The sequence below is a fragment of the Miniopterus schreibersii genome, assembly GCF_964146895.1.
Source record: "Miniopterus schreibersii genome assembly, chromosome: 7".
NCBI classification, from domain to species: domain Eukaryota; kingdom Metazoa; phylum Chordata; class Mammalia; order Chiroptera; family Miniopteridae; genus Miniopterus; species Miniopterus schreibersii.
The window spans coordinates 85,124,189-85,196,277 of record NC_138108.1 but is presented as its reverse complement, the minus strand read 5'-3'; positions in this window follow the sequence as shown (position 1 = coordinate 85,196,277).

Here is a 72,089-nt window from a genome sequence, read left to right as displayed (position 1 = left end):
ACCGTCTCACTAACCCTAGCCCTCAACATAACCCTATCCCTAGGTCCAATCGTAACCCTAACCGTCTCTCTAACCCTAGCCCTCAACATAACCCTAAGCTTTCACCCAAAACTAAGCCTAACCGTCTCTCTAACAGTAGCCCTCAACCTAACCCTAGCCCTAGGTCTAATCCTAACCATAACCGTCTCTCTAACCCTAGCCCTCAACATAACCCTAGCCCTAGGTACAATCCTAACCCTAACCATCTCTCTAATCCTAGCCCACAACATAACCCTAACCCTAGGTCCAATCCTCACCCTAACCGTCTCTCTAACCCTAGAACTCAACATAACCCTAACCCTAGGTCCAATCCTAACCCTAACCGTCTCTCTAACCCTAGCCCGCAAGCTAACCCTAACTCTAGGTCCAATCCTAACCCTAACCGTCTCTCTAAACCTAGCCCACAACAAAACCCTATCCCTAGGTCCAATTTTAACCCTAACCGTCTCTCTAACACTAGCCCTCAACATAACCCTAAGCCTAGGTCCAATCCTAACCCTAACCGTCTCTCTAACCCTAGCCCTCAACATAACCCTAACCCTAGGTCCAATCCTAACCCTAACCGTCTCTCTAACCCTAGCCCTCAACGTAACCCTAACCCTAGGTCCAATCCTAACCCTAACCGTCTCTCTAACCCTAGCCCTCAACATAACCCTAACCCTAGGTCCAATCCTAACCCTAACCGTCTCTCTAACCCTAGCCCTCAACGTAACCCTAACCCTAGGTCCAATCCGAACACTAACCGTCTCTCTAACCCTAGCCCTCAACATAACCCTAACCCTACGTCCAATCCTAACCATAACCGTCTCTCTAACACTAGCCCTCAACATAACCCTACCCCCAGGTCCAATCCTCACCCTAACCGTCTCTCTAACCCTAGCCCTCAACATAAACCTAGCCCTAGGTCCAATCCTAACCCTAACCGTCCCTCTAACCCTAGCCCTCAACATAACGCTAACCCTAGGTCCAATCCCAACCCTAACCGTCTCTCTAACCCTAGCCCTCAACATAACCCTAACCCTAGGTCCAATCCTAACCCTAACCGTCTCTCTAACCCTAGCCCTCAACATAACCCTAACCCTAGGTCCACTCCTAACCCTAACCGTCTCTCTAAGAATAGCCCTCAACCTAACCCTAACCCTAGGTCCAATCCTAACCCTACCCGTCTCTATAAACCTAGCCCACAACAAAACCCTATCCCTAGGTCCAATCCTAACACTAACCGTCTCTCTAACCCTAGCCCTCAACATAACCCCAACCCTAGGTCCAATCCTAACCCTAACTGTCTCTCTAACACTAGCCCTCAACATAACCCTAAGCCTAGGTCCAATCCTAACCCTAACCGTCTCTCTAACCCTAGCCCTCAACATAACCCTAAACCTAGATCCAATACTAACCCTAACCGTCTCTCTAACCCTAGCCCTCAACGTAACCCTAACCCTAGGTCCAATCCTAACCCTAAAGGCCTCTCTAACCCTAGCCCTCAACATAACCCTAACCCTAGGTCCAATCCTAACCCTAACCGTCTCTCTAAGAATAGCCCTCAACCTAACCCTAACCCTAGGTCCAATCCTAACCCTAACCGTCTCTCTAAACCTAGCCCTCAACCTAACCCTAACCCTAGGTCCAATCCTAACCCTAACCGTCTCTCTAAACCTAGCCTACAACAAAACCCTATCCCTAGGTCCAATCCTAACCCTAACCGTCTCTCTAACCCTAGCCCTCAACATAACCCTAACCCTAGGTCCAGTCCTAACCCTAACTGTCTCTCTAAGAATAGCCCTCAACCTAACCCTAACCCTAGGTCCAATCCTAACCCTAACCGTCTCTCTAAACCTAGCCCACAACAAAACCCTATCCCTAGGTCCAATCCTAACACTAACCGTCTCTCTAACCCTAGCCCTCAACATAACCCCCACCCTAGGTCCACTCCTAACCCTAACCGTCTCTCTAACCCTAGCCCTCAACATAACCCCCACCCTAGGTCCACTCCTAACCCTAACCGTCTCTCTAACCCTAGCCCTCAACATAACCCCAACCCTAGGTCCAATCCTAACCCTAACCGTCTTTCTAACCCTAGCCCTCAACATAACCCTAACCCTAGGTCCAATCCTAACCCTAACCATCTCTCTAAACCTAGCCCTCAACATAACCCTAACCCTAGGTCCAATCCTAACCCTAACCGTCTCTCTAACCCTAGCCCTCAACGTATCCCTAACCCTAGGTCCAATCCGAACACTAACCGTCTCTCTAACCCTAGCCCTCAACATAACCCTAAGCTTTCGTCCAAATCTAAGCCTAACCATCTCTCTAACCGTAGCCCTCAACCTAACCCTAGCCCTAGGTCCAATCCTAACCATAACCGTCTCTCTAACCCTAGCCCTCAACATTACCCTAGCCCTAGGTCCAATCCTAACCCTAACCGTCTCTCTAACCCTAGCCCGCAACATAACCCTAACCCTAGGTCCAATCCTCACCCTAACCGTCTCTCTAGCCCTAGAACTCAACATAACCCTAACCCTAGGTCCAATCGTAACCCTAACCGTCTCTCTAACCCTAGCCCTCAACATAACCCTAAGCTTTCGTCCAAATCTAAGCCTAACCGTCTCTCTAACCGTAGCCCTCAACCTAACCCTAGCCGTAGCTCCAATCCTAACCATAACCGTTTCTCTAACCCTAGCCCTCAACATTACCTTAGCCCAAGGTCCAATCGTAACCCTAACCGTCTCTCTAACCCTAGCCCGCAACATAACCCTAACCCTAGGTCCAATCCTCACCCTAACCGTCTCTCTAGCCCTAGAACTCAACATAACCCTAACCCTAGGTCCAGTCCTAACCCTAACCGTCTCTCTAACCCTAGCCCTCAACCTAACCCTATCCCTAGGTCCAATCCTAACACTAACCGTCTCTCTAAACCTAGCCCTCAACATAACCCCAACCCTAGGTCCAATCCTAACCCTAACCGTCTCTCTAACCCTAGCCCTCAACATAACCCCAACCCTAGGTCCAATCCTAACCCTAACCGTCTTTCTAACCCTAGCCCTCAACATAACCCTAACCCTAGGTCCAATCCTAACCCTAACCATCTCTCTATCCCTAGCCCTCAACATAACCCTAACCCTAGGTCCAATCCTAACCCTAACCGTCTCTCTAACCCTAGCCCTCAACGTAACCCTAACCCTAGGTCCAATCCGAACACTAACCGTCTCTCTAACCCTAGCCCTCAACATAACCCTAACCCTACGTCCAATCCTAACCCTAACCGTCTCTCTAACACTAGCCCTCAACATAACCCTACCCCCAGGTCCAATCCTCACCCTAACCGTCTCTCTAACCCTAGCCCTCAACATAAACCTAGCCCTAGGTCCAATCCTAACCCTAACCGTCCCTCTAACCCTAGCCCTCAACATAACGCTAACCCTAGGTCCAATCCTAACCCTAACCGTCTCTCTAAAACTAGCCCTCAACATAACCCTAACCCTAGGTCCAATCGTAACCCTAACCGTCTCTCTAACCCTAGCCCTCAACATAACACTAAGCTTTCGTCCAAATCTAAGCCTAACCGTCTCTCTAACCGTAGCCCTCAACCTAACCCTAGCCCTAGGTCCAATCCTAACCATAACCGTCTCTCTAACCCTAGCCCTCAACATTACCTTAGCCCAAGGTCCAATCCTAACCCTAACCGTCTCTCTAACCCTAGCCCGCAACATAACCCTAACCCTAGGTCCAATCCTCACCCTAACCGTCTCTCTAGGCCTAGAACTCAACATAACCCTATCCCTAGGTCCAGTCCTAACCCTAACCCTCTCTCTAACCCTAGCCCTCAACCTAACCCTATCCCTAGGTCCAATCCTAACACTACCGTCTCTCTAAACCTAGCCCTCAACATAACCCCAACCCTAGGTCCAATCCTAACCCTAACCGTCTCTCTAACCCTAGCCCTCAACATAACCCCAACCCTAGGTCCAATCCTAACCCTAACCGTCTTTCTAACCCTAGCCCTCAACATAACCCTAACCCTAGGTCCAATCCTAACCCTAACCATCTCTCTATCCCTAGCCCTCAACATAACCCTAACCCTAGGTCCAATCCTAACCCTAACCGTCTCTCTAACCCTAGCCCTCAACGTAACCCTAACCCTAGGTCCAATCCGAACACTAACCGTCTCTCTAACCCTAGCCCTCAACATAACCCTAACCCTACGTCCAATCCTAACCCTAACCGTCTCTCTAACACTAGCCCTCAACATAACCCTACCCCCAGGTCCAATCCTCACCCTAACCGTCTCTCTAACCCTAGCCCTCAACATAAACCTTGCCCTAGGTCCAATCCTAACCCTAACCGTCCCACTAACCCTAGCCCTCAACATAACGCTAACCCTAGGTCCAATCCTAACCCTAACCGTCTCTCTAACCCTAGCCCTCAACATAACCCTAACCCTAGGTCCAATCCTAACCCTAACCGTCTCTCTAACCCTAGCCATCAACATAACCCTAACCCTAGGTCCAATCCTCACCCTAACCCTCTCTCTAAACCTAGCCCTCAACATAACCCTAACCCTAGGTCCAATCCTAACCCTAACCGTCTCTCTAAACCTAGCCCTCAACCTAACCCTAACCCTAGGTCCAATCCTAAACCTAACCGTCTCTCTAACCCTACCCCTCAACATAACCCTAACCCTAGGTCCAAACCTCACCCTAACTATAGGTCAAATCCTAACCCCAACGGTCTCTCTAAACCTAGCCCTCAACATAACCCTAACCCTAGGTCCAATCCTAACCCTAACCGTCTCTCTAACACTAGCCCTCAACATAACCCTAACCCTAGGTCCAATCCTAACCCTAAAGGCCTCTCTAACCCTAGCCCTCAACATAACCCTAACCCTAGGTCCAATCCTAACCCTAACCGTCTCTCTAACCCTAGCCCGCAACATAACCCTAACCCTAGGTCCAGTCCTAACCCTAACCGTCTCTCTAAGAATAGCCCTCAACCTAACCCTAACCCTAGGTCCAATCCTAACCATAACCGTCTCTCTAAACCTAGCCCACAACAAAACCCTATCCCTAGGTCCAATCCTAACACTAACCGTCTCTCTAACCCTAGCCCTCAACATAACCCCAACCCTAGGTCCAATCCTAACCATAACCGTCTCTCTAACCCTAGCCCTCAACATAACCCCAACCCTACGTCCAATCCTAAGCCTAACCGTCTTTCTAACCCTAGCCCTCAACATAACCCTAACCCTAGGTCCAATCCTAACCCTAACCATCTCTCTAACCCTAGCCCTCAACATAACCATAACCCTAGTTCCAATCCTAACCCTAACCGTCCCTCTAACCCTAGCCCTCAACGTAACCCTAACCCTAGGTCCAATCCGAACACTAACCGTCTCTCTAACCCTAGCCCTCAACATAACCCTAACCCTAGGTCCAATCCTAACCCTAACCGTCTCTCTAAACATAGCCCTCAACATAACTCTAACCCTAGGTCCAATCCTAACCCTAAACGTCTCTCTAACCCTAGCCCTCAACATAACCCTAACCCTAGGTCCAATCCTAACCCTAACCGTCTCTGTAAACCTAGCCCTCAACATAACCCTAACCCTAGGTCCAATCCTAACCCTAACAGTCTCTCTAACCCTGCCCTCAACATAACCCTAACCCTAGGTCCAATCCTAACCCTAACCGTCTCTCTAACCCTAGCCCACAACATACCCCTAACCCTAGGTCCAATCCTAACCCTAACCGTCTCACTAACCCTAGCCCTCAACATAACCCTATCCCTAGGTCCAATCGTAACCCTAACCGTCTCTCTAACCCTAGCCCTCAACATAACCCTAAGCTTTCACCCAAAACTAAGCCTAACCGTCTCTCTAACCGTAGCCCTCAACCTAACCCTAGCCCTAGGTCTAATCCTAACCATAACCGTCTCTCTAACCCTAGCCCTCAACATAACCCTAGCCCTAGGTACAATCCTAACCCTAACCATCTCTCTAACCCTAGCCCACAACATAACCCTAACCCTAGGTCCAATCCTCACCCTAACCGTCTCTCTAACCCTAGAACTCAACATAACCCTAACCCTAGGTCCAATCCTAACCCTAACCGTCTCTCTAACCCTAGCCCGCAAGCTAACCCTAACTCTAGGTCCAATCCTAACCCTAACCGTCTCTCTAAACCTAGCCCACAACAAAACCCTATCCCTAGGTCCAATTTTAACCCTAACCGTCTCTCTAACACTAGCCCTCAACATAACCCTAAGCCTAGGTCCAATCCTAACCCTAACCGTCTCTCTAACCCTAGCCCTCAACATAACCCTAACCCTAGGTCCAATACTAACCCTAACCGTCTCTCTAACCCTAGCCCTCAACGTAACCCTAACCCTAGGTCCAATCCTAACCCTAAAGGCCTCTCTAACCCTAGCCCTCAACATAACCCTAACCCTAGGTCCAATTTAACCCTAACCGTCTCTCTAACCCTAGCCCTCAACATAACCCTAACCCTAGGTCCAGTCCTAACCCTAACCGTCTCTCTAAGAATAGCCCTCAACCTAACCCTAACCCTAGTTCCAATCCTAACCCTAACCGTCTCTCTAAACCTAGCCCACAACAAAACCCTATCCCTAGGTCCAATCCTAACACTAACCGTCTCTCTAACCCTAGCCCTCAACATAACCCCAACCCTAGGTCCAATCCTAACCCTTACTGTCTCTCTAACACTAGCCCTCAACATAACCCTAAGCCTAGGTCCAATCCTAACCCTAACCGTCTCTCTAACCCTAGCCCTCAACATAACCCTAACCCTAGATCCAATACTAACCCTAACCGTCTGTCTAACCCTAGCCCTCAACGTAACCCTAACCCTAGGTCCAATCCTAACCCTAAAGGCCTCTCTAACCCTAGCCCTCAACATAACCCTAACCCTAGGTCCAATCCTAACCCTAACCGTCTCTGTAACCCTAGCCCGCAACATAACCCTAACCCTAGGTCCAATCCTCACCCTAACCGTCTCTCTAGACCTAGAACTCAACATAACCCTAACCCTAGGTCCAGTCCTAACCCTAACCGTCTCTCTAACCCTAGCCCTCAACCTAACCCTAACCCTAGGTCCAATCCTAACCCTAACAGTCTCTCTAAACCTAGCCCACAAAAAAACCCTATCCCTAGGTCCAATCCTAACACTAACCGTCTCTCTAAACCTAGCCCTCAACATAACCCCAACCCTAGGTCCAATCCTAACCCTAACCGTCTCTCTAACCCTAGCCCTCAACATAACCCTAACCCTAGGTCCAATCCTAACCCTAACCGTCTCTCTAACCCTAGCCCACAACATACCCCTAACCCTAGGTCCAATCCTAACCCTAACCGTCTCTCTAACCCTAGCCCTCAACATAACCCTAACCCTAGGTCCAATCGTAACCCTAACCGTCTCTCTAACCCTAGCCCTCAACATAACCCTAAGCTTTCATCCAAATCTAAGCCTAACCGTCTCTCTAACCGTAGCCCTCAACCTAACCCTAGCCCTAGGTCCAATCCTAACCATAACCGTCTCTCTAACCCTAGCCCTCAACATTACCCTAGCCCTAGGTCCAATCCTAACCCTAACCGTCTCTCTAACCCTAGCCCGCAACATAACCCTAACCCTAGGTCCAATCCTCACCCTAACCGTCTCTCTAGCCCTAGAACTCAACATAACCCTAACCCTAGGTCCAGTCCTAACCCTAACCGTCTCTCTAACCCTAGCCCTCAACCTAACCCTAACCCTAGGTCCAATCCTAACCCTAACAGTCTCTCTAAACCTAGCCCACAACAAAACCCTATCCCTAGGTCCAATCCTAACACTAACCGTCTCTCTAAACCTAGCCCTCAACATAACCCCAACCCTAGGTCCAATCCTAACCCTAACAGTCCTTCTAACCCTAGCCCTCAACATAACCCTAACCCTAGGTCCAATCCTAACCCTAACCGTCTCTCTAACCCTAGCCCACAACATACCCCTAACCCTAGGTCCAATCCTAACCCTAACCGTCTCTCTAACCCTAGCCCTCAACATAACCCTAACCCTAGGTCCAATCGTAACCCTAACCGTCTCTCTAACCCTAGCCCTCAACATAACCCTAAGCTTTCATCCAAATCTAAGCCTAACCGTCTCTCTAACCGTAGCCCTCAACCTAACCCTAGCCCTAGGTCCAATCCTAACCATAACCGTCTCTCTAACCCTAGCCCTCAACATTACCCTAGCCCTAGGTCCAATCCTAACCCTAACCGTCTCTCTAACCCTAGCCGTCAACATAACCCTAACCCTAGGTCCAATCCTCACCCTAACCCTCTCTAGCCCTAGAACTCAACATAACCCTAACCCTAGGTCCAGTCCTAACCCTAACCGTCTCTCTAACCCTAGCCCTCAACCTAACCATAACCCTAGGTCCAATCCTAACCCTAACGGTCTCTCTAAACCTAGCCCACAACAAAACCCTATCCCTAGGTCCAATCCTAACACTAACCGTCTCTCTAAACCTAGCCCTCAACATAACCACAACCCTAGGTCCAATCCTAACCCTAACCGTCTCTCTAACCCTAGCCCTCAACATAACCCCAACCCTAGGTCCAATCCTAACCCTAACCGTCTTTCTAACCCTAGCCCTCAACATAACCCTAACCCTAGGTCCAATCCTAACCCTAACCATCTCTCTATCCCTAGCCCTCAACATAACCCTAACCCTAGGTCCACTCCTAACCCTAACCGTCTCTCTAACCCTAGCCCTCAACGTAACCCTAACCCTAGGTCCAATCCGAACACTAACCGTCTCTCTAACCCTAGCCCTCAACATAACCCTAACCCTACGTCCAATCCTATCCCTAACCGTCTCTCTAACCCTAGCACTCAACATAACCCTAACCCTAGGTCAAATCGTAACCCTAACCGTCTCTCTAACCCTAGTCCTCAACATAACTCTAAACCTAGGTCCAATCCTAACGCTGACGGTCTCTCTAACCCTAGCCCTCAACATAACCCTAACCCTAGGTCCAATCCTAACCCTGATCGTCTCTCTAACCCTAGCCCTCAACATAACCCTAACCCTAGGTCCAATCCTAACCCTAACCGTCCCTCTAACCCTACCCCTCAACATAACTCTAACCCTAGGTCCAATCCTAACCCTAACCGTCTCTCTAACCCTAGCCTTCAACATAACCCTAGCCCTAGGTCCAATCCTAACCCTAACCGTCTCTCTAACCCTAGCCCTCAACATAAACCTAGCCCTAGGTCCAATCCTAACCCTAACCGTCTCTCTAACACTAGCCCTCAATATAACCCTAACCCTAGGTCCAATCCTAACCCTAACCGTCTCTCTAACCCTAGCCCTCAACATAACCCTAACCCTAGGTCCAGTCCTAACCCTAACCGTCTCTCTAAGAATAGCCCTCAACCTAACCCTAACCCTAGGTCCAATCCTAACCCTAACAGTCTCTCTAAACCTAGCCCACAACAAAACCCTATCCCTAGGTCCAATCCTAACACTAACAGTCTCTCTAACCCTAGCCCTCAACATAACCGCCACCCTAGGTCCACTCCTAACCCTAACCGTCTCTCTAACCCTAGCCCTCAACATAACCCCAACCCTAGGTCCAATCCTAACCCTAACCGTCTTTCTAACCCTAGCCCTCAACATAACCCTAAGCTTTCGTCCAAATCTAAGCCTAACCGTCTCTCTAACCGTAGCCCTCAATCTAACCCTAGCCCTAGGTCCAATCCTAACCATAACCGTCTCTCTAACCCTAGCCCTCAACATTACCCTAGCCCTAGGTCCAATCCTAACCCTAACCGTCTCTCTAACCCTACCCCGCAACATAACCCTAACCCTAGGTCCAATCCTCACCCTAACCGTCTCTCTAGCCCTAGAACTCAACATAACCCTAACCCTAGGTCCAGTCCTAACCCTAACCGTCTCTCTAACCCTAGCCCTCAACCTAACCCTAACCCTAGGTCCAATCCTAACCCTAACAGTCTCTCTAAACCTAGCCCACAACAAAACCCTATCCCTAGGTCCAATCCTAACACTAACCGTCTCTCTAAACCTAGCCCTCAACATAACCCCAACCCTAGGTCCAATCCTAACCCTAACCGTCTCTCTAACCCTAGCCCTCAACATAACCCTAACCCTAGGTCCAATCCTAACCCTAACCGTCTCTCTAACCCTAGCCCACAACATACCCCTAACCCTAGGTCCAATCCTATCCCTAACCGTCTCTCTAACCCTAGCCCTCAACATAACCCTAACCCTAGGTCCAATCGTAACCCTAACCGTCTCTCTAACTCTAGCCCTCAACATAACCCTAAGCTTTCATCCAAATCTAATCCTAACCGTCTCTCTAACCGTAGCCCTCAACCTAACCCTAGCCCTAGGTCCAATCCTAACCCTAACCGTCTCTCTAACCCTAGCCCGCACATAACCCTAACCCTAGGTCCAATCCTCACCCTAACCCTCTCTAGCCCTAGAACTCAACATAACCCTAACCCGAGGTCCAGTCCTAACCCTAACCGTCTCTCTAACCCTAGCCCTCAACCTAACCCTAACCCTAGGTCCAATCCTAAACCTAACAGTCTCTCTAAACCTAGCCCACAACAAAACCCTATCCCTAGGTCCAATCCTAACACTAACCGTCTCTCTAAACCTAGCCCTCAACATAACCCCAACCCTAGGTCCAATCCTAACCCTAACCATCTCTCTAACCCTAGCCCTCAACATAACCCCAACCCTAGGTCCAATCCTAACCCTAACCGTCTTTCTAACCCTAGCCCTCAACATAACCCTAACCCTAGGTCCAATCCTAACCCTAACCATCTCTCTATCCCTAGCCCTCAACATAACCCTAACCCTAGGTCCACTCCTAACCTTAACCTTCTCTCTAACCCTAGCCCTCAACGTAACCCTAACCCTAGGTCCAATCCGAACACTAACCGTCTCTCTAACCCTAGCACTCAACATAACCCTAACCCTAGGTCAAATCGTAACCCTACCCGTCTCTCTAACCCTAGCCCTCAACATAACTCTAAACCTAGGTCCAATACTAACGCTGACGGTCTCTCTAACCCTAGACCTCAACATAACCCTAACCCTAGGTCCAATCCTAACCCTGATCGTCTCTCTATCACTAGCCCTCAACTTAACCCAAACCCTAGGTCCAATCCTAACCCTAGCCGTCTCTCTAACCCTAGCCCTCAACATAACCCTAACCCTAGGTCCAATCCTAACCCTAACCGTCCCTGTAACCCTACCCCTCAACATAACTCTAACCCTAGGTCCAATCCTAACCCTAACCGTCTCTCTAACCCTAGCCTTCAACATAACCCTAGCCCTAGGTCCAATCCTAACCCTAACCGTCTCTCTAACCCTAGCCCTCAACATAAACCTAGCCCTAGGTCCAATCCTAACCCTAACCGTCTCTCTAACACTAGCCCTCAATATAACCCTAACCCTAGGTCCAATCCTCACCCTAACCGTCTCTCTAATCCTAGTCCTCAACATAACTCTAACCGTAGGTCCAATCCTAACCCTAACCATCTCTCTAACCCTAGCCCTCAACATAACTCTAACCCTTGGTCCAATCCTAACCCTAACCGTCTCTCTAAACCTAGCCCTCAACCTAACCCTAAAACTAGGTCCAATCCTAAACCTAACCGTCTCTCTAACCCTACCCCTCAACATAAGCCTAACCCTAGGTCCAATCCTAACCGTAACTGTCTCTCTAAACCTAGCCCTCAACATAACCCTAACCCTAGGTCCAATCCTAACCCTAACCGTCTCTCTAACCCTAGCCCTCAACATAACCCTAACCCAAGATCCAATCCTCACGCTAACCGTCTCTCTAACCCTAGCCCTCAACATAACCCTAACCCTAGGTCCAATCCTAACCCTAACCGTCTCTCTAACCCTAGCCCTCAACATAACCCTAACCCTAGGTCCAATCCTAACCCTAACCGTCCCTCTAACCCTAGCCCTCAACATAACTCTAACCCTAGGTTCAATCGTAACCCTAACCGTCTCTCTAACCCTAGCCCTAAACATAACCCTAACCCTAGGTCCAATCCTAACCCTAACCATCTCTCTAAACCTAGCCCTCAACCTAACCCTAACCCTAGGTCCAATCCTAAACCTAACTGTCTCTCTAACCCTACCCCTCAACATAACCCTTACCCTAGGTCCAATCCTAACCCTAACCGTCTCTCTAACCCTGGCCCTCAACATAAACCTAGCCCTAGGTCCAATCCTAACCCGAACCGTCTCTCTAACCCTAGCCCTCAACATAACCCTAACCCTAGGTCCAATCCTAACCCTAACCGTCTCTCTAACCCTAGCCCTCAACATAACCCTAACCCTAGGTCCAATCCTAACCCTAACCGTCTCTCTAACCCTAGCCCTCAACATAAACCTAACCCTAGGCCCAATCCTAACCCTAACCGTCTCTCTAACCCTAGCCCTCAACATAAGCCTAACCCTAGATCCAGTCCTAACCCTAACCGTGCCTCTAACCCTAGCCCTCAACAGAACCCTAACCCTAGGTCCAATCCTAACCCTAACAGTCTCTCTAACCCTAGCCCTCAACATAACCCTAACCCTAGGTCCAATCCTAACCCTAACAGTCTCTCTAACCCTAGCCCTCAACATAACCCTAACCCTAGGTCCAATCCTAACCCTAACCGTCTCTCTAACCCTAGACGTCAACATAACCCTAACCCTAGGTCCAATCATAACCCTAAGCGTCTCTCTAACCCTAGCCCTCAACATAACCCTAACCCTAGGTCCAAACCTAACCCTAACCGTCTCTCTAACTCTAGCCCTCAACATAACCCTAACCCTAGGTCCAATCCTAACCCTAACCGTCTCTCTAACCCTAGCCCTCAACATAACCCTAACCCTAGGTCAAATCGTAACCCTAACCGTCTCCCTAACCCTAGCCCTCAACATAACCCTAAACCTAGGTCCAATCCTAATCATGACGGTCTCTCTAACCCTAGCCCTCAACATAATCCGAACCCTAGGTCCAATCCTAACCCTGACCGTCTCTCTAACACTAGCCCTCAACATAACCCTAACCCTAGGTCCAATCCTCACCGTAACCGTCTCTCTAACCCTAGCCCTCAACATAACCGTAACCCTAGGTCCAATCCTAACCCTAACCGTCTCTCTAACCCTAGCCTTCAACATAACCCTAGCCCTAGGTCCAATCCTAACCCTAACCGTCTCTCTAACCCTAGCCCTCAACATAAACCTAGCCCTAGGTCCAATCCTAACCCTAACCGTCTCTCTAACACTAGCCCTCAATATAAACCTAACCCTAGGTCCAATCCTAACCCTAACCGTCTCTCTAAACCTAGCCCTCAACATAACCCTAACCCTAGGTCCAGTCCTAACCCTAACCGTCTCTCTAAGAATAGCCCTCAACCTAACCCTAACCCTAGGTCCAATCCTAACCCTAACAGTCTCTCTAAACCTAGCCCACAACATAACCCTAACCCTAGGTCCAATCCTAACCCTAACCGTCTTTCTAACCCTAGCCCTCAACATAACCCTAACCCTAGGTCCAATCCTAACCCTAACCATCTCTCTAAACCTAGCCCTCAACATAACCCTAACCCTAGGTCCAATCCTAACCCTAACCGTCTCTCTAACCCTAGCCCTCAACGTATCCATAACCCTAGGTCCAATCCGAACTCTAACCGTCTCTCTAACCCTAGCCCTCAACATAACCCTAAGCTTTCGTCCAAATCTAAGCCTAACCGTCTCTCTAACCGTAGCCCTCAACCTAACCCTAGCCCTAGGTCCAATCCTAACCATAACCGTCTCTCTAACCCTAGCCCTCAACATTACCCTAGCCCTAGGTCCAATCCTAACCCTAACCGTCTCTCTAACCCTAGCCCGCAACATAACCCTAACCCTAGGTCCAATCCTCACCCTAACAGTCTCTCTAGACCTAGAACTCAACATAACCCTAACCCTAGGTCCAGTCCTAACCCTAACCTTCTCTCTAACCCTAGCCCTCAACCTAACCCTAACCCTAGGTCCAATCCTAACCCTAACAGTCTCTCTAAACCTAGCCCACAACAAAACCCTATCCCTAGGTCCAATCCTAACACTAACCGTCTCTCTAAACCTAGCCCTCAACATAACCCCAACCCTAGGTCCAATCCTAACCCTAACCGTCTCTCTAACCCTAGCCCTCAACATAACCCTAACCCTAGGTCCAATCCTAACCCTAACCGTCTCTCTAACCCTAGCCCCCAACATACCCCTAACACTAGTTCCAATCCTAACCCTAACCGTCTCTCTAACCCTAGCCCTCAAATTAACCCTAACCCTAGGTCCAATCGTAACCCTAACCGTCTCTCTAACCCTAGCCCTCAACATAACCCTAAGCTTTCATCCAAATCTAAGCCTAACCGTCTCTCTAACCGTAGCCCTCAACCTAACCCTAGCCCTAGGTCCAATCCTAACCATAACCGTCTCTCTAACCCTAGCCCTCAACATTACCCTAGCCCTAGGTCCAATCCTAACCCTAACCGTCTCTCTAACCCTAGCCCACAACATAACCCTAACCCTAGGTCCAATCCTCACCCTAACCGTCTCTTTAGCCCTAGAACGCAACATAACCCTAACCCTAGGTCCAGTCCTAACCCTAACCGTCTCTCTAACCCTAGCCCTCAACCTAACCCTAACCCTAGGTCCAATCCTAACCCTAACAGTCTCTCTAAACCTAGCCCACAACAAAACCCTATCCCTAGGTCCAATCCTAACACTAACCGTCTTTCTAAACCTAGCCCTCAACATAACCCCAACCCTAGGTCCAATCCTAACCCTAACCGTCTCTCTAACCCTAGCCCTCAACATAACCCTAACCCTAGGTCCAATCCTAACCCTAACCGTCTCTCTAACCCTAGCCCACAACATACCCCTAACCCTAGGTCCAATCCTAACCCTAACCGTCTCTCTAACCCTAGCCCTCAACATAAACCTAGCCCTAGGTCCAATCCTAACCCTAACCGTCTCTCTAACACTAGCCCTCAATATAACCCTAACCCTAGGTCCAATCCTCACCCTAACCGTCTCTCTAATCCTAGTCCTCAACATAACTCTAACCGTAGGTCCAATCCTAACCCTAACCATCTCTCTAACCCTAGCCCTCAACATAACTCTAACCCTTGGTCCAATCCTAACCCTAACCGTCTCTCTAAACCTAGCCCTCAACCTAACCCTAAAACTAGGTCCAATCCTAAACCTAACCGTCTCTCTAACCCTACCCCTCAACATAAGCCTAACCCTAGGTCCAATCCTAACCGTAACTGTCTCTCTAAACCTAGCCCTCAACATAACCCTAACCCTAGGTCCAATCCAAACCCTAACCGTCTCTCTAACCCTAGCCCTCAACATAACCCTAACCCTAGATCCAATCCTCACGCTAACCGTCTCTCTAACCCTAGCCCTCAACATAACCCTAACCCTAGGTCCAATCCTAACCCTAACCGTCTCTCTAACCCTAGCCCTCAACATAACCCTAACCCTAGGTCCAATCCTAACTCTAACCGTCCCTCTAACCCTAGCCCTCAACATAACTCTAACCCTAGGTTCAATCGTAACCCTAACCGTCTCTCTAACCCTAGCCCTAAACATAACCCTAACCCTAGGTCCAATCCTAACCCTAACCGTCTCTCTAAACCTAGCCCTCAACCTAACCCTAACCCTAGGTCCAATCCTAAACCTAACTGTCTCTCTAACCCTACCCCTCAACATAACCCTTACCCTAGGTCCAATCCTAACCCTAACCGTCTCTCTAACCCTGGCCCTCAACATAAACCTAGCCCTAGGTCCAATCCTAACCCGAACCGTCTCTCTAACCCTAGCCCTCAACATAACCCTAACCCTAGGTCCAATCCTAACCCTAACCGTCTCTCTAACCCTAGCCCTCAACATAACCCTAACCCTAGGTCCAATCCTAACCCTAACCGTCTCTCTAACCCTAGCCCTCAACATAAACCTAACCCTAGGCCCAATCCTAACCCTAACCGTCTCTCTAACCCTAGCCCTCAACATAACCCTAACCCTAGATCCAGTCCTAACCCTAACCGTCCCTCTAACCCTAGCCCTCAACATAACCCTAACCCTAGGTCCAATCCTAACCCTAACAGTCTCTCTAACCCTAGCCCTCAACATAACCCTAACCCTAGATCCAATCCTAACCCTAACAGTCTCTCTAACCCTAGCCCTCAACATAACCCTAACCCTAGGTCCAATCCTCACCCTAACCGTCTCTCTAACCCTAGCCCTCAACATAACCCTAACCCTAAGTTCAATCCTAACCCTAACCGTCCCTCTAACCCTAGCCCTCACCATAACTCTAACCCTAGGTCCAATCCTAACCCTAACAGTCTCTCTAAAACTAGCCCTCGACATAACCCTAACCCTAGGTCTAATCCTCACCCTCACCGTCTCTCTAACCTTAGCCCCCAACATAACCCTAACCCTAGGTCCAATCCTAACCCTAACCGTCTCTCTAACCCTAGACGTCAACATAAACCTAACCCTAGGTCCAATCATAACCCTAAGCGTCTCTCTAACCCTAGCCCTCAACATAACCCTAAACCTAGGTCCAAACCTAACCCTAACCGTCTCTCTAACTCTAGCCCTCAACATAACCCTAACCCTAGGTCCAATCCTAACCCTAACCGTCTCTCTAACCCTAGCCCTCAACATAACCCTAACCCTAGGTCCAATCGTAACCCTAACCGTCTCCCTAACCCTAGCCCTCAACATAACCCTAAACCTAGGTCCAATCCTAATCATGACGGTCTCTCTAACCCTAGCCCTCAACATAACCCGAACCCTAGGTCCAATCCTAACCCTGACCGTCTCTCTAACACTAGCCCTCAACATAACCATAACCCTAGGTCAAATCCTCACCGTAACCGTCTCTCTAACCCTAGCCCTCAACATAACCGTAACCCTAGGTCCAATCCTAACCCTAACCGTCTCTCTAACCCTAGCCTTCAACATAACCCTAGCCCTAGGTCCAATCCTAACCCTAACCGTCTCTCTAACCCTAGCCCTCAACATAAACCTAGCCCTAGGTCCAATCCTAACCCTAACCGTCTCTCTAACACTAGCCCTCAATATAACCCTAACCCTAGGTCCAATCCTAACCCTAACCGTCTCTCTAACCCTAGCCCTCAACATAACCCTAACCCTAGGTCCAGTCCTAACCCTAACCGTCTCTCTAAGAATAGCCCTCAACCTAACCCTAACCCTAGGTCCAATCCTAACCCTAACAGTCTCTCTAAACCTAGCCCACAACAAAACCCTATCCCTAGGTCCAATCCTAACACTAACAGTCTCTCTAACCCTAGCCCTCAACATAACCGCCACCCTAGGTCCACTCCTAACCCTAACCGTCTCTCTAACCCTAGCCCTCAACATAACCCCAACCCTAGGTCCAATCCTAACCCTAACCGTCTTTCTAACCCTAGCCCTCAACATAACCCTAACCCTAGGTCCAATCCTAACCCTAACCATCTCTCTAAACCTAGCCCTCAACATAACCCTAACCCTAGGTCCAATCCTAACCCTAACCGTCTCTCTAACCCTAGCCCTCAACGTATCCCTAACCCTAGGTCCAATCCGAACTCTAACCGTCTCTCTAACCCTAGCCCTCAACATAACCCTAAGCTTTCGTCCAAATCTAAGCCTAACCGTCTCTCTAACCCTAGCCCTCAACATAACCCTAACCCTAGGTCCAATCCTAACCCTAACAGTCTCTCTAACCCTAGCCCTCAACATAACCCTAACCCTAGGTCCAATCCTCACCCTAACCGTCTCTCTAACCCTAGCCCTCAACATAACCCTAACCCTAAGTTCAATCCTAACCCTAACCGTCCCTCTAACCCTAGCCCTCACCATAACTCTAACCCTAGGTCCAATCCTAACCCTAACAGTCTCTCTAAAACTAGCCCTCAACATAACCCTAACCCTAGGTCTAATCCTCACCCTAACCGTCTCTCTAACCCTAGCCCCCAACATAACCCTAACCCTAGGTCCAATCCTAACCCTAACCGTCTCTCTAACCCTAGACGTCAACATAACCCTAACCCTAGGTCCAATCATAACCCTAAGCGTCTCTCTAACCCTAGCCCTCAACATAACCCTAACCCTAGGTCCAAACCTAACCCTAACCGTCTCTCTAACTCTAGCCCTCAACATAACCCTAACCCTAGGTCCAATCCTAAACCTAACCGTCTCTCTAACCCTAGCCCTCAACATAACCCTAACCCTAGGTCAAATCGTAACCCTAACCGTCTCCCTAACCCTAGCCCTCAACATAACCCTAAACCTAGGTCCAATCCTAATCATGACGGTCTCTCTAACCCTAGCCCTCAACATAACCCGAACCCTAGGTCCAATCCTAACCCTGACCGTCTCTCTAACACTAGCCCTCAACATAACCCTAACCCTAGGTCCAATCCTCACCGTAACCGTCTCTCTAACCCTAGCCCTCAACATAACCGTAACCCTAGGTCCAATCCTAACCCTAACCGTCTCTCTAACCCTAGCCTTCAACATAACCCTAGCCCTAGGTCCAATCCTAACCCTAACCGTCTCTCTAACCCTAGCCCTCAACATAAACCTAGCCCTAGGTCCAATCCTAACCCTAACCGTCTCTCTAACACTAGCCCTCAATATAACCCTAACCCTAGGTCCAATCCTAACCCTAACCGTCTCTCTAACCCTAGCCCTCAACATAACCCTAACCCTAGGTCCAGTCCTAACCCTAACCGTCTCTCTAAGAATAGCCCTCAACCTAACCCTAACCCTAGGTCCAATCCTAACCCTAACAGTCTCTCTAAACCTAGCCCACAACAAAACCCTATCCCTAGGTCCAATCCTAACACTAACAGTCTCTCTAACCCTAGCCCTCAACATAACCGCCACCCTAGGTCCACTCCTAACCCTAACCGTCTCTCTAACCCTAGCCCTCAACATAACCCCAACCCTAGGTCCAATCCTAACCCTAACCGTCTTTCTAACCCTAGCCCTCAACATAACCCTAACCCTAGGTCCAATCCTAACCCTAACCATCTCTCTAAACCTAGCCCTCAACATAACCCTAACCCTAGGTCCAATCCTAACCCTAACCGTCTCTCTAACCCTAGCCCTCAACGTATCCCTAACCCTAGGTCCAATCCGAACTCTAACCGTCTCTCTAACCCTAGCCCTCAACATAACCCTAACCCTAGGTCCAGTCCTAACCCTAACCGTCTTTCTAACCCTAGCCCTCAACCTAACCCTAACCCTAGGTCCAATCCTAACCCTAACAGTCTCTCTAAACCTAGCCCACAACAAAACCCTATCCCTAGGTCCAATCCTAACACTAACCGTCTCTCTAAACCTAGCCCTCAACATAACCCCAACCCTAGGTCCAATCTAACCCTAACCGTCTCTCTAACCCTAGCCCTCAACGTAACCCTAACCCTAGGTCCAATCCTAACCCTAAAGGCCTCTCTAACCCTAGCCCTCAACATAACCCTAACCGTAGGTCCAATCCTAACCCTAACCGTCTCTCTAACCCTAGCCCTCAACATAACCCTAACCCTAGGTCCAATCCTAACCCTAACCATCTCTCTAACCCTAGCCCTCAACATAACCGTAACCCTAGGTCCAATCCTAACCCTAACCGTCCCTCTAACCCTAGCCCTCAACGTAACCCTAACCCTAGGTCCAATCCGAACACTAACCGTCTCTCTTACCCTAGCCCTCAACATAACCCTAACCCTAGGTCCAATCCTAACCCTAACCGTCTCTCTAAACATAGCCCTCAACATAACTCTAACCCTAGGTCCAATCCTAACCCTAAACGTCTCTCTAACCCTAGCCCTCAACATAACCCTTACCCTAGGTCCAATCCTAACCCTAACCGTCTCTGTAAACCTAGCCCTCAACATAACCCTAACCCTAGGTCCAATCCTAACCCTAACAGTCTCTCTAACCCTGCCCTCAACATAACCCTAACCCTAGGTCCAATCCTAACCCTAACCGTCTCTCTAACCCTAGCCCACAACATACCCCTAACCCTAGGTCCAATCCTAACCCTAACCGTCTCACTAACCCTAGCCCTCAACATAACCCTATCCCTAGGTCCAATCGTAACCCTAACCGTCTCTCTAACCCTAGCCCTCAACATAACCCTAAGCTTTCACCCAAAACTAAGCCTAACCGTCTCTCTAACCGTAGCCCTCAACCTAACCCTAGCCCTAGGTCTAATCCTAACCATAACCGTCTCTCTAACCCTAGCCCTCAACATAACCCTAGCCCTAGGTACAATCCTAACCCTAACCATCTCTCTAATCCTAGCCCACAACATAACCCTAACCCTAGGTCCAATCCTCACCCTAACCGTCTCTCTAACCCTAGAACTCAACATAACCCTACCCTTGGTCCAATCCTAACCCTAACCGTCTCTCTAACCCTAGCCCGCAACCTAACCCTAACCCTAGGTCCAATCCTAACCCTAACCGTCTCTCTAAACCTAGCCCACAACAAAACCCTATCCCTAGGTCCAATTTTAACCCTAACCGTCTCTCTAACACTAGCCCTCAACATAACCCTAAGCCTAGGTCCAATCCTAACCCTAACCGTCTCTCTAACCCTAGGCCTCAACATAACCCTAACCCTAGGTCCAATACTAACCCTAGCCGTCTCTCTAACCCTAGCCCTCAACATAACCCTAACCCTAGGTCCAATCCTAACCCTAAAGGCCTCTCTAACCCTAGCCCTCAACATAACCCTAACCCTAGGTCCAATCCTAACCCTAACCGTCTCTCTAACCCTAGCCCTCAACATAACCCTAACCCTAGGTCCAGTCCTAACCCTAACCGTCTCTCTAAGAATAGCCCTCAACCTAACCCTATCCCTAGGTCCAATCCTAACACTAACCGTCTCTCTAAACCTAGCCCTCAACATAACCCCAACCCTAGGTCCAATCCTAACCCTAACCGTCTCTCTAACCCTAGCCCTCAACATAACCCCAACCCTAGGTCCAGTCCTAACCCTAACCGTCTCTCTAAGAATAGCCCTCAACCTAACCCTATCCCTAGGTCCAATCCTAACACTAACCGTCTCTCTAACCCTAGCCCTCAACGTAACCCTAACCCTAGATCCAATCCTAACCCTAACAGTCTCTCTAACCCTAGCCCTCAACATAACCCTAACCCTAGGTCCAGTCCTAACCCTAACCGTCTCTCTAAGAATAGCCCTCAACCTAACCCTAACCCTAGGTCCAATCCTAACCCTAACAGTCTCTCTAAACCTAGCCCACAACAAAACCCTATCCCTAGGTCCAATCCTAACACTAACAGTCTCTCTAACCCAAGCCCTCAACATAACCCCAACCCTAGGTCCAATCCTAACCCTAACCGTCTTTCTAACCCTAGCCCTCAACATAACCCTAACCCTAGGTCCAATCCTAACCCTAACCATCTCTCTAAACCTAGCCCTCAACATAACCCTAACCCTAGGTCCAATCCTAACCCTAACCGTCTCTCTAACCCTAGCCCTCAACGTATCCATAACCCTAGGTCCAATCCGAACTCTAACCGTCTCTCTAACCCTAGCCCTCAACATAACCCTAAGCTTTCGTCCAAATCTAAGCCTAACCGTCTCTCTAACCGTAGCCCTCAACCTAACCCTAGCCCTAGGTCCAATCCTAACCATAACCGTCTCTCTAACCCTAGCCCTCAACATTACCCTAGCCCTAGGTCCAATCCTAACCCTAACCGTCTCTCTAACCCTAGCCCGCAACATAACCCTAACCCTAGGTCCAATCCTCACCCTAACAGTCTCTCTAGACCTAGAACTCAACATAACCCTAACCCTAGGTCCAGTCCTAACCCTAACCGTCTCTCTAACCCTAGCCCTCAACCTAACCCTAACCCTAGGTCCAATCCTAACCCTAACAGTCTCTCTAAACCTAGCCCACAACAAAACCCTATCCCTAGGTCCAATCCTAACACTAACCGTCTCTCTAAACCTAGCCCTCAACATAACCCCAACCCTAGGTCCAATCCTAACCCTAACCGTCTCTCTAACCCTAGCCCTCAACATAACCCTAACCCTAGGTCCAATCCTAACCCTAACCGTCTCTCTAACCCTAGCCCCCAACATACCCCTAACACTAGTTCCAATCCTAACCCTAACCGTCTCTCTAACCCTAGCCCTCAAATTAACCCTAACCCTAGGTCCAATCGTAACCCTAACCGTCTCTCTAACCCTAGCCCTCAACATAACCCTAAGCTTTCATCCAAATCTAAGCCTAACCGTCTCTCTAACCGTAGCCCTCAACCTAACCCTAGCCCTAGGTCCAATCCTAACCATAACCGTCTCTCTAACCCTAGCCCTCAACATTACCCTAGCCCTAGGTCCAATCCTAACCCTAACCGTCTCTCTAACCCTAGCCCACAACATAACCCTAACCCTAGGTCCAATCCTCACCCTAACCGTCTCTCTAGCCCTAGAACGCAACATAACCCTAACCCTAGGTCCAGTCCTAACCCTAACCGTCTCTCTAACCCTAGCCCTCAACCTAACCCTAACCCTAGGTGCAATCCTAACCCTAACAGTCTCTCTAAACCTAGCCCTCAACAAAACCCTATCCCTAGGTCCAATCCTAACACTAACCGTCTTTCTAAACCTAGCCCTCAACATAACCCCAACCCTAGGTCCAATCCTAACCCTAACCGTCTCTCTAACCCTAGCCCTCAACATAACCCTAACCCTAGGTCCAATCCTAACCCTAACCGTCTCTCTAACCCTAGCCCACAACATACCCCTAACCCTAGGTCCAATCCTAACCCTAACCGTCTCTCTAACCCTAGCCCTCAACATAAACCTAGCCCTAGGTCCAATCCTAACCCTAACCGTCTCTCTAACACTAGCCCTCAATATAACCCTAACCCTAGGTCCAATCCTCACCCTAACCGTCTCTCTAATCCTAGTCCTCAACATAACTCTAACCGTAGGTCCAATCCTAACCCTAACCATCTCTCTAACCCTAGCCCTCAACATAACTCTAACCCTTGGTCCAATCCTAACCCTAACCGTCTCTCTAAACCTAGCCCTCAACCTAACCCTAAAACTAGGTCCAATCCTAAACCTAACCGTCTCTCTAACCCTACCCCTCAACATAAGCCTAACCCTAGGTCCAATCCTAACCGTAACTGTCTCTCTAAACCTAGCCCTCAACATAACCCTAACCCTAGGTCCAATCCAAACCCTAACCGTCTCTCTAACCCTAGCCCTCAACATAACCCTAACCCTAGATCCAATCCTCACGCTAACCGTCTCTCTAACCCTAGCCCTCAACATAACCCTAACCCTAGGTCCAATCCTAACCCTAACCGTCTCTCTAAACCTAGCCCTCAACCTAACCCTAACCCTAGGTCCAATCCTAAACCTAACTGTCTCTCTAACCCTACCCCTCAACATAACCCTTACCCTAGGTCCAATCCTAACCCTAACCGTCTCTCTAACCCTGGCCCTCAACATAAACCTAGCCCTAGGTCCAATCCTAACCCGAACCGTCTCTCTAACCCTAGCCCTCAACATAACCCTAACCCTAGGTCCAATCCTAACCCTAACCGTCTCTCTAACCCTAGCCCTCAACATAACCCTAACCCTAGGTCCAATCCTAACCCTAACCGTCTCTCTAACCCTAGCCCTCAACATAAACCTAACCCTAGGCCCAATCCTAACCCTAACCGTCTCTCTAACCCTAGCCCTCAACATAACCCTAACCCTAGATCCAGTCCTAACCCTAACCGTCCCTCTAACCCTAGCCCTCAACATAACCCTAACCCTAGGTCCAATCCTAACCCTAACAGTCTCTCTAACCCTAGCCCTCAACATAACCCTAACCCTAGATCCAATCCTAACCCTAACAGTCTCTCTAACCCTAGCCCTCAACATAACCCTAACCCTAGGTCCAATCCTCACCCTAACCGTCTCTCTAACCCTAGCCCTCAACATAACCCTAACCCTAAGTTCAATCCTAACCCTAACCGTCCCTCTAACCCTAGCCCTCACCATAACTCTAACCCTAGGTCCAATCCTAACCCTAACAGTCTCTCTAAAACTAGCCCTCAACATAACCCTAACCCTAGGTCTAATCCTCACCCTCACCGTCTCTCTAACCTTAGCCCCCAACATAACCCTAACCCTAGGTCCAATCCTAACCCTAACCGTCTCTCTAACCCTAGACGTCAACATAAACCTAACCCTAGGTCCAATCATAACCCTAAGCGTCTCTCTAACCCTAGCCCTCAACATAACCCTAAACCTAGGTCCAAACCTAACCCTAACCGTCTCTCTAACTCTAGCCCTCAACATAACCCTAACCCTAGGTCCAATCCTAACCCTAACCGTCTCTCTAACCCTAGCCCTCAACATAACCCTAACCCTAGGTCCAATCGTAACCCTAACCGTCTCCCTAACCCTAGCCCTCAACATAACCCTAAACCTAGGTCCAATCCTAATCATGACGGTCTCTCTAACCCTAGCCCTCAACATAACCCGAACCCTAGGTCCAATCCTAACCCTGACCGTCTCTCTAACACTAGCCCTCAACATAACCATAACCCTAGGTCAAATCCTCACCGTAACCGTCTCTCTAACCCTAGCCCTCAACATAACCGTAACCCTAGGTCCAATCCTAACCCTAACCGTCTCTCTAACCCTAGCCTTCAACATAACCCTAGCCCTAGGTCCAATCCTAACCCTAACCGTCTCTCTAACCCTAGCCCTCAACATAAACCTAGCCCTAGGTCCAATCCTAACCCTAACCGTCTCTCTAACACTAGCCCTCAATATAACCCTAACCCTAGGTCCAATCCTAACCCTAACCGTCTCTCTAACCCTAGCCCTCAACATAACCCTAACCCTAGGTCCAGTCCTAACCCTAACCGTCTTTCTAACCCTAGCCCTCAACCTAACCCTAACCCTAGGTCCAATCCTAACCCTAACAGTCTCTCTAAACCTAGCCCACAACAAAACCCTATCCCTAGGTCCAATCCTAACACTAACCGTCTCTCTAAACCTAGCCCTCAACATAACCCCAACCCTAGGTCCAATCTAACCCTAACCGTCTCTCTAACCCTAGCCCTCAACGTAACCCTAACCCTAGGTCCAATCCTAACCCTAAAGGCCTCTCTAACCCTAGCCCTCAACATAACCCTAACCGTAGGTCCAATCCTAACCCTAACCGTCTCTCTAACCCTAGCCCTCAACATAACCCTAACCCTAGGTCCAATCCTAACCCTAACCATCTCTCTAACCCTAGCCCTCAACATAACCGTAACCCTAGGTCCAATCCTAACCCTAACCGTCCCTCTAACCCTAGCCCTCAACGTAACCCTAACCCTAGGTCCAATCCGAACACTAACCGTCTCTCTTACCCTAGCCCTCAACATAACCCTAACCCTAGGTCCAATCCTAACCCTAACCGTCTCTCTAAACATAGCCCTCAACATAACTCTAACCCTAGGTCCAATCCTAACCCTAAACGTCTCTCTAACCCTAGCCCTCAACATAACCCTTACCCTAGGTCCAATCCTAACCCTAACCGTCTCTGTAAACCTAGCCCTCAACATAACCCTAACCCTAGGTCCAATCCTAACCCTAACAGTCTCTCTAACCCTGCCCTCAACATAACCCTAACCCTAGGTCCAATCCTAACCCTAACCGTCTCTCTAACCCTAGCCCACAACATACCCCTAACCCTAGGTCCAATCCTAACCCTAACCGTCTCACTAACCCTAGCCCTCAACATAACCCTATCCCTAGGTCCAATCGTAACCCTAACCGTCTCTCTAACCCTAGCCCTCAACATAACCCTAAGCTTTCACCCAAAACTAAGCCTAACCGTCTCTCTAACCGTAGCCCTCAACCTAACCCTAGCCCTAGGTCTAATCCTAACCATAACCGTCTCTCTAACCCTAGCCCTCAACATAACCCTAGCCCTAGGTACAATCCTAACCCTAACCATCTCTCTAATCCTAGCCCACAACATAACCCTAACCCTAGGTCCAATCCTCACCCTAACCGTCTCTCTAACCCTAGAACTCAACATAACCCTACCCTTGGTCCAATCCTAACCCTAACCGTCTCTCTAACCCTAGCCCGCAACCTAACCCTAACCCTAGGTCCAATCCTAACCCTAACCGTCTCTCTAAACCTAGCCCACAACAAAACCCTATCCCTAGGTCCAATTTTAACCCTAACCGTCTCTCTAACACTAGCCCTCAACATAACCCTAAGCCTAGGTCCAATCCTAACCCTAACCGTCTCTCTAAAACTAGCCCTCAACATAACCCTAACCCTAGGTCTAATCCTCACCCTAACCGTCTCTCTAACCCTAGCCCCCAACATAACCCTAACCCTAGGTCCAATCCTAACCCTAACCGTCTCTCTAACCCTAGACGTCAACATAACCCTAACCCTAGGTCCAATCATAACCCTAAGCGTCTCTCTAACCCTAGCCCTCAACATAACCCTAACCCTAGGTCCAAACCTAACCCTAACCGTCTCTCTAACTCTAGCCCTCAACATAACCCTAACCCTAGGTCCAATCCTAAACCTAACCGTCTCTCTAACCCTAGCCCTCAACATAACCCTAACCCTAGGTCAAATCGTAACCCTAACCGTCTCCCTAACCCTAGCCCTCAACATAACCCTAAACCTAGGTCCAATCCTAATCATGACGGTCTCTCTAACCCTAGCCCTCAACATAACCCGAACCCTAGGTCCAATCCTAACCCTGACCGTCTCTCTAACACTAGCCCTCAACATAACCCTAACCCTAGGTCCAATCCTCACCCTAACCGTCTCTCTAACCCTAGAACTCAACATAACCCTACCCTTGGTCCAATCCTAACCCTAACCGTATCTCTAACCCTAGCCCGCAACCTAACCCTAACCCTAGGTCCAATCCTAACCCTAACCGTCTCTCTAAACCTAGCCCACAACAAAACCCTATCCCTAGGTCCAATTTTAACCCTAACCGTCTCTCTAACACTAGCCCTCAACATAACCCTAAGCCTAGGTCCAATCCTAACCCTAACCGTCTCTCTAAAACTAGCCCTCAACATAACCCTAACCCTAGGTCTAATCCTCACCCTAACCGTCTCTCTAACCCTAGCCCCCAACATAACCCTAACCCTAGGTCCAATCCTAACCCTAACCGTCTCTCTAACCCTAGACGTCAACATAACCCTAACCCTAGGTCCAATCATAACCCTAAGCGTCTCTCTAACCCTAGCCCTCAACATAACCCTAACCCTAGGTCCAAACCTAACCCTAACCGTCTCTCTAACTCTAGCCCTCAACATAACCCTAACCCTAGGTCCAATCCTAAACCTAACCGTCTCTCTAACCCTAGCCCTCAACATAACCCTAACCCTAGGTCAAATCGTAACCCTAACCGTCTCCCTAACCCTAGCCCTCAACATAACCCTAAACCAAGGTCCAATCCTACTCATGACGGTCTCTCTAACCCTAGCCCTCAACATAACCCGAACCCTAGGTCCAATCCTAACCCTGACCGTCTCTCTAACACTAGCCCTCAACATAACCCTAACCCTAGGTCCAATCCTCACCGTAACCGTCTCTCTAACCCTAGCCCTCAACATAACCGTAACCCTAGGTCCAATCCTAACCCTAACCGTCTCTCTAACCCTAGCCTTCAACATAACCCTAGCCCTAGGTCCAATCCTAACCCTAACCGTCTCTCTAACCCTAGCCCTCAACATAAACCTAGCCCTAGGTCCAATCCTAACCCTAACCGTCTCTCTAACACTAGCCCTCAATATAACCCTAACCCTAGGTCCAATCCTAACCCTAACCGTCTCTCTAACCCTAGCCCTCAACATAACCCTAACCCTAGGTCCAGTCCTAACCCTAACCGTCTCTCTAAGAATAGCCCTCAACCTAACCCTAACCCTAGGTCCAATCCTAACCCTAACAGTCTCTCTAAACCTAGCCCACAACAAAACCCTATCCCTAGGTCCAATCCTAACACTAACAGTCTCTCTAACCCTAGCCCTCAACATAACCGCCACCCTAGGTCCACTCCTAACCCTAACCGTCTCTCTAACCCTAGCCCTCAACATAACCCCAACCCTAGGTCCAATCCTAACCCTAACCGTCTTTCTAACCCTAGCCCTCAACATAACCCTAACCCTAGGTCCAATCCTAACCCTAACCATCTCTCTAAACCTAGCCCTCAACATAACCCTAACCCTAGGTCCAATCCTAACCCTAACCGTCTCTCTAACCCTAGCCCTCAACGTATCCCTAACCCTAGGTCCAATCCGAACTCTAACCGTCTCTCTAACCCTAGCCCTCAACATAACCCTAACCCTAGGTCCAGTCCTAACCCTAACCGTCTTTCTAACCCTAGCCCTCAACCTAACCCTAACCCTAGGTCCAATCCTAACCCTAACAGTCTCTCTAAACCTAGCCCACAACAAAACCCTATCCCTAGGTCCAATCCTAACACTAACCGTCTCTCTAAACCTAGCCCTCAACATAACCCCAACCCTAGGTCCAATCTAACCCTAACCGTCTCTCTAACCCTAGCCCTCAACGTAACCCTAACCCTAGGTCCAATCCTAACCCTAAAGGCCTCTCTAACCCTAGCCCTCAACATAACCCTAACCGTAGGTCCAATCCTAACCCTAACCGTCTCTCTAACCCTAGCCCTCAACATAACCCTAACCCTAGGTCCAATCCTAACCCTAACCATCTCTCTAACCCTAGCCCTCAACATAACCGTAACCCTAGGTCCAATCCTAACCCTAACCGTCCCTCTAACCCTAGCCCTCAACGTAACCCTAACCCTAGGTCCAATCCGAACACTAACCGTCTTTCTTACCCTAGCCCTCAACATAACCCTAACCCTAGGTCCAATCCTAACCCTAACCGTCTCTCTAAACATAGCCCTCAACATAACTCTAACCCTAGGTCCAATCCTAACCCTTAACGTCTCTCTAACCCTAGCCCTCAACATAACCCTTACCCTAGGTCCAATCCTAACCCTAACCGTCTCTGTAAACCTAGCCCTCAACATAACCCTAACCCTAGGTCCAATCCTAACCCTAACAGTCTCTCTAACCCTGCCCTCAACATAACCCTAACCCTAGGTCCAATCCTAACCCTAACCGTCTCTCTAACCCTAGCCCACAACATACCCCTAACCCTAGGTCCAATCCTAACCCTAACCGTCTCACTAACCCTAGCCCTCAACATAACCCTATCCCTAGGTCCAATCGTAACCCTAACCGTCTCTCTAACCCTAGCCCTCAACATAACCCTAAGCTTTCACCCAAAACTAAGCCTAACCGTCTCTCTAACCGTAGCCCTCAACCTAACCCTAGCCCTAGGTCTAATCCTAACCATAACCGTCTCTCTAACCCTAGCCCTCAACATAACCCTAGCCCTAGGTACAATCCTAACCCTAACCATCTCTCTAATCCTAGCCCACAACATAACCCTAACCCTAGGTCCAATCCTCACCCTAACCGTCTCTCTAACCCTAGAACTCAACATAACCCTACCCTTGGTCCAATCCTAACCCTAACCGTCTCTCTAACCCTAGCCCGCAACCTAACCCTAACCCTAGGTCCAATCCTAACCCTAACCGTCTCTCTAAACCTAGCCCACAACAAAACCCTATCCCTAGGTCCAATTTTAACCCTAACCGTCTCTCTAACACTAGCCCTCAACATAACCCTAAGCCTAGGTCCAATCCTAACCCTAACCGTCTCTCTAACCCTAGGCCTCAACATAACCCTAACCCTAGGTCCAATACTAACCCTAGCCGTCTCTCTAACCCTAGCCCTCAACATAACCCTAACCCTAGGTCCAATCCTAACCCTAAAGGCCTCTCTAACCCTAGCCCTCAACATAACCCTAACCCTAGGTCCAATCCTAACCCTAACCGTCTCTCTAACCCTAGCCCTCAACATAACCCTAACCCTAGGTCCAGTCCTAACCCTAACCGTCTCTCTAAGAATAGCCCTCAACCTAACCCTATCCCTAGGTCCAATCCTAACACTAACCGTCTCTCTAAACCTAGCCCTCAACATAACCCCAACCCTAGGTCCAATCCTAACCCTAACCGTCTCTCTAACCCTAGCCCTCAACATAACCCCAACCCTAGGTCCAGTCCTAACCCTAACCGTCTCTCTAAGAATAGCCCTCAACCTAACCCTATCCCTAGGTCCAATCCTAACACTAACCGTCTCTCTAACCCTAGCCCTCAACGTAACCCTAACCCTAGATCCAATCCTAACCCTAACAGTCTCTCTAACCCTAGCCCTCAACATAACCCTAACCCTAGGTCCAGTCCTAACCCTAACCGTCTCTCTAAGAATAGCCCTCAACCTAACCCTAACCCTAGGTCCAATCGTAACCCTAACAGTCTCTCTAAACCTAGCCCACAACAAAACCCTATCCCTAGGTCCAATCCTAACACTAACAGTCTCTCTAACCCTAGCCCTCAACATAACCCCAACCCTAGGTCCAATCCTAACCCTAACCGTCTTTCTAACCCTAGCCCTCAACATAACCCTAACCCTAGGTCCAATCCTAACCCTAACCATCTCTCTAAACCTAGCCCTCAACATAACCCTAACCCTAGGTCCAATCCTAACCCTAACCGTCTCTCTAACCCTAGCCCTCAACGTATCCATAACCCTAGGTCCAATCCGAACTCTAACCGTCTCTCTAACCCTAGCCCTCAACATAACCCTAAGCTTTCGTCCAAATCTAAGCCTAACCGTCTCTCTAACCGTAGCCCTCAACCTAACCCTAGCCCTAGGTCCAATCCTAACCATAACCGTCTCTCTAACCCTAGCCCTCAACATTACCCTAGCCCTAGGTCCAATCCTAACCCTAACCGTCTCTCTAACCCTAGCCCGCAACATAACCCTAACCCTAGGTCCAATCCTCACCCTAACAGTCTCTCTAGACCTAGAACTCAACATAACCCTAACCCTAGGTCCAGTCCTAACCCTAACCGTCTCTCTAACCCTAGCCCTCAACCTAACCCTAACCCTAGGTCCAATCCTAACCCTAACAGTCTCTCTAAACCTAGCCCACAACAAAACCCTATCCCTAGGTCCAATCCTAACACTAACCGTCTCTCTAAACCTAGCCCTCAACATAACCCCAACCCTAGGTCCAATCCTAACCCTAACCGTCTCTCTAACCCTAGCCCTCAACATAACCCTAACCCTAGGTCCAATCCTAACCCTAACCGTCTCTCTAACCCTAGCCCCCAACATACCCCTAACACTAGTTCCAATCCTAACCCTAACCGTCTCTCTAACCCTAGCCCTCAAATTAACCCTAACCCTAGGTCCAATCGTAACCCTAACCGTCTCTCTAACCCTAGCCCTCAACATAACCCTAAGCTTTCATCCAAATCTAAGCCTAACCGTCTCTCTAACCGTAGCCCTCAACCTAACCCTAGCCCTAGGTCCAATCCTAACCATAACCGTCTCTCTAACCCTAGCCCTCAACATTACCCTAGCCCTAGGTCCAATCCTAACCCTAACCGTCTCTCTAACCCTAGCCCACAACATAACCCTAACCCTAGGTCCAATCCTCACCCTAACCGTCTCTCTAGCCCTAGAACGCAACATAACCCTAACCCTAGGTCCAGTCCTAACCCTAACCGTCTCTCTAACCCTAGCCCTCAACCTAACCCTAACCCTAGGTCCAATCCTAACCCTAACAGTCTCTCTAAACCTAGCCCTCAACAAAACCCTATCCCTAGGTCCAATCCTAACACTAACCGTCTTTCTAAACCTAGCCCTCAACATAACCCCAACCCTAGGTCCAATCCTAACCCTAACCGTCTCTCTAACCCTAGCCCTCAACATAACCCTAACCCTAGGTCCAATCCTAACCCTAACCGTCTCTCTAACCCTAGCCCACAACATACCCCTAACCCTAGGTCCAATCCTAACCCTAACCGTCTCTCTAACCCTAGCCCTCAACATAAACCTAGCCCTAGGTCCAATCCTAACCCTAACCGTCTCTCTAACACTAGCCCTCAATATAACCCTAACCCTAGGTCCAATCCTCACCCTAACCGTCTCTCTAATCCTAGTCCTCAACATAACTCTAACCGTAGGTCCAATCCTAACCCTAACCATCTCTCTAACCCTAGCCCTCAACATAACTCTAACCCTTGGTCCAATCCTAACCCTAACCGTCTCTCTAAACCTAGCCCTCAACCTAACCCTAAAACTAGGTCCAATCCTAAACCTAACCGTCTCTCTAACCCTACCCCTCAACATAAGCCTAACCCTAGGTCCAATCCTAACCGTAACTGTCTCTCTAAACCTAGCCCTCAACATAACCCTAACCCTAGGTCCAATCCAAACCCTAACCGTCTCTCTAACCCTAGCCCTCAACATAACCCTAACCCTAGATCCAATCCTCACGCTAACCGTCTCTCTAACCCTAGCCCTCAACATAACCCTAACCCTAGGTCCAATCCTAACCCTAACCGTCTCTCTAAACCTAGCCCTCAACCTAACCCTAACCCTAGGTCCAATCCTAAACCTAACTGTCTCTCTAACCCTACCCCTCAACATAACCCTTACCCTAGGTCCAATCCTAACCCTAACCGTCTCTCTAACCCTGGCCCTCAACATAAACCTAGCCCTAGGTCCAATCCTAACCCGAACCGTCTCTCTAACCCTAGCCCTCAACATAAGCCTAACCCTAGGTCCAATCCTAACCGTAACTGTCTCTCTAAACCTAGCCCTCAACCTAACCCTAAAACTAGGTCCAATCCTAAACCTAACCGTCTCTCTAACCCTACCCCTCAACATAAGCCTAACCCTAGGTCCAATCCTAACCGTAACTGTCTCTCTAAACCTAGCCCTCAACATAACCCTAACCCTAGGTCCAATCCAAACCCTAACCGTCTCTCTAACCCTAGCCCTCAACATAACCCTAACCCTAGGTCCAATCCTAACCCTAACAGTCTCTCTAACCCTGCCCTCAACATAACCCTAACCCTAGGTCCAATCCTAACCCTAACCGTCTCTCTAACCCTAGCCCACAACATACCCCTAACCCTAGGTCCAATCCTAACCCTAACCGTCTCACTAACCCTAGCCCTCAACCTAACCCTAAAACTAGGTCCAATCCTAAACCTAACCGTCTCTCTAACCCTACCCCTCAACATAAGCCTAACCCTAGGTCCAATCCTAACCGTAACTGTCTCTCTAAACCTAGCCCTCAACATAACCCTAACCCTAGGTCCAATCCAAACCCTAACCGTCTCTCTAACCCTAGCCCTCAACATAACCCTAACCCTAGGTCCAATCCTAACCCTAACAGTCTCTCTAACCCTGCCCTCAACATAACCCTAACCCTAGGTCCAATCCTAACCCTAACCGTCTCTCTAACCCTAGCCCACAACATACCCCTAACCCTAGGTCCAATCCTAACCCTAACCGTCTCACTAACCCTAGCCCTCAACATAACCCTATCCCTAGGTCCAATCGTAACCCTAACCGTCTCTCTAACCCTAGCCCTCAACATAACCCTAAGCTTTCACCCAAAACTAAGCCTAACCGTCTCTCTAACCGTAGCCCTCAACCTAACCCTAGCCCTAGGTCTAATCCTAACCATAACCGTCTCTCTAACCCTAGCCCTCAACATAACCCTAGCCCTAGGTACAATCCTAACCCTAACCATCTCTCTAATCCTAGCCCACAACATAACCCTAACCCTAGGTCCAATCCTCACCCTAACCGTCTCTCTAACCCTAGAACTCAACATAACCCTACCCTTGGTCCAATCCTAACCCTAACCGTCTCTCTAACCCTAGCCCGCAACCTAACCCTAACCCTAGGTCCAATCCTAACCCTAACCGTCTCTCTAAACCTAGCCCACAACAAAACCCTATCCCTAGGTCCAATTTTAACCCTAACCGTCTCTCTAACACTAGCCCTCAACATAACCCTAAGCCTAGGTCCAATCCTAACCCTAACCGTCTCTCTAACCCTAGGCCTCAACATAACCCTAACCCTAGGTCCAATACTAACCCTAGCCGTCTCTCTAACCCTAGCCCTCAACATAACCCTAACCCTAGGTCCAATCCTAACCCTAAAGGCCTCTCTAACCCTAGCCCTCAACATAACCCTAACCCTAGGTCCAATCCTAACCCTAACCGTCTCTCTAACCCTAGCCCTCAACATAACCCTAACCCTAGGTCCAGTCCTAACCCTAACCGTCTCTCTAAGAATAGCCCTCAACCTAACCCTATCCCTAGGTCCAATCCTAACACTAACCGTCTCTCTAAACCTAGCCCTCAACATAACCCCAACCCTAGGTCCAATCCTAACCCTAACCGTCTCTCTAACCCTAGCCCTCAACATAACCCCAACCCTAGGTCCAGTCCTAACCCTAACCGTCTCTCTAAGAATAGCCCTCAACCTAACCCTATCCCTAGGTCCAATCCTAACACTAACCGTCTCTCTAACCCTAGCCCTCAACGTAACCCTAACCCTAGATCCAATCCTAACCCTAACAGTCTCTCTAACCCTAGCCCTCAACATAACCCTAACCCTAGGTCCAGTCCTAACCCTAACCGTCTCTCTAAGAATAGCCCTCAACCTAACCCTAACCCTAGGTCCAATCGTAACCCTAACAGTCTCTCTAAACCTAGCCCACAACAAAACCCTATCCCTAGGTCCAATCCTAACACTAACAGTCTCTCTAACCCTAGCCCTCAACATAACCCCAACCCTAGGTCCAATCCTAACCCTAACCGTCTTTCTAACCCTAGCCCTCAACATAACCCTAACCCTAGGTCCAATCCTAACCCTAACCATCTCTCTAAACCTAGCCCTCAACATAACCCTAACCCTAGGTCCAATCCTAACCCTAACCGTCTCTCTAACCCTAGCCCTCAACGTATCCATAACCCTAGGTCCAATCCGAACTCTAACCGTCTCTCTAACCCTAGCCCTCAACATAACCCTAAGCTTTCGTCCAAATCTAAGCCTAACCGTCTCTCTAACCGTAGCCCTCAACCTAACCCTAGCCCTAGGTCCAATCCTAACCATAACCGTCTCTCTAACCCTAGCCCTCAACATTACCCTAGCCCTAGGTCCAATCCTAACCCTAACCGTCTCTCTAACCCTAGCCCGCAACATAACCCTAACCCTAGGTCCAATCCTCACCCTAACAGTCTCTCTAGACCTAGAACTCAACATAACCCTAACCCTAGGTCCAGTCCTAACCCTAACCGTCTCTCTAACCCTAGCCCTCAACCTAACCCTAACCCTAGGTCCAATCCTAACCCTAACAGTCTCTCTAAACCTAGCCCACAACAAAACCCTATCCCTAGGTCCAATCCTAACACTAACCGTCTCTCTAAACCTAGCCCTCAACATAACCCCAACCCTAGGTCCAATCCTAACCCTAACCGTCTCTCTAACCCTAGCCCTCAACATAACCCTAACCCTAGGTCCAATCCTAACCCTAACCGTCTCTCTAACCCTAGCCCCCAACATACCCCTAACACTAGTTCCAATCCTAACCCTAACCGTCTCTCTAACCCTAGCCCTCAAATTAACCCTAACCCTAGGTCCAATCGTAACCCTAACCGTCTCTCTAACCCTAGCCCTCAACATAACCCTAAGCTTTCATCCAAATCTAAGCCTAACCGTCTCTCTAACCGTAGCCCTCAACCTAACCCTAGCCCTAGGTCCAATCCTAACCATAACCGTCTCTCTAACCCTAGCCCTCAACATTACCCTAGCCCTAGGTCCAATCCTAACCCTAACCGTCTCTCTAACCCTAGCCCACAACATAACCCTAACCCTAGGTCCAATCCTCACCCTAACCGTCTCTCTAGCCCTAGAACGCAACATAACCCTAACCCTAGGTCCAGTCCTAACCCTAACCGTCTCTCTAACCCTAGCCCTCAACCTAACCCTAACCCTAGGTCCAATCCTAACCCTAACAGTCTCTCTAAACCTAGCCCTCAACAAAACCCTATCCCTAGGTCCAATCCTAACACTAACCGTCTTTCTAAACCTAGCCCTCAACATAACCCCAACCCTAGGTCCAATCCTAACCCTAACCGTCTCTCTAACCCTAGCCCTCAACATAACCCTAACCCTAGGTCCAATCCTAACCCTAACCGTCTCTCTAACCCTAGCCCACAACATACCCCTAACCCTAGGTCCAATCCTAACCCTAACCGTCTCTCTAACCCTAGCCCTCAACATAAACCTAGCCCTAGGTCCAATCCTAACCCTAACCGTCTCTCTAACACTAGCCCTCAATATAACCCTAACCCTAGGTCCAATCCTCACCCTAACCGTCTCTCTAATCCTAGTCCTCAACATAACTCTAACCGTAGGTCCAATCCTAACCCTAACCATCTCTCTAACCCTAGCCCTCAACATAACTCTAACCCTTGGTCCAATCCTAACCCTAACCGTCTCTCTAAACCTAGCCCTCAACCTAACCCTAAAACTAGGTCCAATCCTAAACCTAACCGTCTCTCTAACCCTACCCCTCAACATAAGCCTAACCCTAGGTCCAATCCTAACCGTAACTGTCTCTCTAAACCTAGCCCTCAACATAACCCTAACCCTAGGTCCAATCCAAACCCTAACCGTCTCTCTAACCCTAGCCCTCAACATAACCCTAACCCTAGATCCAATCCTCACGCTAACCGTCTCTCTAACCCTAGCCCTCAACATAACCCTAACCCTAGGTCCAATCCTAACCCTAACCGTCTCTCTAAACCTAGCCCTCAACCTAACCCTAACCCTAGGTCCAATCCTAAACCTAACTGTCTCTCTAACCCTACCCCTCAACATAACCCTTACCCTAGGTCCAATCCTAACCCTAACCGTCTCTCTAACCCTGGCCCTCAACATAAACCTAGCCCTAGGTCCAATCCTAACCCGAACCGTCTCTCTAACCCTAGCCCTCAACATAACCCTAACCCTAGGTCCAATCCTAACCCTAACCGTCTCTCTAACCCTAGCCCTCAACATAACCCTAACCCTAGGTCCAATCCTAACCCTAACCGTCTCTCTAACCCTAGCCCTCAACATAAACCTAACCCTAGGCCCAATCCTAACCCTAACCGTCTCTCTAACCCTAGCCCTCAACATAACCCTAACCCTAGATCCAGTCCTAACCCTAACCGTCCCTCTAACCCTAGCCCTCAACATAACCCTAACCCTAGGTCCAATCCTAACCCTAACAGTCTCTCTAACCCTAGCCCTCAACATAACCCTAACCCTAGATCCAATCCTAACCCTAACAGTCTCTCTAACCCTAGCCCTCAACATAACCCTAACCCTAGGTCCAATCCTCACCCTAACCGTCTCTCTAACCCTAGCCCTCAACATAACCCTAACCCTAAGTTCAATCCTAACCCTAACCGTCCCTCTAACCCTAGCCCTCACCATAACTCTAACCCTAGGTCCAATCCTAACCCTAACAGTCTCTCTAAAACTAGCCCTCAACATAACCCTAACCCTAGGTCTAATCCTCACCCTCACCGTCTCTCTAACCTTAGCCCCCAACATAACCCTAACCCTAGGTCCAATCCTAACCCTAACCGTCTCTCTAACCCTAGACGTCAACATAAACCTAACCCTAGGTCCAATCATAACCCTAAGCGTCTCTCTAACCCTAGCCCTCAACATAACCCTAAACCTAGGTCCAAACCTAACCCTAACCGTCTCTCTAACTCTAGCCCTCAACATAACCCTAACCCTAGGTCCAATCCTAACCCTAACCGTCTCTCTAACCCTAGCCCTCAACATAACCCTAACCCTAGGTCCAATCGTAACCCTAACCGTCTCCCTAACCCTAGCCCTCAACATAACCCTAAACCTAGGTCCAATCCTAATCATGACGGTCTCTCTAACCCTAGCCCTCAACATAACCCGAACCCTAGGTCCAATCCTAACCCTGACCGTCTCTCTAACACTAGCCCTCAACATAACCATAACCCTAGGTCAAATCCTCACCGTAACCGTCTCTCTAACCCTAGCCCTCAACATAACCGTAACCCTAGGTCCAATCCTAACCCTAACCGTCTCTCTAACCCTAGCCTTCAACATAACCCTAGCCCTAGGTCCAATCCTAACCCTAACCGTCTCTCTAACCCTAGCCCTCAACATAAACCTAGCCCTAGGTCCAATCCTAACCCTAACCGTCTCTCTAACACTAGCCCTCAATATAACCCTAACCCTAGGTCCAATCCTAACCCTAACCGTCTCTCTAACCCTAGCCCTCAACATAACCCTAACCCTAGGTCCAGTCCTAACCCTAACCGTCTTTCTAACCCTAGCCCTCAACCTAACCCTAACCCTAGGTCCAATCCTAACCCTAACAGTCTCTCTAAACCTAGCCCACAACAAAACCCTATCCCTAGGTCCAATCCTAACACTAACCGTCTCTCTAAACCTAGCCCTCAACATAACCCCAACCCTAGGTCCAATCTAACCCTAACCGTCTCTCTAACCCTAGCCCTCAACGTAACCCTAACCCTAGGTCCAATCCTAACCCTAAAGGCCTCTCTAACCCTAGCCCTCAACATAACCCTAACCGTAGGTCCAATCCTAACCCTAACCGTCTCTCTAACCCTAGCCCTCAACATAACCCTAACCCTAGGTCCAATCCTAACCCTAACCATCTCTCTAACCCTAGCCCTCAACATAACCGTAACCCTAGGTCCAATCCTAACCCTAACCGTCCCTCTAACCCTAGCCCTCAACGTAACCCTAACCCTAGGTCCAATCCGAACACTAACCGTCTCTCTTACCCTAGCCCTCAACATAACCCTAACCCTAGGTCCAATCCTAACCCTAACCGTCTCTCTAAACATAGCCCTCAACATAACTCTAACCCTAGGTCCAATCCTAACCCTAAACGTCTCTCTAACCCTAGCCCTCAACATAACCCTTACCCTAGGTCCAATCCTAACCCTAACCGTCTCTGTAAACCTAGCCCTCAACATAACCCTAACCCTAGGTCCAATCCTAACCCTAACAGTCTCTCTAACCCTGCCCTCAACATAACCCTAACCCTAGGTCCAATCCTAACCCTAACCGTCTCTCTAACCCTAGCCCACAACATACCCCTAACCCTAGGTCCAATCCTAACCCTAACCGTCTCACTAACCCTAGCCCTCAACATAACCCTATCCCTAGGTCCAATCGTAACCCTAACCGTCTCTCTAACCCTAGCCCTCAACATAACCCTAAGCTTTCACCCAAAACTAAGCCTAACCGTCTCTCTAACCGTAGCCCTCAACCTAACCCTAGCCCTAGGTCTAATCCTAACCATAACCGTCTCTCTAACCCTAGCCCTCAACATAACCCTAGCCCTAGGTACAATCCTAACCCTAACCATCTCTCTAATCCTAGCCCACAACATAACCCTAACCCTAGGTCCAATCCTCACCCTAACCGTCTCTCTAACCCTAGAACTCAACATAACCCTACCCTTGGTCCAATCCTAACCCTAACCGTCTCTCTAACCCTAGCCCGCAACCTAACCCTAACCCTAGGTCCAATCCTAACCCTAACCGTCTCTCTAAACCTAGCCCACAACAAAACCCTATCCCTAGGTCCAATTTTAACCCTAACCGTCTCTCTAACACTAGCCCTCAACATAACCCTAAGCCTAGGTCCAATCCTAACCCTAACCGTCTCTCTAACCCTAGGCCTCAACATAAACCTAACCCTAGGTCCAATACTAACCCTAGCCGTCTCTCTAACCCTAGCCCTCAACATAACCCTAACCCTAGGTCCAATCCTAACCCTAAAGGCCTCTCTAACCCTAGCCCTCAACATAACCCTAACCCTAGGTCCAATCTTAACCCTAACCGTCTCTCTAACCCTAGCCCTCAACATAACCCTAACTCTAGGTCCAGTCCTAACCCTAACCGTCTCTCTAAGAATAGCCCTCAACCTAACCCTAACCCTAGTTCCAATCCTAACCCTAACCGTCTCTCTAAACCTAGCCCACAACAAAACCCTATCCCTAGGTCCAATCCTAACACTAACCGTCTCTCTAACCCTAGCCCTCAACATAACCCCAACCCTAGGTCCAATCCTAACCCTAACTGTCTCTCTAACACTAGCCCTCAACATAACCCTAAGCCTAGGTCCAATCCTAACCCTAACCGTCTCTCTAACCCTAGCCCTCAACATAACCCTAACCCTAGATCCAATACTAACCCTAACCGTCTGTCTAACCCTAGCCCTCAACGTAACCCTAACCCTAGGTCCAATCCTAACCCTAAAGGCCTCTCTAACCCTAGCCCTCAACATAACCCTAACCCTAGGTCCAATCCTAACCCTAACCGTCTCTCTAACCCTAGCCCTCAACATAACCCTAACCCTAGGTCCAGTCCTAACCCTAACCGTCTCTCTAAGAATAGCCCTCAACCTAACCCTATCCCTAGGTCCAATCCTAACACTAACCGTCTCTCTAAACCTAGCCCTCAACATAACCCCAACCCTAGGTCCAATCCTAACCCTAACCGTCTCTCTAACCCTAGCCCTCAACATAACCCCAACCCTAGGTCCAATCCTAACCCTAACCGTCTTTCTAACCCTAGCCCTCAACATAACCCTAACCCTAGGTCCAATCCTAACCCTAACCATCTCTCTATCCCTAGCCCTCAACATAACCCTAACCCTAGGTCCAATCCTAACCCTAACCGACTCTCTAACCCTAGCCCTCAACGTAACCCTAACCCTAGGTCCAATCCGAACACTAACCGTCTCTCTAACCCTAGCCCTCAACATAACCCTAACCCTACGTCCAATCCTAACCCTAACCGTCTCTCTAACACTAGCCCTCAACATAACCCTAACCCTAGGTCCAATCCTAACCCTAACCGTCTCTCTAACCCTAGCCCTCAACGTAACCCTAACCCTAGGTCCAATCCTAACCCTAACCGTCTCTCTAACCCTAGCCCTCAACATAACCCTAACCCTAGGTCCAATCCTAACCCTAACCGTCTCTCTAACCCTAGCCCTCAACGTAACCCTAACCCTAGGTCCAATCCGAACACTAACCGTCTCTCTAACCCTAGCCCTCAACATAACCCTAACCCTACGTCCAATCCTAACCATAACCGTCTCTCTAACACTAGCCCTCAACATAACCCTACCCCCAGGTCCAATCCTCACCCTAACCGTCTCTCTAACCCTAGCCCTCAACATAAACCTAGCCCTAGGTCCAATCCTAACCCTAACCGTCCCTCTAACCCTAGCCCTCAACATAACGCTAACCCTAGGTCCAATCCTAACCCTAACCGTCTCTCTAACCCTAGCCCTCAACATAACCCTAACCCTAGGTCCAATCCTAACCCTAACCGTCTCTCTAACCCTAGCCCTCAACATAACCCTAACCCTAGGTCCACTCCTAACCCTAACCGTCTCTCTAAGAATAGCCCTCAACCTAACCCTAACCCTAGGTCCAATCCTAACCCTACCCGTCTCTATAAACCTAGCCCACAACAAAACCCTATCCCTAGGTCCAATCCTAACACTAACGGTCTCTCTAACCCTAGCCCTCAACATAACCCCAACCCTAGGTCCAATCCTAACCCTAACTGTCTCTCTAAAACTAGCCCTCAACATAACCCTAAGCCTAGGTCCAATCCTAACCCTAACCGTCTCTCTAACCCTAGCCCTCAACATAACCCTAAACCTAGATCCAATACTAACCCTAACCGTCTCTCTAACCCTAGCCCTCAATGTAACCCTAACCCTAGGTCCAATCCTAACCCTAAAGGCCTCTCTAACCCTAGCCCTCAACATATCCCTAACCCTAGGTCCAATCCTAACCCTAACCGTCTCTCTAAGAATAGCCCTCAACCTAACCCTAACCCTAGGTCCAATCCTAACCCTAACCGTCTCTCTAAACCTAGCCCTCAACCTAACCCTAACCCTAGGTCCAATCCTAACCCTAACCGTCTCTCTAAACCTAGCCTACAACAAAACCCTATCCCTAGGTCCAATCCTAACCCTAACCGTCTCTCTAACCCTAGCCCTCAACATAACCCTAACCCTAGGTCCAGTCCTAACCCTAACCGTCTCTCTAAGAATAGCCCTCAACCTAACCCTAACCCTAGGTCCAATCCTAACCCTAACCGTCTCTCTAAACCTAGCCCACAACAAAACCCTATCCCTAGGTCCAATCCTAACACTAACCGTCTCTCTAACCCTAGCCCTCAACATAACCCCCACCCTAGGTCCACTCCTAACCCTAACCGTCTCTCTAACCCTAGCCCTCAACATAACCCCCACCCTAGGTCCACTCCTAACCCTAACCGTCTCTCTAACCCTAGCCCTCAACATAACCCCAACCCTAGGTCCAATCCTAACCCTAACCGTCTTTCTAACCCTAGCCCTCAACATAACCCTAACCCTAGGTCCAATCCTAACCCTAACCATCTCTCTAAACCTAGCCCTCAACATAACCCTAACCCTAGGTCCAATCCTAACCCTAACCGTCTCTCTAACCCTAGCCCTCAACGTATCCCTAACCCTAGGTCCAATCCGAACACTAACCGTCTCTCTAACCCTAGCCCTCAACATAACCCTAAGCTTTCGTCCAAATCTAAGCCTAACCATCTCTCTAACCGTAGCCCTCAACCTAACCCTAGCCCTAGGTCCAATCCTAACCATAACCGTCTCTCTAACCCTAGCCCTCAACATTACCCTAGCCCTAGGTCCAATCCTAACCCTAACCCTCTCTCTAACCCTAGCCCGCAACATAACCCTAACCCTAGGTCCAATCCTCACCCTAACCGTCTCTCTAGCCCTAGAACTCAACATAACCCTAACCCTAGGTCCAATCGTAACCCTAACCGTCTCTCTAACCCTAGCCCTCAACATAACCCTAAGCTTTCGTCCAAATCTAAGCCTAACCGTCTCTCTAACCGTAGCCCTCAACCTAACCCTAGCCGTAGGTCCAATCCTAACCATAACCGTTTCTCTAACCCTAGCCCTCAACATTACCTTAGCCCAAGGTCCAATCGTAACCCTAACCGTCTCTCTAACCCTAGCCCGCAACATAACCCTAACCCTAGGTCCAATCCTCACCCTAACCGTCTCTCTAGCCCTAGAACTCAACATAACCCTAACCCTAGGTCCAGTCCTAACCCTAACCGTCTCTCTAACCCTAGCCCTCAACCTAACCCTATCCCTAGGTCCAATCCTAACACTAACCGTCTCTCTAAACCTAGCCCTCAACATAACCCCAACCCTAGGTCCAATCCTAACCCTAACCGTCTCTCTAACCCTAGCCCTCAACATAACCCCAACCCTAGGTCCAATCCTAACCCTAACCGTCTTTCTAACCCTAGCCCTCAACATAACCCTAACCCTAGGTCCAATCCTAACCCTAACCATCTCTCTATCCCTAGCCCTCAACATAACCCTAACCCTAGGTCCAATCCTAACCCTAACCGTCTCTCTAACCCTAGCCCTCAACGTAACCCTAACCCTAGGTCCAATCCGAACACTAACCGTCTCTCTAACCCTAGCCCTCAACATAACCCTAACCCTACGTCCAATCCTAACCCTAACCGTCTCTCTAACACTAGCCCTCAACATAACCCTACCCCCAGGTCCAATCCTCACCCTAACCGTCTCTCTAACCCTAGCCCTCAACATAAACCTAGCCCTAGGTCCAATCCTAACCCTAACCGTCCCTCTAACCCTAGCCCTCAACATAACGCTAACCCTAGGTCCAATCCTAACCCTAACCGTCTCTCTAAACCTAGCCCTCAACATAACCCTAACCCTAGGTCCAATCGTAACCCTAACCGTCTCTCTAACCCTAGCCCTCAACATAACCCTAAGCTTTCGTCCAAATCTAAGCCTAACCGTCTCTCTAACCGTAGCCCTCAACCTAACCCTAGCCCTAGGTCCAATCCTAACCATAACCGTCTCTCTAACCCTAGCCCTCAACATTACCTTAGTCCAAGGTCCAATCCTAACCCTAACCGTCTCTCTAACCCTAGCCCGCAACATAACCCTAACCCTAGGTCCAATCCTCACCCTAACCGTCTCTCTAGCCCTAGAACTCAACATAACCCTATCCCTAGGTCCAGTCCTAACCCTAACCCTCTCTCTAACCCTAGCCCTCAACCTAACCCTATCCCTAGGTCCAATCCTAACACTAACCGTCTCTCTAAACCTAGCCCTCAACATAACCCCAACCCTAGGTCCAATCCTAACCCTAACCGTCTCTCTAACCCTAGCCCTCAACATAACCCCAACCCTAGGTCCAATCCTAACCCTAACCGTCTTTCTAACCCTAGCCCTCAACATAAGCCTAACCCTAGGTCCAATCCTAACCCTAACCATCTCTCTATCCCTAGCCCTCAACATAACCCTAACCCTAGGTCCAATCCTAACCCTAACCGTCTCTCTAACCCTAGCCCTCAACGTAACCCTAACCCTAGGTCCAATCCGAACACTAACCGTCTCTCTAACCCTAGCCCTCAACATAACCCTAACCCTACGTCCAATCCTAACCCTAACCGTCTCTCTAACACTAGCCCTCAACATAACCCTACCCCCAGGTCCAATCCTCACCCTAACCGTCTCTCTAACCCTAGCCCTCAACATAAACCTTGCCCTAGGTCCAATCCTAACCCTAACCGTCCCACTAACCCTAGCCCTCAACATAACGCTAACCCTAGGTCCAATCCTAACCCTAACCGTCTCTCTAACCCTAGCCCTCAACATAACCCTAACCCTAGGTCCAATCCTAACCCTAACCGTCTCTCTAACCCTAGCCATCAACATAACCCTAACCCTAGGTCCAATCCTCACCCTAACCCTCTCTCTAAACCTAGCCCTCAACATAACCCTAACCCTAGGTCCAATCCTAACCCTAACCGTCTCTCTAAACCTAGCCCTCAACCTAACCCTAACCCTAGGTCCAATCCTAAACCTAACCGTCTCTCTAACCCTACCCCTCAACATAACCCTAACCCTAGGTCCAAACCTCACCCTAACTATAGGTCAAATCCTAACCCCAACGGTCTCTCTAAACCTAGCCCTCAACATAACCCTAACCCTAGGTCCAATCCTAACCCTAACCGTCTCTCTAACACTAGCCCTCAACATAACCCTAACCCTAGGTCCAATCCTAACCCTAAAGGCCTCTCTAACCCTAGCCCTCAACATAACCCTAACCCTAGGTCCAATCCTAACCCTAACCGTCTCTCTAACCCTAGCCCGCAACATAACCCTAACCCTAGGTCCAGTCCTAACCCTAACCGTCTCTCTAAGAATAGCCCTCAACCTAACCCTAACCCTAGGTCCAATCCTAACCATAACCGTCTCTCTAAACCTAGCCCACAACAAAACCCTATCCCTAGGTCCAATCCTAACACTAACCGTCTCTCTAACCCTAGCCCTCAACATAACCCCAACCCTAGGTCCAATCCTAATCATAACCGTCTCTCTAACCCTAGCCCTCAACATAACCCCAACCCTACGTCCAATCCTAAGCCTAACCGTCTTTCTAACCCTAGCCCTCAACATAACCCTAACCCTAGGTCCAATCCTAACCCTAACCATCTCTCTAACCCTAGCCCTCAACATAACCATAACCCTAGTTCCAATCCTAACCCTAACCGTCCCTCTAACCCTAGCCCTCAACGTAACCCTAACCCTAGGTCCAATCCGAACACTAACCGTCTCTCTAACCCTAGCCCTCAACATAACCCTAACCCTAGGTCCAATCCTAACCCTAACCGTCTCTCTAAACATAGCCCTCAACATAACTCTAACCCTAGGTCCAATCCTAACCCTAAACGTCTCTCTAACCCTAGCCCTCAACATAACCCTAACCCTAGGTCCAATCCTAACCCTAACCGTCTCTGTAAACCTAGCCCTCAACATAACCCTAACCCTAGGTCCAATCCTAACCCTAACAGTCTCTCTAACCCTAGCCCACAACATACCCCTAACCCTAGGTCCAATCCTAACCCTAACCGTCTCACTAACCCTAGCCCTCAACATAACCCTATCCCTAGGTCCAATCGTAACCCTAACCGTCTCTCTAACCCTAGCCCTCAACATAACCCTAAGCTTTCACCCAAAACTAAGCCTAACCGTCTCTCTAACCGTAGCCCTCAACCTAACCCTAGCCCTAGGTCTAATCCTAACCATAACCGTCTCTCTAACCCTAGCCCTCAACATAACCCTAGCCCTAGGTACAATCCTAACCCTAACCATCTCTCTAACCCTAGCCCACAACATAACCCTAACCCTAGGTCCAATCCTCACCCTAACCGTCTCTCTAACCCTAGAACTCAACATAACCCTAACCCTAGGTCCAATCCTAACCCTAACCGTCTCTCTAACCCTAGCCCGCAACCTAACCCTAACTCTAGGTCCAATCCTAACCCTAACCGTCTCTCTAAACCTAGCCCACAACAAAACCCTATCCCTAGGTCCAATTTTAACCCTAACCGTCTCTCTAACACTAACCCTCAACATAACCCTAAGCCTAGGTCCAATCCTAACCCTAACCGTCTCTCTAACCCTAGCCCTCAACATAACCCTAACCCTAGGTCCAATACTAACCCTAACCGTCTCTCTAACCCTAGCCCTCAACGTAACCCTAACCCTAGGTCCAATCCTAACCCTAAAGGCCTCTCTAACCCTAGCCCTCAACATAACCCTAACCCTAGGTCCAATTTAACCCTAACCGTCTCTCTAACCCTAGCCCTCAACATAACCCTAACCCTAGGTCCAGTCCTAACCCTAACCGTCTCTCTAAGAATAGCCCTCAACCTAACCCTAACCCTAGTTCCAATCCTAACCCTAACCGTCTCTCTAAACCTAGCCCACAACAAAACCCTATCCCTAGGTCCAATCCTAACACTAACCGTCTCTCTAACCCTAGCCCTCAACATAACCCCAACCCTAGGTCCAATCCTAACCCTTACTGTCTCTCTAACACTAGCCCTCAACATAACCCTAAGCCTAGGTCCAATCCTAACCCTAACCGTCTCTCTAACCCTAGCCCTCAACATAACCCTAACCCTAGATCCAATACTAACCCTAACCGTCTGTCTAACCCTAGCCCTCAACGTAACCCTAACCCTAGGTCCAATCCTAACCCTAAAGGCCTCTCTAACCCTAGCCCTCAACATAACCCTAACCCTAGGTCCAATCCTAACCCTAACCGTCTCTCTAAAACTAGCCCTCAACATAACCCTAACCCTAGGTCTAATCCTCACCCTAACCGTCTCTCTAACCCTAGCCCCCAACATAACCCTAACCCTAGGTCCAATCCTAACCCTAACCGTCTCTCTAACCCTAGACGTCAACATAACCCTAACCCTAGGTCCAATCATAACCCTAAGCGTCTCTCTAACCCTAGCCCTCAACATAACCCTAACCCTAGGTCCAAACCTAACCCTAACCGTCTCTCTAACTCTAGCCCTCAACATAACCCTAACCCTAGGTCCAATCCTAAACCTAACCGTCTCTCTAACCCTAGCCCTCAACATAACCCTAACCCTAGGTCAAATCGTAACCCTAACCGTCTCCCTAACCCTAGCCCTCAACATAACCCTAAACCTAGGTCCAATCCTAATCATGACGGTCTCTCTAACCCTAGCCCTCAACATAACCCGAACCCTAGGTCCAATCCTAACCCTGACCGTCTCTCTAACACTAGCCCTCAACATAACCCTAACCCTAGGTCCAATCCTCACCCTAACCGTCTCTCTAACCCTAGAACTCAACATAACCCTACCCTTGGTCCAATCCTAACCCTAACCGTCTCTCTAACCCTAGCCCGCAACCTAACCCTAACCCTAGGTCCAATCCTAACCCTAACCGTCTCTCTAAACCTAGCCCACAACAAAACCCTATCCCTAGGTCCAATTTTAACCCTAACCGTCTCTCTAACACTAGCCCTCAACATAACCCTAAGCCTAGGTCCAATCCTAACCCTAACCGTCTCTCTAAAACTAGCCCTCAACATAACCCTAACCCTAGGTCTAATCCTCACCCTAACCGTCTCTCTAACCCTAGCCCCCAACATAACCCTAACCCTAGGTCCAATCCTAACCCTAACCGTCTCTCTAACCCTAGACGTCAACATAACCCTAACCCTAGGTCCAATCATAACCCTAAGCGTCTCTCTAACCCTAGCCCTCAACATAACCCTAACCCTAGGTCCAAACCTAACCCTAACCGTCTCTCTAACTCTAGCCCTCAACATAACCCTAACCCTAGGTCCAATCCTAAACCTAACCGTCTCTCTAACCCTAGCCCTCAACATAACCCTAACCCTAGGTCAAATCGTAACCCTAACCGTCTCCCTAACCCTAGCCCTCAACATAACCCTAAACCAAGGTCCAATCCTACTCATGACGGTCTCTCTAACCCTAGCCCTCAACATAACCCGAACCCTAGGTCCAATCCTAACCCTGACCGTCTCTCTAACACTAGCCCTCAACATAACCCTAACCCTAGGTCCAATCCTCACCGTAACCGTCTCTCTAACCCTAGCCCTCAACATAACCGTAACCCTAGGTCCAATCCTAACCCTAACCGTCTCTCTAACCCTAGCCTTCAACATAACCCTAGCCCTAGGTCCAATCCTAACCCTAACCGTCTCTCTAACCCTAGCCCTCAACATAAACCTAGCCCTAGGTCCAATCCTAACCCTAACCGTCTCTCTAACACTAGCCCTCAATATAACCCTAACCCTAGGTCCAATCCTAACCCTAACCGTCTCTCTAACCCTAGCCCTCAACATAACCCTAACCCTAGGTCCAGTCCTAACCCTAACCGTCTCTCTAAGAATAGCCCTCAACCTAACCCTAACCCTAGGTCCAATCCTAACCCTAACAGTCTCTCTAAACCTAGCCCACAACAAAACCCTATCCCTAGGTCCAATCCTAACACTAACAGTCTCTCTAACCCTAGCCCTCAACATAACCGCCACCCTAGGTCCACTCCTAACCCTAACCGTCTCTCTAACCCTAGCCCTCAACATAACCCCAACCCTAGGTCCAATCCTAACCCTAACCGTCTTTCTAACCCTAGCCCTCAACATAACCCTAACCCTAGGTCCAATCCTAACCCTAACCATCTCTCTAAACCTAGCCCTCAACATAACCCTAACCCTAGGTCCAATCCTAACCCTAACCGTCTCTCTAACCCTAGCCCTCAACGTATCCCTAACCCTAGGTCCAATCCGAACTCTAACCGTCTCTCTAACCCTAGCCCTCAACATAACCCTAACCCTAGGTCCAGTCCTAACCCTAACCGTCTTTCTAACCCTAGCCCTCAACCTAACCCTAACCCTAGGTCCAATCCTAACCCTAACAGTCTCTCTAAACCTAGCCCACAACAAAACCCTATCCCTAGGTCCAATCCTAACACTAACCGTCTCTCTAAACCTAGCCCTCAACATAACCCCAACCCTAGGTCCAATCTAACCCTAACCGTCTCTCTAACCCTAGCCCTCAACGTAACCCTAACCCTAGGTCCAATCCTAACCCTAAAGGCCTCTCTAACCCTAGCCCTCAACATAACCCTAACCGTAGGTCCAATCCTAACCCTAACCGTCTCTCTAACCCTAGCCCTCAACATAACCCTAACCCTAGGTCCAATCCTAACCCTAACCATCTCTCTAACCCTAGCCCTCAACATAACCGTAACCCTAGGTCCAATCCTAACCCTAACCGTCCCTCTAACCCTAGCCCTCAACGTAACCCTAACCCTAGGTCCAATCCGAACACTAACCGTCTCTCTTACCCTAGCCCTCAACATAACCCTAACCCTAGGTCCAATCCTAACCCTAACCGTCTCTCTAAACATAGCCCTCAACATAACTCTAACCCTAGGTCCAATCCTAACCCTAAACGTCTCTCTAACCCTAGCCCTCAACATAACCCTTACCCTAGGTCCAATCCTAACCCTAACCGTCTCTGTAAACCTAGCCCTCAACATAACCCTAACCCTAGGTCCAATCCTAACCCTAACAGTCTCTCTAACCCTGCCCTCAACATAACCCTAACCCTAGGTCCAATCCTAACCCTAACCGTCTCTCTAACCCTAGCCCACAACATACCCCTAACCCTAGGTCCAATCCTAACCCTAACCGTCTCACTAACCCTAGCCCTCAACATAACCCTATCCCTAGGTCCAATCGTAACCCTAACCGTCTCTCTAACCCTAGCCCTCAACATAACCCTAAGCTTTCACCCAAAACTAAGCCTAACCGTCTCTCTAACCGTAGCCCTCAACCTAACCCTAGCCCTAGGTCTAATCCTAACCATAACCGTCTCTCTAACCCTAGCCCTCAACATAACCCTAGCCCTAGGTACAATCCTAACCCTAACCATCTCTCTAATCCTAGCCCACAACATAACCCTAACCCTAGGTCCAATCCTCACCCTAACCGTCTCTCTAACCCTAGAACTCAACATAACCCTACCCTTGGTCCAATCCTAACCCTAACCGTCTCTCTAACCCTAGCCCGCAACCTAACCCTAACCCTAGGTCCAATCCTAACCCTAACCGTCTCTCTAAACCTAGCCCACAACAAAACCCTATCCCTAGGTCCAATTTTAACCCTAACCGTCTCTCTAACACTAGCCCTCAACATAACCCTAAGCCTAGGTCCAATCCTAACCCTAACCGTCTCTCTAACCCTAGGCCTCAACATAACCCTAACCCTAGGTCCAATACTAACCCTAGCCGTCTCTCTAACCCTAGCCCTCAACATAACCCTAACCCTAGGTCCAATCCTAACCCTAAAGGCCTCTCTAACCCTAGCCCTCAACATAACCCTAACCCTAGGTCCAATCCTAACCCTAACCGTCTCTCTAACCCTAGCCCTCAACATAACCCTAACCCTAGGTCCAGTCCTAACCCTAACCGTCTCTCTAAGAATAGCCCTCAACCTAACCCTATCCCTAGGTCCAATCCTAACACTAACCGTCTCTCTAAACCTAGCCCTCAACATAACCCCAACCCTAGGTCCAATCCTAACCCTAACCGTCTCTCTAACCCTAGCCCTCAACATAACCCCAACCCTAGGTCCAGTCCTAACCCTAACCGTCTCTCTAAGAATAGCCCTCAACCTAACCCTATCCCTAGGTCCAATCCTAACACTAACCGTCTCTCTAACCCTAGCCCTCAACGTAACCCTAACCCTAGATCCAATCCTAACCCTAACAGTCTCTCTAACCCTAGCCCTCAACATAACCCTAACCCTAGGTCCAGTCCTAACCCTAACCGTCTCTCTAAGAATAGCCCTCAACCTAACCCTAACCCTAGGTCCAATCGTAACCCTAACAGTCTCTCTAAACCTAGCCCACAACAAAACCCTATCCCTAGGTCCAATCCTAACACTAACAGTCTCTCTAACCCTAGCCCTCAACATAACCCCAACCCTAGGTCCAATCCTAACCCTAACCGTCTTTCTAACCCTAGCCCTCAACATAACCCTAACCCTAGGTCCAATCCTAACCCTAACCATCTCTCTAAACCTAGCCCTCAACATAACCCTAACCCTAGGTCCAATCCTAACCCTAACCGTCTCTCTAACCCTAGCCCTCAACGTATCCATAACCCTAGGTCCAATCCGAACTCTAACCGTCTCTCTAACCCTAGCCCTCAACATAACCCTAAGCTTTCGTCCAAATCTAAGCCTAACCGTCTCTCTAACCGTAGCCCTCAACCTAACCCTAGCCCTAGGTCCAATCCTAACCATAACCGTCTCTCTAACCCTAGCCCTCAACATTACCCTAGCCCTAGGTCCAATCCTAACCCTAACCGTCTCTCTAACCCTAGCCCGCAACATAACCCTAACCCTAGGTCCAATCCTCACCCTAACAGTCTCTCTAGACCTAGAACTCAACATAACCCTAACCCTAGGTCCAGTCCTAACCCTAACCGTCTCTCTAACCCTAGCCCTCAACCTAACCCTAACCCTAGGTCCAATCCTAACCCTAACAGTCTCTCTAAACCTAGCCCACAACAAAACCCTATCCCTAGGTCCAATCCTAACACTAACCGTCTCTCTAAACCTAGCCCTCAACATAACCCCAACCCTAGGTCCAATCCTAACCCTAACCGTCTCTCTAACCCTAGCCCTCAACATAACCCTAACCCTAGGTCCAATCCTAACCCTAACCGTCTCTCTAACCCTAGCCCCCAACATACCCCTAACACTAGTTCCAATCCTAACCCTAACCGTCTCTCTAACCCTAGCCCTCAAATTAACCCTAACCCTAGGTCCAATCGTAACCCTAACCGTCTCTCTAACCCTAGCCCTCAACATAACCCTAAGCTTTCATCCAAATCTAAGCCTAACCGTCTCTCTAACCGTAGCCCTCAACCTAACCCTAGCCCTAGGTCCAATCCTAACCATAACCGTCTCTCTAACCCTAGCCCTCAACATTACCCTAGCCCTAGGTCCAATCCTAACCCTAACCGTCTCTCTAACCCTAGCCCACAACATAACCCTAACCCTAGGTCCAATCCTCACCCTAACCGTCTCTCTAGCCCTAGAACGCAACATAACCCTAACCCTAGGTCCAGTCCTAACCCTAACCGTCTCTCTAACCCTAGCCCTCAACCTAACCCTAACCCTAGGTCCAATCCTAACCCTAACAGTCTCTCTAAACCTAGCCCTCAACAAAACCCTATCCCTAGGTCCAATCCTAACACTAACCGTCTTTCTAAACCTAGCCCTCAACATAACCCCAACCCTAGGTCCAATCCTAACCCTAACCGTCTCTCTAACCCTAGCCCTCAACATAACCCTAACCCTAGGTCCAATCCTAACCCTAACCGTCTCTCTAACCCTAGCCCACAACATACCCCTAACCCTAGGTCCAATCCTAACCCTAACCGTCTCTCTAACCCTAGCCCTCAACATAAACCTAGCCCTAGGTCCAATCCTAACCCTAACCGTCTCTCTAACACTAGCCCTCAATATAACCCTAACCCTAGGTCCAATCCTCACCCTAACCGTCTCTCTAATCCTAGTCCTCAACATAACTCTAACCGTAGGTCCAATCCTAACCCTAACCATCTCTCTAACCCTAGCCCTCAACATAACTCTAACCCTTGGTCCAATCCTAACCCTAACCGTCTCTCTAAACCTAGCCCTCAACCTAACCCTAAAACTAGGTCCAATCCTAAACCTAACCGTCTCTCTAACCCTACCCCTCAACATAAGCCTAACCCTAGGTCCAATCCTAACCGTAACTGTCTCTCTAAACCTAGCCCTCAACATAACCCTAACCCTAGGTCCAATCCAAACCCTAACCGTCTCTCTAACCCTAGCCCTCAACATAACCCTAACCCTAGATCCAATCCTCACGCTAACCGTCTCTCTAACCCTAGCCCTCAACATAACCCTAACCCTAGGTCCAATCCTAACCCTAACCGTCTCTCTAAACCTAGCCCTCAACCTAACCCTAACCCTAGGTCCAATCCTAAACCTAACTGTCTCTCTAACCCTACCCCTCAACATAACCCTTACCCTAGGTCCAATCCTAACCCTAACCGTCTCTCTAACCCTGGCCCTCAACATAAACCTAGCCCTAGGTCCAATCCTAACCCGAACCGTCTCTCTAACCCTAGCCCTCAACATAACCCTAACCCTAGGTCCAATCCTAACCCTAACCGTCTCTCTAACCCTAGCCCTCAACATAACCCTAACCCTAGGTCCAATCCTAACCCTAACCGTCTCTCTAACCCTAGCCCTCAACATAAACCTAACCCTAGGCCCAATCCTAACCCTAACCGTCTCTCTAACCCTAGCCCTCAACATAACCCTAACCCTAGATCCAGTCCTAACCCTAACCGTCCCTCTAACCCTAGCCCTCAACATAACCCTAACCCTAGGTCCAATCCTAACCCTAACAGTCTCTCTAACCCTAGCCCTCAACATAACCCTAACCCTAGATCCAATCCTAACCCTAACAGTCTCTCTAACCCTAGCCCTCAACATAACCCTAACCCTAGGTCCAATCCTCACCCTAACCGTCTCTCTAACCCTAGCCCTCAACATAACCCTAACCCTAAGTTCAATCCTAACCCTAACCGTCCCTCTAACCCTAGCCCTCACCATAACTCTAACCCTAGGTCCAATCCTAACCCTAACAGTCTCTCTAAAACTAGCCCTCAACATAACCCTAACCCTAGGTCTAATCCTCACCCTCACCGTCTCTCTAACCTTAGCCCCCAACATAACCCTAACCCTAGGTCCAATCCTAACCCTAACCGTCTCTCTAACCCTAGACGTCAACATAAACCTAACCCTAGGTCCAATCATAACCCTAAGCGTCTCTCTAACCCTAGCCCTCAACATAACCCTAAACCTAGGTCCAAACCTAACCCTAACCGTCTCTCTAACTCTAGCCCTCAACATAACCCTAACCCTAGGTCCAATCCTAACCCTAACCGTCTCTCTAACCCTAGCCCTCAACATAACCCTAACCCTAGGTCCAATCGTAACCCTAACCGTCTCCCTAACCCTAGCCCTCAACATAACCCTAAACCTAGGTCCAATCCTAATCATGACGGTCTCTCTAACCCTAGCCCTCAACATAACCCGAACCCTAGGTCCAATCCTAACCCTGACCGTCTCTCTAACACTAGCCCTCAACATAACCATAACCCTAGGTCAAATCCTCACCGTAACCGTCTCTCTAACCCTAGCCCTCAACATAACCGTAACCCTAGGTCCAATCCTAACCCTAACCGTCTCTCTAACCCTAGCCTTCAACATAACCCTAGCCCTAGGTCCAATCCTAACCCTAACCGTCTCTCTAACCCTAGCCCTCAACATAAACCTAGCCCTAGGTCCAATCCTAACCCTAACCGTCTCTCTAACACTAGCCCTCAATATAACCCTAACCCTAGGTCCAATCCTAACCCTAACCGTCTCTCTAACCCTAGCCCTCAACATAACCCTAACCCTAGGTCCAGTCCTAACCCTAACCGTCTTTCTAACCCTAGCCCTCAACCTAACCCTAACCCTAGGTCCAATCCTAACCCTAACAGTCTCTCTAAACCTAGCCCACAACAAAACCCTATCCCTAGGTCCAATCCTAACACTAACCGTCTCTCTAAACCTAGCCCTCAACATAACCCCAACCCTAGGTCCAATCTAACCCTAACCGTCTCTCTAACCCTAGCCCTCAACGTAACCCTAACCCTAGGTCCAATCCTAACCCTAAAGGCCTCTCTAACCCTAGCCCTCAACATAACCCTAACCGTAGGTCCAATCCTAACCCTAACCGTCTCTCTAACCCTAGCCCTCAACATAACCCTAACCCTAGGTCCAATCCTAACCCTAACCATCTCTCTAACCCTAGCCCTCAACATAACCGTAACCCTAGGTCCAATCCTAACCCTAACCGTCCCTCTAACCCTAGCCCTCAACGTAACCCTAACCCTAGGTCCAATCCGAACACTAACCGTCTCTCTTACCCTAGCCCTCAACATAACCCTAACCCTAGGTCCAATCCTAACCCTAACCGTCTCTCTAAACATAGCCCTCAACATAACTCTAACCCTAGGTCCAATCCTAACCCTAAACGTCTCTCTAACCCTAGCCCTCAACATAACCCTTACCCTAGGTCCAATCCTAACCCTAACCGTCTCTGTAAACCTAGCCCTCAACATAACCCTAACCCTAGGTCCAATCCTAACCCTAACAGTCTCTCTAACCCTGCCCTCAACATAACCCTAACCCTAGGTCCAATCCTAACCCTAACCGTCTCTCTAACCCTAGCCCACAACATACCCCTAACCCTAGGTCCAATCCTAACCCTAACCGTCTCACTAACCCTAGCCCTCAACATAACCCTATCCCTAGGTCCAATCGTAACCCTAACCGTCTCTCTAACCCTAGCCCTCAACATAACCCTAAGCTTTCACCCAAAACTAAGCCTAACCGTCTCTCTAACCGTAGCCCTCAACCTAACCCTAGCCCTAGGTCTAATCCTAACCATAACCGTCTCTCTAACCCTAGCCCTCAACATAACCCTAGCCCTAGGTACAATCCTAACCCTAACCATCTCTCTAATCCTAGCCCACAACATAACCCTAACCCTAGGTCCAATCCTCACCCTAACCGTCTCTCTAACCCTAGAACTCAACATAACCCTACCCTTGGTCCAATCCTAACCCTAACCGTCTCTCTAACCCTAGCCCGCAACCTAACCCTAACCCTAGGTCCAATCCTAACCCTAACCGTCTCTCTAAACCTAGCCCACAACAAAACCCTATCCCTAGGTCCAATTTTAACCCTAACCGTCTCTCTAACACTAGCCCTCAACATAACCCTAAGCCTAGGTCCAATCCTAACCCTAACCGTCTCTCTAACCCTAGGCCTCAACATAAACCTAACCCTAGGTCCAATACTAACCCTAGCCGTCTCTCTAACCCTAGCCCTCAACATAACCCTAACCCTAGGTCCAATCCTAACCCTAAAGGCCTCTCTAACCCTAGCCCTCAACATAACCCTAACCCTAGGTCCAATCTTAACCCTAACCGTCTCTCTAACCCTAGCCCTCAACATAACCCTAACTCTAGGTCCAGTCCTAACCCTAACCGTCTCTCTAAGAATAGCCCTCAACCTAACCCTAACCCTAGTTCCAATCCTAACCCTAACCGTCTCTCTAAACCTAGCCCACAACAAAACCCTATCCCTAGGTCCAATCCTAACACTAACCGTCTCTCTAACCCTAGCCCTCAACATAACCCCAACCCTAGGTCCAATCCTAACCCTAACTGTCTCTCTAACACTAGCCCTCAACATAACCCTAAGCCTAGGTCCAATCCTAACCCTAACCGTCTCTCTAACCCTAGCCCTCAACATAACCCTAACCCTAGATCCAATACTAACCCTAACCGTCTGTCTAACCCTAGCCCTCAACGTAACCCTAACCCTAGGTCCAATCCTAACCCTAAAGGCCTCTCTAACCCTAGCCCTCAACATAACCCTAACCCTAGGTCCAATCCTAACCCTAACCGTCTCTCTAACCCTAGCCCTCAACATAACCCTAACCCTAGGTCCAGTCCTAACCCTAACCGTCTCTCTAAGAATAGCCCTCAACCTAACCCTATCCCTAGGTCCAATCCTAACACTAACCGTCTCTCTAAACCTAGCCCTCAACATAACCCCAACCCTAGGTCCAATCCTAACCCTAACCGTCTCTCTAACCCTAGCCCTCAACATAACCCCAACCCTAGGTCCAATCCTAACCCTAACCGTCTTTCTAACCCTAGCCCTCAACATAACCCTAACCCTAGGTCCAATCCTAACCCTAACCATCTCTCTATCCCTAGCCCTCAACATAACCCTAACCCTAGGTCCAATCCTAACCCTAACCGTCTCTCTAACCCTAGCCCTCAACGTAACCCTAACCCTAGGTCCAATCCGAACACTAACCGTCTCTCTAACCCTAGCCCTCAACATAACCCTAACCCTACGTCCAATCCTAACCCTAACCGTCTCTCTAACACTAGCCCTCAACATAACCCTAACCCTAGGTCCAATCCTAACCCTAACCGTCTCTCTAACCCTAGCCCTCAACGTAACCCTAACCCTAGGTCCAATCCTAACCCTAACCGTCTCTCTAACCCTAGCCCTCAACATAACCCTAACCCTAGGTCCAATCCTAACCCTAACCGTCTCTCTAACCCTAGCCCTCAACGTAACCCTAACCCTAGGTCCAATCCGAACACTAACCGTCTCTCTAACCCTAGCCCTCAACATAACCCTAACCCTACGTCCAATCCTAACCATAACCGTCTCTCTAACACTAGCCCTCAACATAACCCTACCCCCAGGTCCAATCCTCACCCTAACCGTCTCTCTAACCCTAGCCCTCAACATAAACCTAGCCCTAGGTCCAATCCTAACCCTAACCGTCCCTCTAACCCTAGCCCTCAACATAACGCTAACCCTAGGTCCAATCCTAACCCTAACCGTCTCTCTAACCCTAGCCCTCAACATAACCCTAACCCTAGGTCCAATCCTAACCCTAACCGTCTCTCTAACCCTAGCCCTCAACATAACCCTAACCCTAGGTCCACTCCTAACCCTAACCGTCTCTCTAAGAATAGCCCTCAACCTAACCCTAACCCTAGGTCCAATCCTAACCCTACCCGTCTCTATAAACCTAGCCCACAACAAAACCCTATCCCTAGGTCCAATCCTAACACTAACGGTCTCTCTAACCCTAGCCCTCAACATAACCCCAACCCTAGGTCCAATCCTAACCCTAACTGTCTCTCTAAAACTAGCCCTCAACATAACCCTAAGCCTAGGTCCAATCCTAACCCTAACCGTCTCTCTAACCCTAGCCCTCAACATAACCCTAAACCTAGATCCAATACTAACCCTAACCGTCTCTCTAACCCTAGCCCTCAATGTAACCCTAACCCTAGGTCCAATCCTAACCCTAAAGGCCTCTCTAACCCTAGCCCTCAACATATCCCTAACCCTAGGTCCAATCCTAACCCTAACCGTCTCTCTAAGAATAGCCCTCAACCTAACCCTAACCCTAGGTCCAATCCTAACCCTAACCGTCTCTCTAAACCTAGCCCTCAACCTAACCCTAACCCTAGGTCCAATCCTAACCCTAACCGTCTCTCTAAACCTAGCCTACAACAAAACCCTATCCCTAGGTCCAATCCTAACCCTAACCGTCTCTCTAACCCTAGCCCTCAACATAACCCTAACCCTAGGTCCAGTCCTAACCCTAACCGTCTCTCTAAGAATAGCCCTCAACCTAACCCTAACCCTAGGTCCAATCCTAACCCTAACCGTCTCTCTAAACCTAGCCCACAACAAAACCCTATCCCTAGGTCCAATCCTAACACTAACCGTCTCTCTAACCCTAGCCCTCAACATAACCCCCACCCTAGGTCCACTCCTAACCCTAACCGTCTCTCTAACCCTAGCCCTCAACATAACCCCCACCCTAGGTCCACTCCTAACCCTAACCGTCTCTCTAACCCTAGCCCTCAACATAACCCCAACCCTAGGTCCAATCCTAACCCTAACCGTCTTTCTAACCCTAGCCCTCAACATAACCCTAACCCTAGGTCCAATCCTAACCCTAACCATCTCTCTAAACCTAGCCCTCAACATAACCCTAACCCTAGGTCCAATCCTAACCCTAACCGTCTCTCTAACCCTAGCCCTCAACGTATCCCTAACCCTAGGTCCAATCCGAACACTAACCGTCTCTCTAACCCTAGCCCTCAACATAACCCTAAGCTTTCGTCCAAATCTAAGCCTAACCATCTCTCTAACCGTAGCCCTCAACCTAACCCTAGCCCTAGGTCCAATCCTAACCATAACCGTCTCTCTAACCCTAGCCCTCAACATTACCCTAGCCCTAGGTCCAATCCTAACCCTAACCCTCTCTCTAACCCTAGCCCGCAACATAACCCTAACCCTAGGTCCAATCCTCACCCTAACCGTCTCTCTAGCCCTAGAACTCAACATAACCCTAACCCTAGGTCCAATCGTAACCCTAACCGTCTCTCTAACCCTAGCCCTCAACATAACCCTAAGCTTTCGTCCAAATCTAAGCCTAACCGTCTCTCTAACCGTAGCCCTCAACCTAACCCTAGCCGTAGGTCCAATCCTAACCATAACCGTTTCTCTAACCCTAGCCCTCAACATTACCTTAGCCCAAGGTCCAATCGTAACCCTAACCGTCTCTCTAACCCTAGCCCGCAACATAACCCTAACCCTAGGTCCAATCCTCACCCTAACCGTCTCTCTAGCCCTAGAACTCAACATAACCCTAACCCTAGGTCCAGTCCTAACCCTAACCGTCTCTCTAACCCTAGCCCTCAACCTAACCCTATCCCTAGGTCCAATCCTAACACTAACCGTCTCTCTAAACCTAGCCCTCAACATAACCCCAACCCTAGGTCCAATCCTAACCCTAACCGTCTCTCTAACCCTAGCCCTCAACATAACCCCAACCCTAGGTCCAATCCTAACCCTAACCGTCTTTCTAACCCTAGCCCTCAACATAACCCTAACCCTAGGTCCAATCCTAACCCTAACCATCTCTCTATCCCTAGCCCTCAACATAACCCTAACCCTAGGTCCAATCCTAACCCTAACCGTCTCTCTAACCCTAGCCCTCAACGTAACCCTAACCCTAGGTCCAATCCGAACACTAACCGTCTCTCTAACCCTAGCCCTCAACATAACCCTAACCCTACGTCCAATCCTAACCCTAACCGTCTCTCTAACACTAGCCCTCAACATAACCCTACCCCCAGGTCCAATCCTCACCCTAACCGTCTCTCTAACCCTAGCCCTCAACATAAACCTAGCCCTAGGTCCAATCCTAACCCTAACCGTCCCTCTAACCCTAGCCCTCAACATAACGCTAACCCTAGGTCCAATCCTAACCCTAACCGTCTCTCTAAACCTAGCCCTCAACATAACCCTAACCCTAGGTCCAATCGTAACCCTAACCGTCTCTCTAACCCTAGCCCTCAACATAACCCTAAGCTTTCGTCCAAATCTAAGCCTAACCGTCTCTCTAACCGTAGCCCTCAACCTAACCCTAGCCCTAGGTCCAATCCTAACCATAACCGTCTCTCTAACCCTAGCCCTCAACATTACCTTAGTCCAAGGTCCAATCCTAACCCTAACCGTCTCTCTAACCCTAGCCCGCAACATAACCCTAACCCTAGGTCCAATCCTCACCCTAACCGTCTCTCTAGCCCTAGAACTCAACATAACCCTATCCCTAGGTCCAGTCCTAACCCTAACCCTCTCTCTAACCCTAGCCCTCAACCTAACCCTATCCCTAGGTCCAATCCTAACACTAACCGTCTCTCTAAACCTAGCCCTCAACATAACCCCAACCCTAGGTCCAATCCTAACCCTAACCGTCTCTCTAACCCTAGCCCTCAACATAACCCCAACCCTAGGTCCAATCCTAACCCTAACCGTCTTTCTAACCCTAGCCCTCAACATAAGCCTAACCCTAGGTCCAATCCTAACCCTAACCATCTCTCTATCCCTAGCCCTCAACATAACCCTAACCCTAGGTCCAATCCTAACCCTAACCGTCTCTCTAACCCTAGCCCTCAACGTAACCCTAACCCTAGGTCCAATCCGAACACTAACCGTCTCTCTAACCCTAGCCCTCAACATAACCCTAACCCTACGTCCAATCCTAACCCTAACCGTCTCTCTAACACTAGCCCTCAACATAACCCTACCCCCAGGTCCAATCCTCACCCTAACCGTCTCTCTAACCCTAGCCCTCAACATAAACCTTGCCCTAGGTCCAATCCTAACCCTAACCGTCCCACTAACCCTAGCCCTCAACATAACGCTAACCCTAGGTCCAATCCTAACCCTAACCGTCTCTCTAACCCTAGCCCTCAACATAACCCTAACCCTAGGTCCAATCCTAACCCTAACCGTCTCTCTAACCCTAGCCATCAACATAACCCTAACCCTAGGTCCAATCCTCACCCTAACCCTCTCTCTAAACCTAGCCCTCAACATAACCCTAACCCTAGGTCCAATCCTAACCCTAACCGTCTCTCTAAACCTAGCCCTCAACCTAACCCTAACCCTAGGTCCAATCCTAAACCTAACCGTCTCTCTAACCCTACCCCTCAACATAACCCTAACCCTAGGTCCAAACCTCACCCTAACTATAGGTCAAATCCTAACCCCAACGGTCTCTCTAAACCTAGCCCTCAACATAACCCTAACCCTAGGTCCAATCCTAACCCTAACCGTCTCTCTAACACTAGCCCTCAACATAACCCTAACCCTAGGTCCAATCCTAACCCTAAAGGCCTCTCTAACCCTAGCCCTCAACATAACCCTAACCCTAGGTCCAATCCTAACCCTAACCGTCTCTCTAACCCTAGCCCGCAACATAACCCTAACCCTAGGTCCAGTCCTAACCCTAACCGTCTCTCTAAGAATAGCCCTCAACCTAACCCTAACCCTAGGTCCAATCCTAACCATAACCGTCTCTCTAAACCTAGCCCACAACAAAACCCTATCCCTAGGTCCAATCCTAACACTAACCGTCTCTCTAACCCTAGCCCTCAACATAACCCCAACCCTAGGTCCAATCCTAATCATAACCGTCTCTCTAACCCTAGCCCTCAACATAACCCCAACCCTACGTCCAATCCTAAGCCTAACCGTCTTTCTAACCCTAGCCCTCAACATAACCCTAACCCTAGGTCCAATCCTAACCCTAACCATCTCTCTAACCCTAGCCCTCAACATAACCATAACCCTAGTTCCAATCCTAACCCTAACCGTCCCTCTAACCCTAGCCCTCAACGTAACCCTAACCCTAGGTCCAATCCGAACACTAACCGTCTCTCTAACCCTAGCCCTCAACATAACCCTAACCCTAGGTCCAATCCTAACCCTAACCGTCTCTCTAAACATAGCCCTCAACATAACTCTAACCCTAGGTCCAATCCTAACCCTAAACGTCTCTCTAACCCTAGCCCTCAACATAACCCTAACCCTAGGTCCAATCCTAACCCTAACCGTCTCTGTAAACCTAGCCCTCAACATAACCCTAACCCTAGGTCCAATCCTAACCCTAACAGTCTCTCTAACCCTAGCCCACAACATACCCCTAACCCTAGGTCCAATCCTAACCCTAACCGTCTCACTAACCCTAGCCCTCAACATAACCCTATCCCTAGGTCCAATCGTAACCCTAACCGTCTCTCTAACCCTAGCCCTCAACATAACCCTAAGCTTTCACCCAAAACTAAGCCTAACCGTCTCTCTAACCGTAGCCCTCAACCTAACCCTAGCCCTAGGTCTAATCCTAACCATAACCGTCTCTCTAACCCTAGCCCTCAACATAACCCTAGCCCTAGGTACAATCCTAACCCTAACCATCTCTCTAACCCTAGCCCACAACATAACCCTAACCCTAGGTCCAATCCTCACCCTAACCGTCTCTCTAACCCTAGAACTCAACATAACCCTAACCCTAGGTCCAATCCTAACCCTAACCGTCTCTCTAACCCTAGCCCGCAACCTAACCCTAACTCTAGGTCCAATCCTAACCCTAACCGTCTCTCTAAACCTAGCCCACAACAAAACCCTATCCCTAGGTCCAATTTTAACCCTAACCGTCTCTCTAACACTAACCCTCAACATAACCCTAAGCCTAGGTCCAATCCTAACCCTAACCGTCTCTCTAACCCTAGCCCTCAACATAACCCTAACCCTAGGTCCAATACTAACCCTAACCGTCTCTCTAACCCTAGCCCTCAACGTAACCCTAACCCTAGGTCCAATCCTAACCCTAAAGGCCTCTCTAACCCTAGCCCTCAACATAACCCTAACCCTAGGTCCAATTTAACCCTAACCGTCTCTCTAACCCTAGCCCTCAACATAACCCTAACCCTAGGTCCAGTCCTAACCCTAACCGTCTCTCTAAGAATAGCCCTCAACCTAACCCTAACCCTAGTTCCAATCCTAACCCTAACCGTCTCTCTAAACCTAGCCCACAACAAAACCCTATCCCTAGGTCCAATCCTAACACTAACCGTCTCTCTAACCCTAGCCCTCAACATAACCCCAACCCTAGGTCCAATCCTAACCCTTACTGTCTCTCTAACACTAGCCCTCAACATAACCCTAAGCCTAGGTCCAATCCTAACCCTAACCGTCTCTCTAACCCTAGCCCTCAACATAACCCTAACCCTAGATCCAATACTAACCCTAACCGTCTGTCTAACCCTAGCCCTCAACGTAACCCTAACCCTAGGTCCAATCCTAACCCTAAAGGCCTCTCTAACCCTAGCCCTCAACATAACCCTAACCCTAGGTCCAATCCTAACCCTAACCGTCTCTGTAACCCTAGCCCTCAACATAACCCTAAACCTAGGTCCAGTCCTAACCCTAACCGTCTCTCTAAGAATAGCCCTCAACCTAACCCTAACCCTAGGTCCAATCCTAACCCTAACAGTCTCTCTAAACCTAGCCCACAACAAAACCCTATCCCTAGGTCCAATCCTAACACTAACAGTCTCTCTAACCAGAGCCCTCAACATAACCCCCACCCTAGGTCCACTCCTAACCCTAACCGTCTCTCTAACCCTAGCCCTCAACATAACCCCAACCCTAGGTCCAATCCTAACCCTAACCGTCTTTCTAACCCTAGCCCTCAACATAACCCTAACCCTAGGTCCAATCCTAACCCTAACCATCTCTCTAAACCTAGCCCTCAACATAACCCTAACCCTAGGTCCAATCCTAACCCTAACCGTCTCTCTAACCCTAGCCCTCAACGTATCCCTAACCCTAGGTCCAATCCGAACACTAACCGTCTCTCTAACCCTAGCCCTCAACATAACCCTAAGCTTTCGTCCAAATCTAAGCCTAACCGTCTCTCTAACCGTAGTCCTCAACCTAACCCTAGCCCTAGGTCCAATCCTAACCATAACCGTCTCTCTAACCCTAGCCCTCAACATTACCCTAGCCCTAGGTCCAATCCTAACCCTAACCGTCTCTCTAACCCTAGCCCGCAACATAACCCTAACCCTAGATCCAATACTAACCCTAACCGTCTGTCTAACCCTAGCCCTCAACGTAACCCTAACCCTAGGTCCAATCCTAACCCTAAAGGCCTCTCTAACCCTACCCCTTAACATAACCCTAACCCTAGGTCCAATCCTAACCCTAACCGTCTCTCTAACCCTAGCCCTCAACATAACCCTAACCCTAGGTCCAGTCCTAACCCTAACCGTCTCTCTAAGAATAGCCCTCAACCTAACCCTAACCCTAGGTCCAATCCTAACCCTAACAGTCTCTCTAAACCTAGCCCACAACAAAACCCTATCCCTAGGTCCAATCCTAACACTAACAGTCTCTCTAACCCTAGCCCTCAACATAACCCCCACCCTAGGTCCACTCCTAACCCTAACCGTCTCTCTAACCCTAGCCCTCAACATAACCCCAACCCTAGGTCCAATCCTAACCCTAACCGTCTTTCTAACCCTAGCCCTCAACATAACCCTAACCCTAGGTCCAATCCTAACCCTAACCATCTCTCTAAACCTAGCCCTCAACATAACCCTAACCCTAGGTCCAATCCTAACCCTAACCGTCTCTCTAACCCTAGCCCTCAACGTATCCCTAACCCTAGGTCCAATCCGAACACTAACCGTCTCTCTAACCCTAGCCCTCAACATAACCCTAAGCTTTCGTCCAAATCTAAGCCTAACCGTCTCTCTAACCGTAGCCCTCAACCTAACCCTAGCCCTAGGTCCAATCCTAACCATAACCGTCTCTCTAACCCTAGCCCTCAACATTACCCTAGCCCTAGGTCCAATCCTAACCCTAACCGTCTCTCTAACCCTAGCCCGCAACATAACCCTAACCCTAGGTCCAATCCTCACCCTAACCGTCTCTCTAGCCCTAGAACTCAACATAACCCTATCCCTAGGTCCAGTCCTAACCCTAACCCTCTCTCTAACCCTAGCCCTCAACCTAACCCTATCCCTAGGTCCAATCCTAACACTAACCGTCTCTCTAAACCTAGCCCTCAACATAACCCCAACCCTAGGTCCAATCCTAACCCTAACCGTCTCTCTAACCCTAGCCCTCAACATAACCCCAACCCTAGGTCCAATCCTAACCCTAACCGTCTTTCTAACCCTAGCCCTCAACATAACCCTAACCCTAGGTCCAATCCTAACCCTAACCATCTCTCTATCCCTAGCCCTCAACATAACCCTAACCCTAGGTCCAATCCTAACCCTAACCGTCTCTCTAACCCTAGCCCTCAACGTAACCCTAACCCTAGGTCCAATCCGAACACTAACCGTCTCTCTAACCCTAGCCCTCAACATAACCCTAACCCTACGTCCAATCCTAACCCTAACCGTCTCTCTAACACTAGCCCTCAACATAACCCTACCCCCAGGTCCAATCCTCACCCTAACCGTCTCTCTAACCCTAGCCCTCAACATAAACCTTGCCCTAGGTCCAATCCTAACCCTAACCGTCCCACTAACCCTAGCCCTCAACATAACGCTAACCCTAGGTCCAATCCTAACCCTAACCGTCTCTCTAACCCTAGCCCTCAACATAACCCTAACCCTAGGTCCAATCCTAACCCTAACCGTCTCTCTAACCCTAGCCATCAACATAACCCTAACCCTAGGTCCAATCCTCACCCTAACCCTCTCTCTAAACATAGCCCTCAACATAACCCTAACCCTAGGTCCAATCCTAACCCTAACCGTCTCTCTAAACCTAGCCCTCAACCTAACCCTAACCCTAGGTCCAATCCTAAACCTAACCGTCTCTCTAACCCTACCCCTCAACATAACCCTAACCCTAGGTCCAAACCTCACCCTAACTATAGGTCAAATCCTAACCCCAACGGTCTCTCTAAACCTAGCCCTCAACATAACCCTAACCCTAGGTCCAATCCTAACCCTAACCGTCTCTCTAACACTAGCCCTCAACATAACCCTAACCCTAGGTCCAATCCTAACCCTAAAGGCCTCTCTAACCCTAGCCCTCAACATAACCCTAACCCTAGGTCCAATCCTAACCCTAACCGTCTCTCTAACCCTAGCCCGCAACATAACCCTAACCCTAGGTCCAGTCCTAACCCTAACCGTCTCTCTAAGAATAGCCCTCAACCTAACCCTAACCCTAGGTCCAATCCTAACCATAACCGTCTCTCTAAACCTAGCCCACAACAAAACCCTATCCCTAGGTCCAATCCTAACACTAACCGTCTCTCTAACCCTAGCCCTCAACATAACCCCAACCCTAGGTCCAATCCTAACCATAACCGTCTCTCTAACCCTAGCCCTCAACATAACCCCAACCCTACGTCCAATCCTAAGCCTAACCGTCTTTCTAACCCTAGCCCTCAACATAACCCTAACCCTAGGTCCAATCCTAACCCTAACCATCTCTCTAACCCTAGCCCTCAACATAACCATAACCCTAGTTCCAATCCTAACCCTAACCGTCCCTCTAACCCTAGCCCTCAACGTAACCCTAACCCTAGGTCCAATCCGAACACTAACCGTCTCTCTAACCCTAGCCCTCAACATAACCCTAACCCTAGGTCCAATCCTAACCCTAACCGTCTCTCTAAACATAGCCCTCAACATAACTCTAACCCTAGGTCCAATCCTAACCCTAAACGTCTCTCTAACCCTAGCCCTCAACATAACCCTAACCCTAGGTCCAATCCTAACCCTAACCGTCTCTGTAAACCTAGCCCTCAACATAACCCTAACCCTAGGTCCAATCCTAACCCTAACAGTCTCTCTAACCCTGCCCTCAACATAACCCTAACCCTAGGTCCAATCCTAACCCTAACCGTCTCTCTAACCCTAGCCCACAACATACCCCTAACCCTAGGTCCAATCCTAACCCTAACCGTCTCACTAACCCTAGCCCTCAACATAACCCTATCCCTAGGTCCAATCGTAACCCTAACCGTCTCTCTAACCCTAGCCCTCAACATAACCCTAAGCTTTCACCCAAAACTAAGCCTAACCGTCTCTCTAACCGTAGCCCTCAACCTAACCCTAGCCCTAGGTCTAATCCTAACCATAACCGTCTCTCTAACCCTAGCCCTCAACATAACCCTAGCCCTAGGTACAATCCTAACCCTAACCATCTCTCTAACCCTAGCCCACAACATAACCCTAACCCTAGGTCCAATCCTCACCCTAACCGTCTCTCTAACCCTAGAACTCAACATAACCCTAACCCTAGGTCCAATCCTAACCCTAACCGTCTCTCTAACCCTAGCCCGCAACCTAACCCTAACTCTAGGTCCAATCCTAACCCTAACCGTCTCTCTAAACCTAGCCCACAACAAAACCCTATCCCTAGGTCCAATTTTAACCCTAACCGTCTCTCTAACACTAGCCCTCAACATAACCCTAAGCCTAGGTCCAATCCTAACCCTAACCGTCTCTCTAACCCTAGCCCTCAACATAACCCTAACCCTAGGTCCAATACTAACCCTAACCGTCTCTCTAACCCTAGCCCTCAACGTAACCCTAACCCTAGGTCCAATCCTAACCCTAAAGGCCTCTCTAACCCTAGCCCTCAACATAACCCTAACCCTAGGTCCAATTTAACCCTAACCATCTCTCTAACCCTAGCCCTCAACATAACCCTAACCCTAGGTCCAGTCCTAACCCTAACCGTCTCTCTAAGAATAGCCCTCAACCTAACCCTAACCCTAGTTCCAATCCTAACCCTAACCGTCTCTCTAAACCTAGCCCACAACAAAACCCTATCCCTAGGTCCAATCCTAACACTAACCGTCTCTCTAACCCTAGCCCTCAACATAACCCCAACCCTAGGTCCAATCCTAACCCTTACTGTCTCTCTAACACTAGCCCTCAACATAACCCTAAGCCTAGGTCCAATCCTAACCCTAACCGTCTCTCTAACCCTAGCCCTCAACATAACCCCAACCCTACGTCCAATCCTAAGCCTAACCGTCTTTCTAACCCTAGCCCTCAACATAACCCTAACCCTAGGTCCAATCCTAACCCTAACCATCTCTCTAACCCTAGCCCTCAACATAACCATAACCCTAGTTCCAATCCTAACCCTAACCGTCCCTCTAACCCTAGCCCTCAACGTAACCCTAACCCTAGGTCCAATCCGAACACTAACCGTCTCTCTAACCCTAGCCCTCAACATAACCCTAACCCTAGGTCCAATCCTAACCCTAACCGTCTCTCTAAACATAGCCCTCAACATAACTCTAACCCTAGGTCCAATCCTAACCCTAAACGTCTCTCTAACCCTAGCCCTCAACATAACCCTAACCCTAGGTCCAATCCTAACCCTAACCGTCTCTGTAAACCTAGCCCTCAACATAACCCTAACCCTAGGTCCAATCCTAACCCTAACAGTCTCTCTAACCCTGCCCTCAACATAACCCTAACCCTAGGTCCAATCCTAACCCTAACCGTCTCTCTAACCCTAGCCCACAACATACCCCTAACCCTAGGTCCAATCCTAACCCTAACCGTCTCACTAACCCTAGCCCTCAACATAACCCTATCCCTAGGTCCAATCGTAACCCTAACCGTCTCTCTAACCCTAGCCCTCAACATAACCCTAAGCTTTCACCCAAAACTAAGCCTAACCGTCTCTCTAACCGTAGCCCTCAACCTAACCCTAGCCCTAGGTCTAATCCTAACCATAACCGTCTCTCTAACCCTAGCCCTCAACATAACCCTAGCCCTAGGTACAATCCTAACCCTAACCATCTCTCTAACCCTAGCCCACAACATAACCCTAACCCTAGGTCCAATCCTCACCCTAACCGTCTCTCTAACCCTAGAACTCAACATAACCCTAACCCTAGGTCCAATCCTAACCCTAACCGTCTCTCTAACCCTAGCCCGCAACCTAACCCTAACTCTAGGTCCAATCCTAACCCTAACCGTCTCTCTAAACCTAGCCCACAACAAAACCCTATCCCTAGGTCCAATTTTAACCCTAACCGTCTCTCTAACACTAGCCCTCAACATAACCCTAAGCCTAGGTCCAATCCTAACCCTAACCGTCTCTCTAACCCTAGCCCTCAACATAACCCTAACCCTAGGTCCAATACTAACCCTAACCGTCTCTCTAACCCTAGCCCTCAACGTAACCCTAACCCTAGGTCCAATCCTAACCCTAAAGGCCTCTCTAACCCTAGCCCTCAACATAACCCTAACCCTAGGTCCAATTTAACCCTAACCATCTCTCTAACCCTAGCCCTCAACATAACCCTAACCCTAGGTCCAGTCCTAACCCTAACCGTCTCTCTAAGAATAGCCCTCAACCTAACCCTAACCCTAGTTCCAATCCTAACCCTAACCGTCTCTCTAAACCTAGCCCACAACAAAACCCTATCCCTAGGTCCAATCCTAACACTAACCGTCTCTCTAACCGTAGCCCTCAACCTAACCCTAGCCCTAGGTCCAATCCTAACCATAACCGTCTCTCTAACCCTAGCCCTCAACATTACCCTAGCCCTAGGTCCAATCCTAACCCTAACCGTCTCTCTAACCCTAGCCCGCAACATAACCCTAACCCTAGATCCAATACTAACCCTAACCGTCTGTCTAACCCTAGCCCTCAACGTAACCCTAACCCTAGGTCCAATCCTAACCCTAAAGGCCTCTCTAACCCTACCCCTCAACATAACCCTAACCCTAGGTCCAATCCTAACCCTAACCGTCTCTCTAACCCTAGCCCTCAACATAACCCTAACCCTAGGTCCAGTCCTAACCCTAACCGTCTCTCTAAGAATAGCCCTCAACCTAACCCTAACCCTAGGTCCAATCCTAACCCTAACAGTCTCTCTAAACCTAGCCCACAACAAAACCCTATCCCTAGGTCCAATCCTAACACTAACAGTCTCTCTAACCCTAGCCCTCAACATAACCCCCACCCTAGGTCCACTCCTAACCCTAACCGTCTCTCTAACCCTAGCCCTCAACATAACCCCAACCCTAGGTCCAATCCTAACCCTAACCGTCTTTCTAACCCTAGCCCTCAACATAACCCTCACCCTAGGTCCAATCCTAACCCTAACCATCTCTCTAAACCTAGCCCTCAACATAACCCTAACCCTAGGTCCAATCCTAACCCTAACCGTCTCTCTAACCCTAGCCCTCAACGTATCCCTAACCCTAGGTCCAATCCGAACACTAACCGTCTCTCTAACCCTAGCCCTCAACATAACCCTAAGCTTTCGTCCAAATCTAAGCCTAACCGTCTCTCTAACCGTAGCCCTCAACCTAACCCTAGCCCTAGGTCCAATCCTAACCATAACCGTCTCTCTAACCCTAGCCCTCAACATTACCCTAGCCCTAGGTCCAATCCTAACCCTAACCGTCTCTCTAACCCTAGCCCGCAACATAACCCTAACCCTAGGTCCAATCCTCACCCTAACCGTCTCTCTAGACCTAGAACTCAACATAACCCTAACCCTAGGTCCAGTCCTAACCCTAACCGTCTCTCTAACCCTAGCCCTCAACCTAACCCTAACCCTAGGTCCAATCCTAACCCTAACAGTCTCTCTAAACCTAGCCCACAAAAAAACCCTATCCCTAGGTCCAATCCTAACACTAACCGTCTCTCTAAACCTAGCCCTCAACATAACCCCAACCCTAGGTCCAATCCTAACCCTAACCGTCTCTCTAACCCTAGCCCTCAACATAACCCTAACCCTAGGTCCAATCCTAACCCTAACCGTCTCTCTAACCCTAGCCCACAACATACCCCTAACCCTAGGTCCAATCCTAACCCTAACCGTCTCTCTAACCCTAGCCCTCAACATAACCCTAACCCTAGGTCCAATCGTAACCCTAACCGTCTCTCTAACCCTAGCCCTCAACATAACCCTAAGCTTTCATCCAAATCTAAGCCTAACCGTCTCTCTAACCGTAGCCCTCAACCTAACCCTAGCCCTAGGTCCAATCCTAACCATAACCGTCTCTCTAACCCTAGCCCTCAACATTACCCTAGCCCTAGGTCCAATCCTAACCCTAACCGTCTCTCTAACCCTAGCCCGCAACATAACCCTAACCCTAGGTCCAATCCTCACCCTAACCGTCTCTCTAGCCCTAGAACTCAACATAACCCTAACCCTAGGTCCAGTCCTAACCCTAACCGTCTCTCTAACCCTAGCCCTCAACCTAACCCTAACCCTAGGTCCAATCCTAACCCTAACAGTCTCTCTAAACCTAGCCCACAACAAAACCCTATCCCTAGGTCCAATCCTAACACTAACCGTCTCTCTAAACCTAGCCCTCAACATAACCCCAACCCTAGGTCCAATCCTAACCCTAACAGTCTCTCTAACCCTAGCCCTCAACATA